The following is a 72,089-nucleotide window of genomic DNA, read 5'->3' on the forward strand; positions in this document are numbered from 1 at the left end:
AGCCGAACAGGTGCCACGAACCCACACGTTGCCTTGTCTTTCGAAGCATCTCCAAATAATCAAACTCTATCACATATGAATTCTATGTAAGAAACCATGAATAATGATACAAATATTGGCTACTTCCTATTCGGGTCAAATTTCAACCCTTAATTTAGGAAAAATGGCCCCAAGGGTAAAACGGGAATTTTATGACCGAAATACCAAATTCAATACTAAAAGGTCTAAACCCATTACTTTAATCATAAGAATACTCAATTAATTCTCAAAATCATCATTAATGTGAAAACCCCCAAATTTGGGTCTAAGAACCCTAACTTTAATTCATGAAAATCAACTCTAGAATGGAAGACTAATGATTAACAAGACTAGATATGTCATTATCTAGCATGAACCACAACATTTAACCATAACTTAGGAATCCAAATCGTTTTTAAAACCCTTTTATGAAAAAACCCATAAACCCTCTCTTTAATCTTAAGCTTCTAGGAATTTCTAGCATGGATTCTTACTTAGGAAAGAAAATGGAAGAGATTAGGATTAGGGAACTTACTTCCAAGAGATTTCAGACCATAAACCCCTTAAGTCGCCTCCAAGGTGGTAAGAAAATATTACAGAAGTAATGAGAGGAAATAAGGGTTTTTGGAGGTTTTTAAATCAGAAAACTGCTCATCGGCTACTATAGCGGTCACTTACCGCTATGGCAGTCTCCCTACCACTATAGCAGTCGCCGCTATAGCTATTGCAGTCACCAGACACCAGAATTTTTCCAAACTTGAAATTGACACCCGGAATCATCTCGGAACCTCCCGGACACAAACCAAATATGTAGATACACATAAATACGCACTACGAACGTACTCGTGGCCTCAAAATTTCCAACGTAGGCTTCGTTGACCAAGTCAACTCCTGACGGCTTAAATATCAATTTTCCAAACCCACCAATCAATGACAAATGGTCATCCGGACATCTCGGAATCGACAAATTTTCGCAAAAACTACGTTCACCCAAAAGTTAACTCCAGGTCAAATGATTTTCGCTTAAAGCCAATTTTTTCTAGAAAACATTCCAAAGCCTAAAATGATGCCTAGGAAGTCATGACAACTATCTCCTCGGGTCAAAACAGCTCTAACAAGACTCAGGAATGGGTCAGCGAGGGTAAAAATGGAATAATCACGGTAATGACAACATGGGTCGTTCCAGATACACTATCAAAGGATGTGGTGCAGCAGATGTGATTGTTCCTCGCTTAATCAGAGGTCTCGAGTTCGAATTCTACGTATGAAAAAATCCTTTGTAGGGAACCCTTCCTCCTGAGAGTTAGAAGGTGGCTTAGCGGTAAAGTGTGTTTGGAACTACTTGAAACTCACATACTTCATTCTTGCCTAAAGCACTAACTTTTAACATTTTCTAACATTTTTGTTAAAACAAAATAGACACGCATTCCCTTTTTGTTATTCCCTTTTTAAAAAATAAAAATAAAAATTCTATGCCTATTGTTGAGTAGCCGAACTGAACAAGCAAGCTGATTAAGTTAGCTGTTATTTAGAGGCAGTTAGATTAGTGAGTGGAGTGATTAGTTAGTTAGAGAAACAATTGGATCACAACTATAATGATCTGTGTTGCTTGTATATATGTAGTTATTCTTGTAAAACAACTCATTCATTAAGAAGATATTTTCAATCTTCTTTCTCCCCAAACTTCCTCTCTAAGTTTTCTTTCTGTTGCTTCTGCATAGATCCAAACACATCCATGGCAGTTAACATGGTATCAGAGCCTATCTAAATCAAACTTACACTAATCGAGAGGTGAAAATCGAAGCAGGAGAAGCTTTGGTTCAACACATTCAGTGATAGAAAAAAAGGTTTGAAGGTGTAGAAGAGGTTTTTTTGTTGTTGTTGTTGTTGTTTCTTTTGAGCTACGATCTATTTGGAAAGATATTCTAATTCGAATTCATCAATGGCGATTGGAAATGAATCGAATACAACTACTGCAAGCACTAGTACATAGAATCAAATAGTAGAGATAGGAAATAGTCATCCACTCTATCTGAAACCAAATGATACTACAAGTATTTCTCTCACTTCTCTTCAGTTGATTGGATCTGAAAACTATGCTTTGTGGAGTAGATCTATGATTCTAGGTCTCAAAGGCAAAAGAAAGTTAGGATTTGTTGATAGTAGACATACAACAGATAAGTTTGATGAATCACTACATGAACAATGGGAAAAGGTGAATGCGGTAGTGTTATCTTGGATAATGAGATCTGTTATAAAAGAGCTATTGGGCAGTATAATATACGCTTCAAATGCTCATAAAGTGTGGTTAGATCTTAAGGAGAGATTTGATAAGGTGAATGGATCTAGAGTTCTGTACTTGCACAGAGAAATTGTTACTTTGAATTAAGGAGTAATGTCTATATCTAACTACTTCTCCAGACTGAAGGAGTTATGGGATGAATTCGATGCTCTCATGACTTGTCCAGGATGTGAATTTCCTGAATCTAGGAAATATTCAGAACATTTTGGTTATCAAAGGCTTTTGCAATTTCTCATGGGCTTAAATGAAACATATTCTCATTCTAGGAGTCAAATCCTAATGATGAAACCTACTCCATCACTCAATAAAGCTTACTCAATGCTCATAAATCATAAGAGCCAAAGATCATTAGCAAATTTTACTCAGACAAGCCAAGTTACTGAGCTGCTAGAGGGAGCAGCTTTCTTTAGTAGCAGAAGTGGAATGAACACTAACAAAGGCAGTAGTTCTGGTGCTAGTAGTTCAGGATCTGCAAACTCTTATGGTAATAGTTACACAAGTGGTACTATCACTAGTGGAGGCTATAGACCTAAATTGAGCTCTGGTAGTGGATGATATGCCGGGAAATTATGGCACATTCGATACCTTTTTACGAGAAATTTTACTTGTTTTTAGGCAAGTATGTGTTGTTTTAATGTGTTTTTGTTGTGTTTCAGGTAAATCACAAAGTCCGCGTTCAAGAACTGAAAGTTGCAAAAGATTGCACTGAAGGTTGATTTTTACGGTCGGTACAATATTATACGGACAGTGTCTGTGGTCGTACAAAAGAGAGCAAGGCAAACAATTGTCAAAGTTGGAAGATGCTGAGATACGAGCACTTATACGGACCGTATAATATTATATGGGTCATATAGTTGGATGTGTTGAAGGCTCCAAGATGAGACAGAAAGTTGTGTTGGAAGAAGGAGTTTCAAGGGCAAGTTATACGAGCCGTATAAGTTTATACGAACCGTGTAATACCTGTTCGTTCTTTTCTCTGCAGACGCGAGGACTGAAGGTCGTATAACTTTTATATGGTCCGTGTAATGTTATACGGACCGTATAAGTGCCGCCTAAGGCTTAAGTGCGAATTTTGTACTTTTACGGGTTTGAAACCTATAAATAGTCCAATGTAGGGTTTTATTTATTATCAGTTGTTATAGTTTGACTTTTGGCTTAGAACATTAAATACTCTCTTGGTTTTGAAGATTCATAACGTCAATTCAAGTATTGTCAATTCCTCTTTTCATCAAAAGTAAGCAATAATAAATTCTTCAATCTCTTATTTCTTGTTCTTTGTCATGAGTAACTAAACACCCTTACTAGGGTTGTGAATCCAATGATGGGTGTTTTGTGGTTGGGATTTGTGATTGATATACACATAATGGATTGTTAGGGTTTATTTATTCTTCATTCATAATTAATGGTTGCAAATATTGATTAAAGCCATAAACCTTGATTTGTTTGGAAAAATAATTAGGGTTGGTAAGAATACATAAAAAGAACTCAAAGCTTTAAACTTTGTTTAATAAATTCACTTAAGAATAAGAAGAATTTACTTGGCATAATTAACCATTCTTCATAGTTACTTTCTTATATTTGGGAAAATCATAGAAAAAGATAATCTTTATTTATTGAAAAATAGTAGAGATTCATATAGAGGTTAAGTGCATTCATATAACGATCCATTAGAAATATATCAAGATCAATACCCATGATCATACACTTTATCTAAAGGGGACACAACCTTGGTTTCTTTTACCATAAATTATAATCCAAAGCAATTCGTTAGCTACTAGTCATAAACAACCAACTTTTACAAAAATCATCGGGTTAAGACATTAGACCTAAATTAAGCATTCTACGAGTTTAGTAACCTTTTCACACCATATTCCCTGTGAGATTCGACCCCAACCTTGTTTGGTTACTATATTTGACATCATCCACTGCTAATAAAAGGTGTAATTTGAGTGTATCAGTGGACAAGGAAAGGGACACACAGGAGGAGTATAGAGGGATGAACTCTGGTGTAATTACAAACCTAAGAAAGGATCATTGATATATGAGGTGTGCAACTACAAGGGTCATAATAAGGAAAACTGTTATAGAGTAGTTGGCTATCCATCTAATTGGCCTAAACACAAGAAGAAAGGCATAGGAAACGGTCAGTATGCAAATCAAGTGGTAGGAAACTCAAGCAGTCAAGGGTATGATACTGATGGATTTGAAGGTTCATCTACTAGTTTTGGGAGAACATCAGTACTCAGCCAAGGAAGTACAACTCAGTTTGGATCTCAGGTTAGACTACCAACTCCTTTTGTTCACTCAGGAACAGTATCAACAGATAATACAGATGCTTGGAAAAGGAACTGAGGAGAAAACTTCTACTCCAACAGCTTGCGCAGGTATCCTATCGGCTTTAGTTACTGATGATGCTTGTGACAAGTGGATAGTGGACTCAGGTGCCACTGACCATATGATATCTAAACTAGATATGCTTCAAAGTCAAAAAGAAATTCATGAAGCAGAAAGAAGCAGTGTTCATTTACCAAATGGCAATGTAGTGCCAGTGTCACATAAAGGAACTGCTAGAGTGATGAACAATCAAACTATCTCCAACATTCTGTATTAACCGGATTTTAAGTTCAATCTCCTAGCAATGTCTAAACTCACAAAGGAACTAAAATATTCAGTATCTTTCTTTCCTGACTTTGTCATATTTCAGGATCTCTACACTGGCTTGGTGAAGGGGATTGGTAGAGAAGAGTAGGGGTTGTATATTCTGAAGGAACAATCATCACTACAAACACAAACTCAACAGGTTCAAACAAATAAATGTGCTAACACAGTGAATCGGGTACCTGATTCCAGTGTTCTGTGGCATAGGAGAATAGGTCATGCTCCCATAGATATTATCAGAAAAAATGATAGTCCAAAACTACTCAAGTCTGAGAATCATATATGTACAGTTTGTCCACTAGCAAAACATACAAACTACCCTATTCTCTTAGCAGTTCTAGCTCTAAGCTTGCTTTTGATTTATTGCATTGTGATTTTTGGGGACCATATAGAGTTCCTACTTACTGTCATAAGAGGTACTTTGTAACTGTGGTGGATGATCACACTAGGTTCGCTTGGTTGTTTTTTATTCAATTCAACTCTGAGGTCATAGTTGTATTGAGAGATTTTCTAACAAGAATAAAGAACCTATTTGCTACTACTGTCTAATTGTTGAGAACTGGCAATGGTTGTGTATTTCTTAGTAATGCATTTCAAAGTCTAATGTTGTCTAATGTCTAATCTTGGTATTTTGCATCAAAACTCATGTGTGTATACACCACAGCAGAATGTCGTGGTTGAAAGGACACATAGAACAATTTTGAACATTGCTAGATCCTTAAGATTTCAAGGTGGAATTCCCTTAAGATTTTGGAGAGAATGTGTTTCTACTGCAGTGTATGTGCTAAATAGGATACCATCACAATCTCTGAAGTTCAAGTCCCCTTTTGAATTGTTTTATTTACATCCTCCCTCATTATCTCACTTAAGAGTATTTGGATGTCTGAGTTATGCTTCTTCCACTCAGACTCATGATAAGTTCTCTGATAGAACAATTCCTGGTGTATTCATGGGATATTAATCAACTTAAAAAGGTTACAAAATCTATGATCTCCACTCCAAGTCCTTCTTTCTGAGCAGAAATGTTGTGTTTCAAGAGAATGTGTATCCCTTCCTTCATATGCAATCAGCTGGTACTCCTTTATTTCCTGTTCTAGATCTGTCTCCTACATCTAACATGCCTAACTTGTCCTCTCCATCTGAGTCTTTGGTTCAGGACTTAGATTCGCATGCACCTTTATCTGCTCCAGCTAGTTCTGACCTAGCACCACTTACTCTTCTTTCCTCCCAAATTGATCCTATATTACCTGATCCCATATATGTCATACCCTTTTCTTCTTCACCTTCCCCAAGTGCTCCCATATCCCAATCCCAACCAATTCTTCCAACCTGAAAATCCTCTAGACTGAAGCATCCTTATTCTTGGCTCCATGATTATATCACTCCTGCCTCTCAAAGTCAGTCTTGTGTCTATCCTATGTCCTCCTATGTCACCTACTCTCATCTCAACCCTTCTTATAGGCATGTTGTATCTGTCTATTCTTCTATTCCTAAAAATATATCATCAAAGAGGCTGTTTGTGATCCTAAATGGATAGAGACTATGCAACTTGAGATTTATACATTGGAAGACAATCACACATGGTCTATTGTTGATCTTCCACCTGGTAAAAAGTCCCATTGGGTGTAAGTGGGTATACAAGGTGAAATATCAGTCCTCGGGTAAAGTTGAGAGGTACAAAACCAGGCTTGTGGAAAAGGGATATAGTCAGAAGGCTGGGCTAGATTATTCAGACACTTTCTCACCTGTTGCCAAGATGGGGACAGTCAGATCTATTGTTGGTTTTGCTACTTCTAATCAGTGGGTGATCTATCAGATGGATGTGCATAATGCATTTCTCAATGGCGATCTCATTGAAGAAATGTATATGCACATCTCTGAAGGGTTTGCTAGACAGGGGGAGAAAGTCTGCAAACTACATTAATCTTTATATGGGCTCAAACAAGTCCCAAGATAATAGTGACAAAAAACTCACTGATGCTCTAGTTCAAATGGGATTTGTTCATATTCACTGTGACTACTCTTTGTTTACCAAGAGATCAGATGCAGAATTGGCACTTATATTGGTGTATGTTGATGATCTTCTAATCACAGGAAACAGTAGTGATCTAGTATGTCAAGCAAGGGAAAATCTGCAGCAAAGGTTCAAGATGAAAGACCTTGGTGAACTTAAGCTCTTCTTGGGAATTGAAGTAGCTAGATCTAAGAAAGGAATTATAATGTGTTAAAGAAAGCATGCACTAGAACTAGTCTCAGAAGCAGGATTGAGTGGATCAAAACGAGCTGGTACTCACTTTGAGTTAAATCAGAAACTAACATATGTAGAATATGACAAATGCATTCCAAATGAAGCTGCCAGTGAGGACGAAATGTTGAAGGAACCTAATGTCTACCAAAGACTAGTGGGGAGGTTGTTTTATCTTACTATGACCAGACCTGATTTGGCTTTTGTTGTACAAGTACTAAGCTAGTTTATGCATTGTCCTAAAATGTCACATATGGGGGCTGCACTTAGAGTAGTAAGGTATGAAACTCTTGGTTTGGGCTTGTTCATGCCTACTGAAAAGACATATCAGTTGACTGCTTACTGTGACTCAGACTGGGGTGCTTGCTTGCAAACTAGAAGATCTGTAACGGGATACTTAGTGAAATTTGGTGGAGCCTTAATATCTTGGAAGTCAAAGAAACAAGAAACTGTTTCAAGAAGCTCAGCAGAGGCAGAGTTTAGAAGTATGGCTTCTTGCACTGCAGAATGGACTTGGTTAGTGGGACTGTTCAAGGAATTTGGAATCCAAATCAAGCAACCTCTGGAACTAATGTGTGATAGTAAGACTGTTATTCAAATTACTGCAAATCCAATATTCCATGAAAGAACTAAGCACATAGATATAGACTGTCACTTTGTGAGAGAGAGGATCAGTCAAGGCATTGTGAGAACTAATCATGTTCGTACTAAAGAGCAATTAACTGATCTAGTTACAAAGAGCTTGGGAAGATTTCAACATGACTATTTGCTAAACAGGTTGGGAGTACAGGATCTCTTCAAGCCATCAGCTTGAGGGGGAGTGTTGAGCAGCTGAAGTGAACAAGCAAGCTAATTAAGTTAGCAGTTAGTTAGAGGCAGTTAGCTTAGTGAGTGGAGTGATTAGTTTGTTAGAGAAACAGCTAGATCACAGTTGTAATGATTTGTGTGGCTTATTTATATGGAGTTAGTTGTTCTTGTAAAACAACTCATTCATTTCATTTCAATGAAGAAGATATTTTCAATCTCCTTTCTCCCTAAACTTCCTCTCTAAGTTTTCTTTCTGTTGCTTCTGCATAGATCCAAACACATCCATGGCAGTATTCTATTTATTTCTTTTTCTATTCATCTTTTGTACTTCTCTTTTCGTTTTTTACAATCAAGGTCGCTGTTTCTCTTAAACTGGCTCTTGATAGACAAAAGCGAGAATTTAAGAAAGAAATTAGATAATCTCTTTGTTCAAGCGTACGTTCATCAAATTTCATTTCATTGTTTTATACGAAATTTTGAAAGAAGCTCACCCAAAAGTCAGACAATGATAATATTCATGGTCAAGAACTAATTGATCAAATCAATGCTACTATAGCCCATTATAAGGAATTAATACAAACAAAGCAGCATAAGGAATTAACAACATTTTGAAATCACTACATTACCTAGCTAAATCATGATTAACTAGCGTAACATGTTTATTACAGAACTTGATATGCCAACTTACGTCTAACATATGTCACATATTTATTACAGAACTAGATATATACAACTACTTAAGTCAAGATCCCTTTAGTATATTGCAATTAATTATTTTTGACAATATGGTGTATCCAGATTGGTCAGGTGAAGATATGTCATTACATCATTTGAAACGCACCTTTTATTGTATAAATTCATGGGCAAGAACAAGATTGCGTTAGACGTGTCTTCTGACTTTAAAATCGAACATAAGTATTTCAATATAGAAAAAGGAATGCGTATGATTTTGATGTTGGAGCAGGTGGGATTTTGACGTTATTTATAATTAGGATTGTGTACAAAAAATATTGACTAAATAAAATGTTGCTTGAAGAAACGTGTTAGGTTTACCAGTTCAAAAAATGAGTAAATCCCACATACTGTGAATTTCGGGAACAATTATAAGGATTTGGAAGTCAGACCAACTTAAAGTCAAACTTATGAAAATAGACAATATATTTTAGTTTAATTATCTATTTTTTCGTATGTAATGATCATATCGAAGACTAACAATTTCTGTCAATCTTCTAGACCTTCACAGTAAAAATGACTTCCTCAAGAATTTAATGAGTTGGTCGAGATCAATTTTGAAATATTATCTCGGAATATTTTAGCCGTCTTGAAAATATAAATAATTTAGATGCTTACTATATGTATAATTAACTAGTTGAAGCAGGCCCGTGCTAAGTCCGGGCCCAAACTTAAGATGTAAAAATAGTAAGTTTAATTATATTAAATAAGCAATATAATTTATGTCATGTTTTTCTATAACAAAATTAATCTAATGTAGTTGCACATTGATCATGCCTTGTTGATAAATTTTTATAATTATTAAAATTTCTTAGTCAAATAATTGCATAGAATACAAGTGACTTAATATTGTATAAACTACTATGATAAAATATGAAATTGCTATTCGATACTTTTATGAATTTGTGAGCATATGATTTCTAGTTATGATGGAGAAATAGATTTCTTTTGATATCATTAACTTTTCACTCATTATTTTTGTATCAAGGCTATATGCTATTAGATATGGTTATTTAAGCTTAATTTTGGACCAAATTCAAGAAAAAACCTAAAATTTATTAAAATGAACCTAAAGAATAAATTTAGTTCTTTCGTATATACTTTATGTTTAAAAGAATTAATTTGTAGCTAACCAAACAAGAAATTTTAAAGAGACAACTCGATCTTGACTGATAATGCTAACTCTATTAATACCATATGACATCATTTTATAATTTACACTTTTAGTATTTATAATGTATCATAGATACTTTAAAGGTGACATCAAGTAGAATTGTCCATAAAGAATTCCATTCAGCTAAGAAAAAATAAATTAGAAAAAGAACTAATTATATGAGGACTGTATTTTGTTCAACACATATGATATGTAACTTCATATAAATATAAATCTACTAAATTTTAGGATGGGCTTTAACCACCTCTCCTTTTTCCTCTTCTTCATTTCCCAATGTAATTGATTTTTTATTTTAAAATTAAAGATTCTTGTGCTTTTTTATTCAAATTATTAAGTTTTAAACATATTTTGTGCTCTCTAGGTGAATCTACTAAAAGTCATTGCACCAATCTCTTTCATAGACAAAACAAGAATTAATACAAATTCTAGAAAGAAAAAAAAAGTTATAAGAAAATGGCTTGTGCATGCAAAGGAATTAAAGTTCAACCCAAGACCAAAATTGTGATATAATCTTATCCATGGAAAAAAATATCTTAATTTAGTGATTTTAGATATTTTGTATCACTTATTTTTTATTAAATCTATAAAAGAGTAGATTTTGGTTTTCGTTAAAAGAAACATGAATTAAGGCGCATCAAGAGATTAATGGCGAATGAGATAAATATTTCAAAAATACATAAAGCAACAATCACCCATAATAACTACAATTTCAATAAGTATATTTTTAACATATAAAAACATAATTTCTTTTTACTCCTTTAACATTTTAATTTTCACTGTTGAATGAATTATTTTCTTCAAACCCAATTATGCTTGTTTTGAACTCATTTAAGATTTTAATAATGTATTTTTTCACATGCATTAATAAATACTCATATTTTTGTCTTCTAGCATCATCGATCTAAACTTTACAGTAAATTTTTCATTAACTTTAAACTTGTACATAATTTTTGTAGCGTTAGTGTAGAGTCCTTACACAAATTAATTTAACAAATATATAGCAATATTAATAAATAATAATTCAAGTATGCTAATAAAGTTAAAGATTTCTAAAACTATATTTGAAAGTGATTCTAAGTCAAATCTAACCCCATATGAGCTCATTAAGAAAGTAGGTGGTTTGGAGGTTTAAAACAAAGAGAGAGAAGAATACCGGAGGAACATATGATGTGGGGCATATTTAAATGTAAAGTAAGATCTAGGGTGTGTTTGGCCTGAAGAAAAATGTTTTCCATTTAAAATATTTTTCTAGAAAATGTTTTCCATTTAAAATATTTTCCTAGAAAATGTTTTCTTAGGAAATAAGTGATATTCTTATTATTTTCTAGTGCTTGGTAAGAAAACAAAAAGTATTGTCCAAAAATATTGATATATAATATAGAAAAGTATTATGGAGGTGGGTGGAGATTGGGGGTCGGGGTTGGAGTGGTCAAGAGGTAGGGTTAGGGGCATTGATAGGTGTAGAAGCGATAAGTAATAAACTTAGAATGTCACTGATGAAATTTATTTTCTCTATTCTCATTAGGAAAATTAATTTCCTTTTTTTAAGGGTCTTATTTCCTTGAAAAAATGCTTTTAAAAAATTTTAATCAATCAAATATGAAAAAGTTGAAAAACATCTTCTGAAAAATACTCTCTCCATACAAACACACCACTAATAAATGCTTCAATGGAAGGAAAAATAATAAAGGGAAAAATAATAAAGGCAGGTAGTGATGTTAAGAAAAATGAATATAATAAGTACAAAAGATGGGAATATGAAAAGTCAATTGCAGCAGTACGAAAATGGGAATATGAAAAGACAATTGCAACGCCACGTGGCATCGGACTGAAATTCCATTGGTGCCCCTGTGAGGACGACAACTTTTTGTTGTTCTAACTTATATTAGGTAGTAATTTGAGATTTCTCTTCCCAACACATCCTTGAAAAAAAGGAGAGGAGAAGAACAAATAAAATTACTCATACGGGTAAACTCGTCCAATTTTATGTCATAAAACAGTTGTTACAACAACATGAAATTATTTGAAATTACAACAGGAGTATATATGTGTTACAACTTAAAAGCATAAATTTCTAGGGCAGATTTGTGAAATTATATGTGAAATCAATATTTAAAAATTGATGGGAAATAATAAATAACAGAGTCTCGTTCAGTTCACGTAAATGGAAAAGGAAGAAAATTCTAGTATCATATTTTATCTCTTTAAAAATATTTAAATACCATATTCTCTTCACAAGGGACGTTTAAGAATATAAATAAAGAAGTATTGGGAATATTATGTTTTTTTTTTTGCTGAAACGAAGGACTTGCATGAATTAAAGAAAATTAAGAGTCATTACAAAATGGAGGAGGATCTTAACGATACAACCTCTAAATAGTCATCATTGTTAAAAATAGAGAAAGTAAATGAAGGAGGAACATTCCAAAATATTATGTCTTCCGCAGTTGTTATATTTCCAAGCCTTTGACAATTCATCGTCATCATAATATGGGGAAAAAAAATACTAAAAGTGTTTAAGGTATTTGTCAAATCGAAGTTTAAGCAGCGGTAGCGAACATTTCTTTTTACACTAGTCTTAAGTGTACGTGTGTTGCACGTGTGTATCACGTCAATCAATAAATAATTTATATAAGAAAAATACATTTTTCATAATGCAATTTATCTAAATGATGAAAGTGAATGTTATTACATGGACATAATAGATGAATTCAATACTTACTGAACATTCGGAAAAGGACACAATTTTGCAAAAAAAAAAATTTGTGTTTTAGTACATGTCCACAATTTTCGATTATAACACATTTTTTACATAGTCAAAGCAGCTTGAAAAACTTGTTGGAAAGTATTCTCCTGCAGTGGGGTGAAGCCATTTGCAGAAGTGGACCTCACAGTCTTAAAACACACACAGCCAACTTATTCATTGCCTACTGAGGGATATCACCACTGATAACCAGGTGGAGTTTACTGCGGTGTATGGGATGCATACCATAGCAGCTAGGAAACCTTTGTGGCAAATTCTAGCGAGTATGGAAGCACATATAGTCAACCCATGGCTCATCATGGGTGACTTTAATGCAGTCCTTGATGGAGAAGATAGGATAGGAGGAAGTCAGGTACAGGATGCAAAGATTCAAGATTTTGCTGAAATGATAGATAATACAGGGCTCACTATAATGAAGACAACTGGCAGATTCTATACGTGGAAAAATTCCCATATACACAGCAGGATTGACAGGGCCCTAGTCAACTCAGCTTGGATGAACAGGCCGCAGGTGGAGGTGGAGGTGAAGGACCCCCAATTCTCAGACCATGCTCTACTTTGTGTCACAATTGGCAACAACCCGCAGAGAGGAGCTAAGCCTTTTAGATTCCTGAACCACTTGTGCAAACATAAAGATTTCCTAAGGATTCTCCAGGAGAATTGGGAGAAAACAGTTTATGGCAAGGGTATGGCAAAGATATGGAACAAATTGAAGAACATGAAGGAGGCAATGAAACACCTGAATACTACAAAATTCTCAAAGGTAGGAAACAGGATTCAGGAGAATTGACAGCAACTCCAGGTTGTCCAAGAGAAGCTCAGGCTGATACTTCATGATCCTGTATTGTTTGAACAAGAAAGGGTACTGAAACACGATCTGGAGAAATGGGTACTGGTTGAGGAAAGCATCCTCAAGCAGAAGTCAAGAGTACAGTGGCTGCAATTAGGGGACACAAATTCAGCATATTTCCATGCCAGCATAAAAAATAGACTCGCACAGAACCATATAAATAGATTAGTGACTAGCAATGGAGAGATATTAACAATGGGAAAGGAGATAGAGGATGAAGCAATAGGGTTTTACAAAGGGTTACTGGGGACCTGTGCTGCACAACTACCTGCCATTGATCCAAGTGTAATGAACTCTGGGAGAAGTTTACATAGAGATCAACAGATACAACTAATTGCCCCAGTCACTAAGGAAGAGGTATACATGGCACTAAAAGACATATCTGAGCTGAAAGCTCCAGGTAACGATGGCTTTGATGCTTGTTTCTTCAAGAAGACAATCATAGGAGAGGATGTATCAAATGCAATACTACAGTTCTTTCAAGATGCTAAAATGTTCAACGCCATCAACTGCACAACAGTGACCCTTATTCCCAAGGTACCAAATCCCTCCTCCATTAAAGAATTTCGACCCATTTCATGTTGTACTATGCTTTACAAAGTAATCTCAAAAGTATTGACCAAGAGAATGCAAAGTGTGATGGAATATTTAGTGGATAGTAGTCAAGTAGGGTTTGTTCCTGGGAGAGTCATAACCGACAATACCCTACTCAGTCATGAGCTCGTGAAGGGATATGGGAGGAAAGGGATGTCCCCCCCCCCCCCCCTTGTATGCTTAAAATAGATATGCAAAATGCCTATGACTCAATTGAGTGGCCCTTCCTTGACCAAGTACTACATAGTCTGAATTTCCCTAGTGTATTTGTGGTCTGGATTATGAACTGTGTGCAATCTGTCTCATACTCTATAATTCTGAATGGGAAACCAACTCCGCCCTTTGCTGCTAGAAAAGGACTTAGGCAGGGGGATCCTATGTCCCCCTTCCTGTTTGTGCTGATCATTGAATATCTGAGAAGGCTATTACAACAGCTTCAACATGTACCAGACTTTAATTTCCATCCCAAGTATGCGAAACTGAACCTAGTCCAATTAGCTTTTGCAGATGACTTGCTACTCTTCTGCAGAAGAGATACTAGTTCAGTACAACTGTTGTATAGCCAATTCCAAAAATTCTCTCAGGCTTCTGGACTTATTTCCAACCCTGCAAAAAGCTCTGTGTACTGCTGTGGGATCAACAGGGACGTGGAAGAGGAAATATTAGGAATTCTGGGATTTAGTAGAGCTGAACTTCCATTCAGATACTTAGGGGTCCCTTTAAGTACAAAAAGAGTCTCAGTAGTGCAATGCAAGACTTTGATAGATAAGATAATAGGTAGGATCAAATCATGGACTACTAAGTTCCTGTCCTATGTTGGCAGGGCACAACTAGTTAAATATGTTTTGTTCTCTATCCAAGTGTTTTGGGCTCAAATATTTGTGTTCCAAAGAAAGTGATGAAGATCATAGAAGCTACATGTAGGAGCTTTTTATGGACAGGAGGGACTGAGATAACAAATAAAGCTCTGATCTCTTGGGGAAAAGTCTGCCAGCCTGAAACAGCAAGAGGACTAAATGTGGTAGATATCAAATTGTGGAACAAAGCTGCCATTGTCAAGCTGTTGTGGAGCTTTAGCCATAAGAAAGACAAGTTATGGGTGAGGTGGATTCATAGCTATTATGGGAAGAATAGAGACTTCTTTGAAGACATTCCTAAACAAGCATCTTGGATAGTTCAAAGAATCTTGAAAGCCAAAAAGTATGTGGAGGAAGCAGGTTATACAAGGGAAGAAATGCAACAGATGCAAGTATTTACTATCAAGACTATCTATATGAAAATGAGAGGAGATTTTCCTAAAGTAGGCTGGAGAAGGCTGATTTGTAATAACATGGGATTACCCAAGTGGATTTTGAGACTGAGAATAGTTGTGCAATCAAGGCTATACACAAGAGATAGGCTGGGGAAATAGGGAATTAATATATGCCCTGACTGCCCATTATGTGAGCAAGCAGATGAGAGCCATGCCCACTTATTCTTCACATGCCCTTTCTCATCACAGGTTTGGACAAAGTTGTTACAATGGCAGGGTATAATCAGGAATGTGAGTGATTGGGACACTGAGGTGCACTGGGCGAATAACTATGCCAAAGGAAAGGGAGCTGTAGCTGAAGTCTATCGAATGAGCCTTGCAGCAGGGGTATATCATATATGGAATGAAAGAAATAAGCGAGTGTTCCAAGGGGAGAAGCAGACAGTGGAGCACATAGTCAAATAAATTGTGAGAGAAGTCCACATGCGAGGAACCAGAGCAGCGAAGGTGACAAGATGGTTGGAACAACATAACTTTTACCCAGCATAGTTGATTATGTTGTACCTGTAATGAACGATGATGCCATCTGTGTTGATTAGCTAGATATAGGTGACGAGGTGGTCTGAAGCACTGGGGCTCATATGTCCAGTAGCTCAAATGGTTTTATCTGTACTTCAAATCTTACTTTGGTAATATAAAGTTATTTACCAAAAAAAAACACATTTTTTACTGTTTCCAGGAATTTTCTGAAGGAAATAGAAGACGTACATTTTCTATTTGTTCCAACAGTCATAATTTTGGTGTCAAAACACTAGTAGCAGTTCTAATATTTTTCTAGTGTAGCATTTTTATTTTTTAAAACATATAAGTGCTAAAAAAAATTGAAGCTTTTATGTGGTTTAATCAAGAAATCTCACGTTAAGCTACATAATAAAACTGCAATTTTGCCGGATGGTCATTTAGAACTTGGGCATATATTCGGTTTGGTTCTCAATGCACTCCGGTGCATTTTGGGACTTGGGTTGAGAAGTTAGTTTTGAGGTATCGGGGGTTGACTCAGTCAATGAGACATCCGTTGGGAATTCCGAGGCCATGAGTGAGTTCATAGCGTGTTTTTATGTATGTCTGCATATAAGGTTTGTGCGCAGATGGTCCCGGGTGATAGTCGGGATTTCGGGTTGAATTAGTGAAATTAGGTCGTGACAAGTTGGTATCAGAGCCCTAGGTTACCGGTCTATAATATAAGAGTGTGTCTAGTAGAGTCTCGTGGATCGATAGGATGAGCTCTGTATTTATTTGCGAGAGACTATAAGACATTTAGGAAAAATAATTAAACGTCACAAGGGGAAAAAAGGTATTTTATCGACAACAGTGGCGGATTCAAATATTTTAGTATGAGGGTCCAACATTTTTAAAGAAGTGAACTGTAAACAATACGTTAGATGAAATTAGTACAGTAGTCAGTGGTAGTACGCTCTTTTTCAAGTAACTCTTTTTTATCAAAAGGAAAAACTAAAATGCTAGTGCAAAACATTTAAAGGAAAAAGGCATGAAAAAAAAAATGAACTAAAGGGGTTCCTAAGTTGTGTCAAAAGGGTTCAATTTATATAATATATAGAAAAACAAATTGACCTTATATAGACAAGGGAATTTTGACCCCCTAGTTCTGCCCCTCCATGTCAACTGCACTTCTTTAGTGATTCAGATGTCCATTCATGCTTGTGTGGTTGAGGAAGTAACGTTAGTCTACTATAAGGAGCAGAAGCAGTTACGATTACTCATGAGCAGTCAACTTGTCACTGTCAGTGGCGGAGTCAACTAAGGATTTTTTTTGTGATGAATGAGTGCACCGGAAAAATAATCTAATGAATGGATGCACCTAAATTTTATTTTCAATGAATGACTGCACAAGAAAAAAAAATAATCCAATGAATGGGTGCACCTGAATTTTATTTTCAAGGAATGATTGCACAAGAAACTTAAATTAATTTCTAGCCACTAAAGAAGTCAACCATATTTTTGATTGATCGGCATTTTCTTTTCAGTTAGGTTTGCTTTAAGACGCTGAAATTTCTTTTGGTAATTTATTCAAACATTTCTCCTTTGAAACTTCAATCTGAATTGCAAGGTATTTTAATTCGCTGAATAATCACGTAACACAAAATCATAACCGAGAAAGAATTTGTGTACTAACTACAAATTATTTTCTTGTTTAGGTTAATCTTAAATATTGAACTATTTTGTTAAAAGTAGGTTAATCAATGTTTACTTAGTTTACAAAAAACCTAGATTAAATTAATCACTAATCATTAAAGCTTCTTCTTGTTTAATTTTAATGAAATTGTACCATATAAGAAGAGAAAATTAGAAATATGGTCCATTATGTTTTGGGTACGCTTAAAGTGGTTCTTCAAATATATTCCTGAGCAGTTTTGGTCTTTTAGTTTAAGTTTGTCCAAAAGTAAGCATTTTTTATCACCGTCGGATATTTAGCAAACTCTAGTGGTTAAATTTAGCGACATCTATAGAAAATACTCCCTCCAGTCCAAAATAATTGAGGTTTTTTTTTTTTTTTTTTTTTTTGGTAACTAACAAGCTTTTATTAATCATCAGTGAAACAGTACAAATTTAGCAAAGCCCACACTTGCTAAGGTCTATCAAATCACATTAATACCATTACAAGAATCTAGACCAAACGATTCAGAGCTTTAAATTATAAACCAGCTGTTGTAGCCCAGCTGGTGCCCGCACAATGCATGAGAAAGCTAAGTCCTTGGCCAATGCTTCCACTTCCTTCCTCTTATTCTCAAATACTCTCTGGATGTGCTCAATCCGGATTGTGTAGGAGCTTCAGCAAAGATCATCTTGAATAACTGAGTAGACTGAGTTTTGGCCTTTGCAAGTCCGGTACCCCACTAGATAAACTCCTTCCATGATGTAGCATTTCATGATATGATCCTAAATGACACAAATGACTCAACTACCCAAACTTCTCCAAGGATTGTGTTGGAAGCGGATTCATGGAGGATGAAGCTTTGGGAGCGTTTAAATGGAGTCATTGGTGGGCCTTCAAGCTATGGGAGATAGCATGGGAGAAGAAGTCAAGAGTCCAAGGCCCAAGGCTTGCCTCTTAGAGTGGCCACAATTGCAAGCTTGGTTGATTCAAGGCCGGAAGATGGCAATTTGCGCAAAGGGCTATTTGTGCAAGTGGCTACTTTGCACAATGAGGGCTATGATTGCAAGAAGGTCATGCATGCAAGGTTGATTAGAGGGTCATCTATGCAAGGAGGGACGTGTTTGGCTATTGAAGGTCAATCCTTGAATTGAAGACTACACTAAGAAGACTAGCCAAACACGGCCCTTACTTCATTAAGGGTAGCATTGTAATTGCCTATTAGTCTTCTTTACTTAGCTTGTATATATAACTTGTCTTTCATTTCATTTACTTAGATTGGATGAATTATGTATTGAATACTCTAAGGGGTGATAGTTCATTTAGGGTTAGCTTAGTTAATGGTGGATCCCATTGTTGATCTTGAACCGTTTTTCCATCGATTTCATGAAGGGTTGTTCATTTGTGGATTCAATTGAATTTCACTTGCCTTGATTTCAAATAGTATAGGTTCTTTGAATTGAATTAAATTGAGAGGGTCTAGGTTTCATATACTTAGGTTTGCTCATAGGTTCATTATTCATTGAGTCTTGCTTTTATCCTCTATTTCTCATCCCCTCTCTTCAATTCTCATCCCCAATTTCTTGTTATCTCTAATTTCGCGTTTTTGTGATTGATTTGATGTTTTCCCCAAATCGAATCGTTATCAATTGCATGCTGGAAAGTTGCTCCATCGCAAGGTTCGAGCCCATAGTGCCTTAGCTACGGTGCAGTGGACAAAGATATGCTCATGAGACTTAGGGTCTTGTTGACACTGGCTACACGTTGGAGAAGCCTCAATTCCCTATTTAATCAACCTATCAGATGTTAACAACTTTTGCTGCAGAATCAACCACATTGTAAAACAGGATTTTGGTCTAGCTTTGTTACCAAACATCAAGCATTTCCACTGCACCCTTGGCAGATCACCCAATAGTTGTAAATAGTTGAGGATTTAGCCTCTAAAAGTTAGTCCAAAATAATTGTTGTTTTCACAACATCAAAAAGTATTTTGTTCTCTTTTTCAAATTTGCCCTTGACACATTCTCATATCCCCATAATAATTATGTCAACCTAAAGAAAAGAAATTCATTATTAAGGGTATCTTAGTCAAAAACTCTCTTAATTTTTAGGAGTCAGGGAATTTCTTAATGCATGTGCCTAAGCTTAAAACCTCAATTATTTTGGACTGGAGGGGGTATGATTTTACATGCACTAGCACTTCGAGAAGCAGTTCTTTTGCAATTTCTGCTATTTTCAGTCTATTTCAGACGTGTGATGTAACTTTTTAAGGTGCAATTTCTTCCTTTTTAAAAACAAATTATTTCCGATGTCCGGTGTAGTTTTTGATGTTACAGTTCATGAAATTTGTTAGTGTTTTCCTGGAGTTTCTAATTTATTTATTTTTCACTTCGTATAAATAACACCAACATAAAGATATTTTGTACAGTGATAGCAATTTAGAAAACTGAGAAAGTTCATTATCAATTGGGGGCCATTAAATACTTATAGGTAAAATCAAGGGTAAATTCGCAAAAACAAATGAACTAATCATCCACGTGAAAAGAAACCCAAAAACAAAAACAAAAACAAAAAATATTTTAAAATAATAAAACAAGCAAGAAGAATATTGTAGAGAAAGAGAAAAGAGATGAGAATTCTTTATTTCTCTTGAGGGGTTGATTTACAATGAAGGAGAACATCTATATTTATAGGGGAAAAGTGACTTGATCCCAAAGTCACTAACCCTAATATTTCTCCTAAAGATAGACATCCACAATAATAAAAAATATTTATAACACTCCCCCTTGGATGTCTATTTGATAGATAATGTGTCTCGTTAAAACCTTACTAGAAAAAACTCAGTGGGAAAAAGTCTAGTGAAGGAAAAAGAGTACACATTTTTAATAATACGCTATTTGGTTGTCTCATTAAAAAAACCTTACAAGGAAAAACCCAGTGGAACAAAAACTTTGAAAGGAAAAAAGAGTACAACGCGTATTAACTCCCCCTGATGAGAACTTCAATCCAAAAATTTGAATCTTCACATCTTCACTAGAAAGTTGCAGTTGGTATAGACTTGGTGAATAAATCAGTCATATTATCACTCGAACAATTTGTTGCACCTTGATATCACCATTCTTTTGGAGCTCGTTTGTGAAGAACAACTTTGGTGAAATGAGCTTTGTCCTTTTAAGAATCCACTTTTTAGTTGGACTATGTATGTTGCTGCATCTTCAGTCTTTGGATAGAGTTGCATCAGCATATAAAATTGTTGAAATCACTCCAACTGCATTCCTAACTTTCTTTATAAACATATATTACCTTTATATGATTTGACTGTCATGTAAAACAACATGGCATGACCATAATCCCTCATAGTCATAGCAAAATATATAAATGCATCAATTGCACTAAGATATGGCACTTCTGGACCAAAAGATTCTGCAAGTTTCTCATTTCAACTTCTTTCAGCAGATAATCTATTTCTTTTCAAAACTCTTCAAGAGTTTCAATAATTCTCAAGTCATCAACTTGCACTAACAATATGACAGATTTTGATTTCCACAAAAATGTAGGGATAAATAGACCCTTAATCATTAAACATTCATTAAGGTGATTAAATCACATTCATCTTGCTTGATTTAATTCATAATAATGAACAAAACTTCTAGAGTTTGTATATGCTTCAGGCATTCAAAATTCTTCAGGAATTTTCATATAATTTTGTCAAGTAATTCATATAGGATATGACAACATCTATTTCTATTTAAATATATGACATCTTCTGGTGTCCGGGCAGCAGGTCCAATAAACTTTACGCTTACCAAGGTGCGTCATTTCACTTTATAATAATTTCTACGTTAGCATGCTTTAATAGACGTAGAATTTAGATCCTCACAATCTTTTACAATATTGCGCTATATTGTACCAAAGATATCGTCGACGATATATCATTTGTATCGGTTCGCAATGTGACATAACTTATTGAGATCTCATCACTTCCATTATTTTTAGGTACCTAACCTCTCATGAGGTTTCATGAAGTGTTATGTCGTAGGCTCTTCAAGAGCACATTGCCTCCTTATAATGATCATTAATCATTTGCTCCTCTTTCTTTTCAATGATTATTGCGTTTGGAACCGATTGGTTTACCACGCTTCATGCATGCTTTAGACTCTGTCCTTCAGGGACATGAATTTAATAGGAGCATTTTGCAGCTAAAGTTAGAAATTAATTTTGGGTCAGCAAATGCTTCTAGCATTTGAGTAGAATTATCTTTTGAATGAGGATCATACTAATGATATATAATTCATCACATATTCCTCAGCTGCTTATTCTCTCCCCCTTATGTTAGAAAAACTAACATACGCCCCATTTTCTTTGGGGGAATCCATCTTTATGCATCATGGTAGATTAATTAATCGTATACCACATATAAAAAACTGTTAGATGGAAATATCTGGTTCCTAACCCTGAACCCATTGTGAGGGGAAAATTTATCATAATTTATTGATCTGAAGCATACAAGTGACGTTGTATACAATATATCATATCTCAGACCAGCACATGAAGCTTTGTTTTCATAAGCAATGGTTTAACTATTTATCGGAGGCATTCAACGCCAAACCAGCTTGGTATAAACTAGCATTAACAAGATGAATTATCTTGATTACATAATCTGAAAATTGTGCTCTCAACTCAATTATTTTGAGCAAGTAACTTTGCATATGTCAAACTGCGGGTTGACAATAAACGCACATGTGACCGTCTTATTGATGCATCTATTTAAGACATCACATAACAAGTGAACAGGCCCATATTCACCTTTTATATTTTTCCAGAATTTAGGGAATTCAATCCAACATTAGCCAGTATAATCAACTTATCATGACAACAAGCAACAAAAATAATTCCTTGAAGAATCTTCTAGTTCTTCAATATATGCCAAATACTCAATTTTCACATCATATTTGAATCGGGATGGCCAAACCGCTCATGCCGACTAATAAAATTATTTATACTAGTAAACTTCAGGTTTACCATACCATGTGCTATATGTTTTAGTAAACTTCTGGTTTACTATGACATTAATTATTTTTTGCACCAATAAACTTCTCGTTTACCCTGTGATTCAATATGCTTATATTTGTGTAGTACAATTTGGAGAATAAAGAGGGTAACCATTCATATACATATTTCTTACCCACTATAATTTTCAAGATATTTAATCCTCCAATCATTTATAGCTTCAATATGATAGCCATTTACTTTAGTAAACTTCGGTTTTACCATAACTTGTATTTCGATCATAACGCCTTCATATACTACAATCTAAAACGAATGACATAATACTATATAAGCTCTTCTGGAGCCTTTAATTTATTCTCCATAATCACATATTGTTTGGACACTACTAGTGTCATGATCTTCTAGATAAATAGTCAGCTCTTCTGGAGCCCTTAATTGATTTTTTACTATCTGTTATACCCCGCACTTTCAGAGCATGAGCATGACACGTACATCACCGTAGTAATAGAGTTTCGGAGACATCCCATGACGTTTTAGAAGGTAAAAGTCATGGGAAGTATGTAACAACGAAGTAAAAGACGAATTACGATCTCGTAAGTCATAATCGGGAAAGACTATTTTGAAACACAAGAACATGGCCATTATCCAGTATACTAAATGATAAATATCATGTATGGAGAGTTTCGGAAGATTTCGAGATCAAGCAAATTGAAGAAAATAAGTTCGACGAAAATTTGAGAAATGTTGGGTAGATTTTTAGTCAACTTTGGAGGGGCATATCTCCTAGTATATTAGGAGTTTTAAGGTGAAACAAAAGCCTAAAATGAAGTTCGTCGAGTATAGTTTATAATGCAATAAAATTCTCATTGATAGGACATCAGAGTAGAGAATTATAGACGTTACAAACTGAGCTGTTAGAAACAGGGCTGCTACAGTACCGCTACAGTGCTGCCGACTTTGCCACTATAAAAGGGTCAAAAATCCCTCTTTTTGGTCATAAAAACTTCTCAAAATTTTCAGAAAATTCAGCAACTTAGGGGAGCAAAAATACAACACAAAAGTGAGAATTTTGAGCAAAATTCAAGTTATGGAATACTAATCGAAGTCTGGACAACGTGTAGACGCGATTATGATTTCAATTTGTGTGGAGTTAGCTTGGGAACAAGTAGATATGGAAGATTTTGCTACCTTAGTAAAAATAAGGTATGAATCATTGGATCTTTTCTTTATCAACTTTGATTAAGGAATATTTGCAAGAATAGAGGTTATAGTTTGTTGTGTTGATGTTGTTGATTTATGGGTTGAGTTTGAAGAGAATTTTGGATGAAAATACATATAATTATCTTGTAGAATGTTGAGGATGTTGTTGTTGATGTTGTTGGTATTGTTGTTGTTGAATGGTTGTTGATATTATGATTTCGGGCTAGGCATATAAACAGGGGAGATGCTGCCCGAATTTCGACAGAATAAAAAAGGATTTTAATTAAGGGCTTAAGTCGCGCGTATGATGACGATTCTAACAATAGTATGAATGGTTTTATATGTATATTACGATGCTACGGATAATTTTAAGTGAATCGCAAGACAGGAAGTAAGTTGGAAGTCGAGAAATTATCTTCCTAGCCCTTCTTTCTAAAGGCATGATCCTTTCGTTATAAACCTTTGTGTCGTGCCCTAATATCATTGGTTCCGCAAATGCTAGAAGTCCACGAATTTCGTGATCCTTATGATGTTATTGAGCTTCTAAAGCATGATTCTTTTCCTACCAAACCATGTATGAATTCCATAAGAATTTTCATTCCCAAGAATGTTAGAGATTCATGACTTTTAAAGTTTTCATGATGCTAAAGATGAATTTTTTTTTAATGATAACCATGGTGATGATTATGAGAGATTTATTTATCCAAGCTCCAAGGCATACGGATTTCATGTTATGATGAGATACTTTTTTATTCATAGAGATTTCCATGTACATGAGCTTTATATTATTATGATGACTATGATGAGAACGATTTTATGTTCAAAGGTTCCAAGTTTATGATTTCAATGATGATATGAGAATATTGAGTTATCTTTCGACCTTTCTTAATTTTATTCATTGTTGTTGGTCTCACCTTATAATAATTGTTCCTTCAAGGTGAGACAAAGCAACGATGATTATTCCATAATATAATCGGAGGTTACCGACCTTACGTCACTCCGATGTACTCATAGCTTTTATTTGGCTCTCATGCATGCTTTATATATATGTATGTATTTTCTCACACCGCGCCGCGCTATAGTCGGCCGGGCATGGCACGAAGATGTGCACACCACTGCAGTGGGCATGTTATGATATTGCCCCGGACGCGGGAGGCCCGGACGCGGGCTAACGATGAAAACACCGAGCCTTACTGGCCGGGCATGATACTATATATATGACACCGAGCCTTAATGGCCGGGCATGGTACTATGTATATGTATAAAATGTTTTTTTTAAGGCTAAGCATGCATGACATCCACCTACGAGGCATTCAGATGTACAGGTTATCTCTCTTATTCCATTGATACTTTTCATATCTATGTTATGTTGTTATTCATGCCTTACATACTCAGTACATTATTCGTACTGACGTCCCTTCTTGTGGACGCTGCGTTTCATGCCACGCAGGTGTAAACAGATGAGTAGAGGATATTGCTAGAAGATGTTCCAGCTGGATTGGCGAGCTCCATTTCTTTCCGGAGTGTTTCCGAGTCAGAGTATCTATGTTATGGTATATTGATTTATGTTAGAGACTTTGCAGACAGAGTCATGTATACAGTATGCAGTCTTGTAAGCGGCTATTTAAGTCGATGTATCATTATGCATTACTTTACAGATTCCTATGATTACAAATTTTATTTGATTCGAGAAAGACGAAAAGAATGTTTTCGAAAAGCTTCCATTATGCATTTCATTTCATGACTTAAGAGTCCTGTGAGATTATCAGTATAACGAGAACCAGCGGGTTCACTCGGCTCTAAGTAAGGGTCGGGTGCCCATCATGCCCTATCAGGATTGGGGTGTGACACTATCAAATATATTTTAAATACTGCTGGTATCATAAAAGAAATTTTAGTTAAACACTGCTGGTGTCATGAGATGAACAATAATTAAATGGACATGTAAAAACAATAGTAGAATTCAAATTTTGCTACTTCCGGAGCAGATTTCTGAGTCCGCTACTTCGGGAGCAGATTTCTGAGTTTACTACTTCGGGAGTAAATCATAAAATATTTAGAATATTTTCTTTTTCAATTATTCTACCTCTTCTAGAGGTGAAACCAATTATAATCTTTACATCATCACATTCACTTCAGGGAACGGATATGCATTTATTATATTTATCAAAAGTTCTCAGTCTTCAAGAATGGAACATAATCATATGAACGTGTCTTAAAATATAAAATTATGGTCGCTTAGAACCTCTTTTAAAATATTGTTACTTCGAGAGCAAATCGAGGTATGCATATAATGTAGAGATTTTTCTCTAACATATTTCCAATATAAACCACAATATATAGGCCTATGTATAAATCATCACTTCTGGTGATCATGAATATAGATAAATTTATTAATACTTTAGACTTATGAAGTATTAATGCCACTTCTGATGGTCATTCTAAAAACAAGTATCAACTTAACCACGACATACTAGTATATAAACATAGCACGTAACCTTAGAAGTGAATAAAAAAATATTAAACCAACAATAATGAGCAAAGGCTCAAATCACTTTACCTGAGATGGACATCACAATTGTTCGTCAAAGTTTACTAAAATCGAATCTCATGGAAAACGGTAAACATACCTTAATTACATCACACTTGACTTGTTTTCCTCCACTACGAGAAGAATATTGCAGATCAAGGCATAAATATAGAAGAATTTTTCTCTAACATATATTCCTTTATAATCACAATAAGATCATAAAAATATTACCACTTCTGGTGGTTATATATTTGTTGTGAACTCTACCAGAGTTTCAGTGCTTCTTTTAGTACCAGTAGTTGCCTTCGTTAACCTCTTAGAGACGGTAGTATATACGATTAACAGTACCACCGATCCTTAATCTTTATTATATCAACTAATTGTAAAATATTAGATAGAAATTTTAATAAACCAAAGCCGCGGGTTCATTGTTGATAACTGAGGGTATTAAGGCATTGAGCAATATTCTAGAGAAGTAACGACACAGTGATAAATATATGGATCACATAATTGTCATCCTTGTTTTTACGTTAGATAGACCATGATATAGTAAGGGGCTCTAAAGTTTGACCTATTTTTCATTTTTAACCCTCACTTTTCATCTCATATAAACCCCAGCCCCAAATTCTTAAACCCTCGCTACTTCACTACTTCACTGATCACTTCAATCTTGGCAAAGTTCACACGTCGTTTAAAATTCTTTCTTTGTTTCCATGTTTTGTTTTGTTGGAAATAAACCAAAGATTAGTAATCCAAAGTTATTTAAGATTTTATATTTGATAGTTTATTTAATTCATGTCTAACTAGGTTTTGTTTGTTAAGGTCATATACAAATATGTTTTCTAGTTCCTAGTCTTGGTTTTCTATTCTTTTTCTCGAGCCAAGGGTCTATCGAAAATAACATCTCTATTTTTTAAGATAGGAGTAAGGTTTACGTACACACTATCCTTACCAGACCCCACTTGTGAAATTACAGTGGACATGTTGTTATTGTAGTCTTGGTTTTCTAGCATTATAAATAGGGTGGTCTATCATTTGTTTTTTTGTAATGAGATTCAAGAATTTATGAGCAGAAGAAGCGGATCTGCATGTGGGGGCATGTGTTCACGTGATAACATACTCCTTCTAGACCATGTAGAATATTGTTTTTTTTTTTTTACTTAAATATATATATGTGTGCACCAAAGCTCAAAGAGTCCTGTGGTACAATATTTATTGGGTGCACATTTACAAATGAAATCGGGTTTCCCGAGTCTCTTGTTATTTTCTAAAATTCAGCCCCAAGGTTAAAATCTCACGAATGTCTTGTTGTTTTTTCCTTTATTTTTCTAGAATTGAGTCCACCCATGGGGGATGAGCATCTCTTTTGTCCCCCTCTTGCGTCGTTTTAATTAACTACGTCTTTATTCTTTGGTTTATTCTTTCGAAATCTCCAAGTTTGACATATTGAAATCCCTATTCTCCTTGGTCATCGTCGTTAAATTTTGTATAATTAAACTGAATGTCTATAATAATATTTGCAGTAGTGAAGGATGTAGCACATAGTCGATGGGTTCAACTGATCCCAATATTTACAATACGGAGTATAGATACATTTGCGAAAAATTAATAAACTTGCAAAAAAAAAAAAAAAAAATTGAACATATGATTTCGAAACTGTAATGAGTTTGTGCTAAGAAACTAAAAGGTTGAACCAGCTATTGAGTAGAGTCTCCTACTTCTTCTCTTTTTGATAAATTTCTTCTATATTTTTCACTTGTGCCTATATTACTCCTTTGGGTATTTTTATTTTCTTAATGTTTTCGATTCATTTCTAATTTGGTAACTTTTGCTAGAGTAGAAATAGAAGCTTGTATTTTTTTAACTGATTATGAACTTTTTTCATGACGTTATCCCACGATAAAATCTCAGTTCAGTTGTCGACAGCTTTGTTGAATTTTATTGTTGTTTTAGATTTTTCATAGTTGTTTGCGGTAAGTTTATTTTGTTTGCATTTAATGCACAATTTTCTTACTCTAACGTTGCTTTTTCCTTTGTATAAATAAGGCTGATAGTATTGAAGAAGGGTGAAGGGATATCTCAAATTCAAACAAAAAATATGAGGATGTGTGTTGATTATCGTGCCTTAAATCGAGTCACCATTAAGAACAAATTTCCCATTTCTGTTATTGACGAGCAACTAGACGAGTTGCATGGAGCACAATTTTTCTCTTAATTGAATCTGCTCTCAAGCGATCACCAAATGAGAGTTGAGAAAGCAGATTTTAGGACAAATCCAGGACATTATGAGTTCTTGGTGATGTTATGTGGAGTTACAAATACTTCATCTACCTTTGAGTCTCTTATCAATGAGGTACTCAAAGATCATCTCCGAAAATTTGTATTGGTTTTCTTTGATGAAGTTCTAATTTATAGGAGGTGTTTCGAGGATCATTTAAAGCATTTCGAAGCTGTCTTATCACTTGTAGAAACTCATAAGTTGTTCGTCAACCCAAAAACAAGTCATTTTAGCATGACGACGTTTAAGTACTTTGGCCATATTATATCTAACAATGGTGTTGCAGTGGATCCCGAAAACATTAAAGATATTGACAAGTGGCCAAAACCAACAACTACTAAAGCAATGAGGGAGTTTTTGGGACTTTGTTGCTATTACAGGAAATTCATTCAACACTATGGAATGATAGTTGATTCTCTTACGCGAATGCTCAAAAAGGATGGATTTTTGTGGACTTCTACTACTAAAGAAGCTTTTTCCAATTTGAAGAGAGCATTGATACAAGCCCCTGTTCTTGCTTTGCCAGATTTTTCAAAAAAATTCGTAATTGAATGTGATGCTTCGGGATCAGGAGTTGGTGCAGTTCTGAGACAAGATCAACCCATTAGTTTCTGTAGTGAAGCTTTACACGGGCAAAATTTGTTGCTCTCCACTTATGACAAGGAAATACTTGCCTTAGTGTTAGCTGTTAAAAAATGGAGGCCTTATCTCTTTGGTAGACAATTCACTGTCCTGACGGATCATCAGTGTCTCAAGCACTTGCGGACTCAAAAAGTTTCTACTGTAGCCTGGCGACATTGGCTATTTAAGCTCATGGGATTTGACTTTGTTGTTCAATGCAAGAAAGGGAACGAAAATATCGTGGTATGGCTGATGCGCTTTCCCTAAGGAATTCTGATGTTGACAGCAGTTTGAAGGCCATTAGTTTACTAGTTCCAGGGTGACTAGAAACAATTAAGGAAGAACATTCGGCTAGGGCCAAAATCCAAAATTTGGTTCGCGTAGTACAAGATGGTGAAGCTATTGGTCCTTGGAATTTTCAAGATGGAATTTTGTATTTCAAAGGGCATATTTATCTTCACCGGGAATCTCTCTCTTTAAAGGCGATTATTGAACTATTCCATAATAGCACCCATGAAGGCTTTCATAAGACACTTCATCGTATTCAGGCAAGCTTTTATTGTAAGGGGTTGAGGAAAGAGGTTCAACAAATTATCCGCGAGTGTAGTGTTTGCCAAAAACATATTGTTCAGGATCTTTCTCCAGCTGGTGTTCTTCAGCATCTTCCCATTCCTAATCGAAGTTGGGAGGACATTTCAATGGATTTCATAGGTGGACTGCCAAGTTCGAAGGGAAAAACGCCTATTCTGGTTGTTGTGGATTGCGTATCTAAATATACTCACTTTGTTGCTCTCTTGCATCCTTATTCTGCAGAAGATATTGCATAGGTTCTCTTTGATAAATTTTGTCGCCTACATGGGATGCCAAGGTCTATTGTATGTGAAAGAGACCCAATATTTACAAATGTATTCTGGAAGGAGCTGTTTTGTCTCATTGGAACAAAATCCAACTTTAGTTCAGGATACCACACTCAAACTAACAGCCAAACTGAGGTGGTGAATAAAACATTAGAGATGTATTTAAGATGTTACGCTGGTTCTCATCCTAAATGTTGGGCATACTGGTTGTCTTGGGCTGAATTCTGCTATAATACGAGTCTTCATTCCACAACCAGAAAGACTCCGTTTGAATCTGTTTATGGAAAGGAACCACCTTCTTTAACTTCATACGTCCCAGGAACAGCAAAAATAGATTTAGTGGAATAACAGTTTCTAGCTCGCGATCATGTTATCAAGGATGCAAGGGAGAAGATTGCAGCAGCACAGAATTGGGTAAAGACGATTTATGATTCTAAGCATAGAGAAAGGGAATTTGCTGTTGGTGATTTGCTATATCTCAAGTTGCAAGTTTCTTGCAAGACTTCAGTGGCTAACCGGAGGTTATGTAAACTTTTATCGAGGTACTATGAACCCTTCAGAGCAGAGGCAAATCCAGGATTTAAATTTTAGGGGTTCAATTTTAAGATTTTTATACTGAACTCATTATATTTTTAAAGTTATGGATTCATAGCTATAATTTATTACAATTTTAATAATTTTTTACATATAAATTTATGTTTCGCGCCGATAGTTAGGGGTTCAATTGAACCCCCACTTTCTATGCTAGATACGCCACTGCTTCAGAGTTCTTCAAAAAATTGGGGCAGTAGCGTGTAAGCTTGAACTACCAATTGGAAGCAAGATCCATCCAGTATTTCACGTCTCCGTTCTCAAAAAACATGTTGGTGATGACTTCGTTGCTGTTCAAACTCAGCTTCAAGTCCAGATTGATGACATCGTGGAAACCTTTCTCAGTTTGTTAATTTCGAATACTTTGTTTGCAGCTCAAGTTTGTTGCTAGTAGTAAAGCTTGTTCTTACTCGAACGATGCTTTGTTTTTGTGTAAATAGGGCTAGTATCTATTGAAGAAGGTATCTGTCTACAGAACTATATTTTGAACTTTGGCTGGATTGAGGTTTGGGTCTCATCTTAACACTCAGCAATTCACTACGGTTTAACTGTTAATGTTTTGTTTTGTTCAATATATCATCACAGATAGGTCCAATTCTGGTCATTATGCTCTGTCGATTCAAGGCCAGCCAATCTCTTTCTGGATCAAGGCCAGACATGACCCATGAAGGCGCTACTTTTAGCCCTTTCAATAATGAAGGCCCGCACTGTCACGCCCCGAACCATGGCCTGGACGTAACACGGCACTCGGTGCCTGACTGCCTGTGACCGAGCGAACCACATGGCTTGTTGAATCATCATGATACATAACATAAGCGGAATATAATGTGAATGCATGATGAGCCTTTATAAAACATGGTAAGTCATAATACTTAATAGAATACTTGTTTAAACATGAGTGAGCCAAAATGGCTATACGACTCCAAATGTCTGACATGACATAACTGACTTGTCTAGTCTATGAAACCTCTATCATGAGTCTGACTGGAAAACATACTTACTGGGACAAGGCCCCCAGCATACCTTTGATGCATAACTAATCATAAAATAAAAGTTGACTAAACCCCGAATGAGATGGGGCTCACCAATAAGCTGATACGAATGCTGTCCTACTGAGCAGATGTGTCGTCCTGTATATCAGTACCTGCATCGTGAAATGCAGGCCCCCGGGCAATAAAAGGGAACGTCAGCACATTGAATGTACTGGTATGTAAAGCAACCGAAAGAAATAACATGGGACATGGAATAACATGATAAAAACTGAAACTGAAAACCTGGACATGAACATGAGCATGAGTACATATGTATATATAAAACATAAGTAAAACATGATAAGTAGGGAGAGCATTTCATAAACCGACATGTGATATCACCACGTGGGTACGTGGAGTCTGGTACCTCGCCAGACCAGCAGAGCCCCTATACCTTGCCAGGGTATAAGGTGGTAACGTACCTGATGGATCCATTCAGTGTAAAATTAAGGTATCGTCCTAACTGGGCGGAGCGATCCTTGTCCTATGGTGGCTACATAGTTTCAGGCTATCTGAGCCTTCTCGGTAATTCGTGCAACTCCCAAAAACATGAACATAATATAGTTGGCTAAGAAGCCCATGACTTTCGTGAATTAACTTGTACTTGTCTTGTAATCATGATTTCACGAAATAACTTGTAAACATGGTTTCATGAAATAGCTTGTAAACATGTTCTTGATTTATGAGTAATACAATAGTTCATAATCATATATTTGTAATTGACTTGAAAACATACTTGTAACTTGCAAAATAAAATCATACAGTTTCATATGAACATAATGAGAACACATGAGGAAGAATTCATGATTCATGGATTAAGCTAGGATTCCTAATATCCGTAATGGAAGATTAGGAATACAATAACGAACATAGATACAAAATTCATGTACATACATACATAATTACGGGCTACCAATATGTTGGGTTTAATGCCCTAGGATTTGAACTTCATAGATTTTACGAAACAGATCATGGGGAAGAACGTAGAGATTCCCACATGTGGATGGAAGTTCTACATACCTTAACTTCCCGCTTTTGAGCGTATCACAATGTCCTTCAATCCCTTCAACTTCAATCTATAGCAATACAGGTCATAGGGATTCTATATTAGCAACAATATCCATGCTTTGTTCATCTAAGCATTTTATCAAACACTTGGTGGGCATGAAGCTCTATAACCCTCATTAATGGTGTTTTCTTCACCCAATCCCCATTCTATTACTTCTAGCTACTTCTACAATCTCAATTAGATGTAATTAACATCATTCTTCATCACCCATATGAATACAACAATCCCAAGTCAACAATCCAACAACTCTAGCATAGTTCATATAATTCTCTTCATCAAACCCAATTATTATTCTCCCAAGAATTCATCAATTCACAACTATAAATGATTAGGGAGTAGAAACATTACCTTTTATGAGTAGTCACCACGAAATCAACATCCCCAAGTTCATTTTTTAGCTTAGAATGACGGCAACAACTTGTACTACACTTTATCCTTCACGAGCCTCGGGATTCGGGGCCTTCAACTTGGTTGATTCTCTACTTTGTCTCTCTAATTCTCCTATCTCTCCCTTTCTCTCTCTAAAATCTGAAAATATGGAGGAAATGGGGCTGCTAGGGTTAACATTTCCCTTAAATGCCAAGGGGAAATGGGTTTGACCCAACTTGAAATCGGGTTGGGACATTCCTGTCTTAAAACGTCCATATCTCCCTATCTCGATGTCACCTGTGAGCCCATAACCTATGGTTGGAAAGGCATTTCAATTATCTACAACTTTAGTTCTTTGAGGTTTCCGAAATTTCCAATTTATGATAGGGTTATGGCCTCTCGAAGTCAGGTGACCCGAAATGTACTTACGGACCAAGATACGCCCCATGTTACGGTCCCGTAACACGAAGGACGGACCGTAACTTGGTACCGTACCTTGGTGAAAATTTCCAGTGAGGTTATGGAAATTTTTGGTGTGTTACGGCTCAGTGTTACGGCCCGTAACACGAGTTACGGCCCGTAATAGTGACCATAACACAGGTGAAATTTCCAGCGAGCAGGCTTCAGTAAAATGGGCATAAATCTTTGCACAGATGTCCGTTTGACCCCCATAATATACCGTTGGAAATCTATTTCAAAGGGATACAACTTTCATCAAGGAAGTTTTCCCAAATTCCCAACGGATTGTCACTAAAATTGACTGGAAGGCAGACGTATCGAAAACTTAGCCGATTCTATAGGATTTCAAGTGCCTTACTATTAGCCATATTGAGACGATCATATCTCCTTGCTCCGATCTCTAATTGGCTTGGTCCTTATATCGTTAGAAAGGTATTTCTACATACTAAAACTTCATTGATAGTACCTTCCCAAATTCCAAACCGATCAAGGAGTTATCGCTGCCCGAAATAGGCCTATCAACCATTTTCGCAAAACGTTCAAACCTTCAATGTTTCCACTAGAACTCTAATGATATGAGCTTAAACTTAGTTCCAAGATGCGGGGTGTTACACGCACAACACTCGGCATTAACATTTCGCTATTTGCATGCAATGTCGGTTGTTCGTCTTTAGTTAGAAGTAGAAGTATAGAGCGCTGTTTTCCCCACATCTCTTAGCGGTTAAGCCAGGTGAAGAACTTGCTTCCAAGTCTGAATATTATAATAAGGTATCATTGACGCCGATGGGATTTCCTTGCATCATACCGTCGTTTCATCGAAAGATGATTCAACATTGTGATGCAAAGCTTGATTGGGGCTCAATTACGTTTGTCCAGCATAGTCTTATGAAGTTCTTGACATTAGGGGTATGCATTCGGTTTTTCAATTTGATTTTGCAGTATTCTATTTCAGTTTTTGTAAAAATGCTACTATTCAAATCAATTGTATATTCCAGCATTTGCATTAAACAAAGTATGCACAAATCATCAATTGATGCTCGAATCCTTTTTGGTATTGTCTGATAAAACCTCAATCCACACTTAATAGTTGAAAATAAAAGGGAACTTGATGACACTTGTTTAAACTTCCAGAAAAATAAGGATCTGAACTCATGCTTACAAGTGTTTTTAATAAACTGGAAGTGTGTGAAATACGAGAAACTTTCCGCATATCAAATTATTCAAAGTTTAATCGCTTTTTAATGCGAAAATAGAATTTAGACAAAACACTTTTAGCTAACATACAGAAAAATATTAGTACATTATGATGGAGTTGAAAACATTTACATATCAAACTCCAACAGAATATTGCATATGGAAATGTGAAATTCAAACTCCCTTTTAGACCACCCCACCCTACCTTCTCAATCCACCCACACCACCCACCGCCCCGCGACCTTACCCCCTCCCACCCCTCCTTTTCTGCACCACCTATTCCGTCCTCCATAGTGTTTGTCTAGATTATATATAAATGTTTGTGGCACAATATTTTCTGGTTACTAACCAAACTCCAAAAAATAAGAAAACCACTAAATTTTCAGAAAAAACATTTGCCTTCATACCAAGCACAACCCTAAAGTACCACTTATTTTGTCCATTCTATATTTGTAAGGAAGAATTCAGAGTCCTACTCCTGTTGATATCAGCTAAAAACAATATATTCAGTCCAGTGAACACCGCAAGTGTATACACTGGTAATTGAGTCCTTACACCAGTCCAGTAAAGTGAATTTCTCAGACATACAAAGTTTTGCAACTACACATTACTTTCTTATAATAAATACAAAAGAACTACTGCTATAAATGCTTTGCATGATCCGTCTCATCGAAAATTTCCTCCTACACAGAAGACACAATTGGCATTTTAATATCTTGACACTAAAAAAAATCATAGAAAGCAATAAAATCCAAAATCCTGAGTAATTCTACCTGTAAAAGCTCTTCGATAACATCTTCCATAGTTATTATCCCGACTACCTCTTCATCATCAGGGATATTTGGCAGATCATTTTCATCTATTCGTAGAATGTCTGCGTACAAATCTTTCGAGCCCCTCCTGCTCCTATTTCTCCTGGATGAAGTGTTTCCACCGTTGGACAAACTCTTGCCTTTCTGAAATGATCTACTCTTCAGGCTCTTCTCGGGGGGAGGCCTTTCATCATCAATGTCTACTCTCACATCATCCTGAACAGAATCTAGATAGGGAAAACAAAGCAGACTGTTCATATCAGAAAAAAGTTTACATGTGAGAAGTAACAGAAGCTAGAGCAAATAGAAGATGCTCACTATCAGCAAGGCTATTGCTAGCAGGTTGATCCGTCTTTTGGCTATTGCTAGCAGGCTGGTCCGTCTTTTGGCTATTGCTAGCAGGCTGGTCCGTCTTTTTGTTGCATTCCCTTACAACCACAGCCATATGACTATGACCTTTCTGAAACTCATTTAAGATGTCATCCAATCGCATGGTATAAGGGACCCTGCAATGTAAAAGAGGTCAATCATGATTTGTTTATGAGGGATACCAAAGGCATTGGATCAACTGTCGCAGTAAGTATATATTTGAAATCCACCTTGTACTATCATCACCTTCCACTTTAATAGGTTCGAATAACCCCCAGCCCCACGCGCACAGAGAGAGAGAGAGAGAGAGAGAGAGAGAGAGAGAGAGAGAGAGAGAGAGAGAGAGAAACAACTAAACTACTCAAATATTGGTTTGCAGGAGAAAGAAATTCCTAGTTGATGTATATTAGATAACTATGTTTAAGTATTGGCTAGTTTACATTCTCATGATGAGCCACATTACTAGCTGGTATTTCTTTCATCTACAGTTTACACCTGAACACTTTGGGTATTGTACTGGTATGTCTCTAAATGGCAGATTATCTAACTTGGATGAGTGCTCTTACAATTTGTACTATATATTCTTCGTTCATAACAACAGTATTGACAGTTTAGGAGCTTTACTGGTCTCGTATAACTGGGATGTTCGTCACAGTTTTTTCAATATTCATAGACTATTAAATTTAAAGCTTCATGTAAAGAAGGAAGCATACAGGACTGGGACAACATATAAGAAAGCATTCTGAAACAAATTTTCTAGACCTAAAAGCACTATAGGTTGCTAGTGATCAACAAGATAAAAGTGGTGTACCATGTTAAAAAGATCCTGATTTGCTAAATGGAAAGACAACAAATACACCTGAATAAGTATAATACATCCTAGCACAATACATTCAACGATACCTTAACAATGCAGCCAAATACATACATAGTATCTGCACATGAGAAACATAAAGTATACCTCGGGATCCTTCGGATGGTAACATTTTTTACAAGCATTTCATCTTGTGGATGGATGGTTAATAAGTTCTTGACCTACAAGGTCACAGGAAAAGCATGTCAACAGATGACTTATTGTATTACCAGAGAAATGTAACTAGCGACTAATGTACTTTGTTGGGGTACAAGAAGGACTTATTGTAATACCAAAGCAAATGGAGTTATTAACTTGTCTACTTGGTTGGGGTAAATGAAAATGAGAGAAATTGGAAAGACTAGAGTAAAAGTAAAGTTGACACTTCGGCTAGCAGAATATAAATTTAGCCACTATTTGTCATAATCAGTTAAGAGTATGGTATCAATCGCCTCAGCATTCCTACGTATAAATTTTCAGCATTGATGTTATTTTGGAGTCTGCTACAACAACAACAACATACCTAGTGAAATCCCACAATCTGCTAGTTGATCTAAATAATTTGACGATATAAATTGGCTACCATTTGTCAAAATTATTTCATAGTATGATACCAATTAGCCTAGCCAGCACTTCGTGAACTTTAGCATTATATGTTGTTTTGGAGTCTACTAGTTGATCTGAACTATTTAAGGAAATAGATAGGTTTTGTACATGTGGGAAAAACATCATTTGGTAGAACCCCAGGGTGTTGTATCACCACATGTTTCTGTGTCCAAGGAAATGAAAGCAAATAAATGAAACAAGGGCAATACATAGTACAAGGCCTTAAAAGTACAGGGCCTTAACACTTTCAGGAAAGAAAATAGCCCTCAAATCATCTTTAGCCTCATGGAAGACTTTACTTTGGCTTCATATAGCCACTAACTGTTAACCCTGGATAAGAAAAAAGTTGCTTTTGGGGATAAAGACTATTTTCCCGGTATCTTATGAAGTGCAGACAGTCAGTGAAATTCTATAATTGTTTTTGGGTCATGAAAAGGCAAAGACGAACTTACTCCAAGTCGAAAGCAACATGAAACTGTGAATTGAAAGTAAGTGGAGATATTTTCCCACACTTTGTAATAACTTAAGCAAAAATATGGTTGCAACTGTGTTGAGCACAAAATTTGCCAGAACTGTATAATAAGAGAATTAGTACCAGAAGAAGTCCAATTATGTTTGTAGGTTGCTCATAGTAAACTGGTATCCTGCTATGCCCTTTCTCCAAAATTAAATTTGTCAAATTTCTGTACCAAAATGGAAAAAATTATAGAGTATGAATCAGATCGAGAGGTTGGGAATCATGCAAATTTTCGCTATATGGACATTCCAAGTATGCAGAACCTGTCCAACTTCCCGCAAATATCAATAGAAAAGGCTTCAGATATGGGGGTCATAGCATCACCCGCTCTTTTCTCGTGAAGCTCCAGAGCACCAGCAATTATAGTTGTCTCATCATTTGTTAGCTCTCCACCTTTACCAGCCTGTAGAAATGGACCATAGAATGGGAGACATAACATAAACAATGCAAGAAGCCATAAGAAATCAGATCAAGATCTAATATCAAAAATTTCATGCAACACATTTCCAGCTGGAAAGAGAAGGAAATAAGAAGTATAGTCTCTAATTGTCAGCATTTAAAAGAGCAAAAGTCAATGAAATGTCACCAGAAATGGAAAACAGTTTCAGTCTAAAAATAGAACAAGCTAAAACTACATCTATAACACAATGATTGGTTAGCCATTAAAAAGGTACCTGATTTCCATGAAAATGTACCAAAGTTTTCAACTCAGCTCGTCGAAAAAGACCACTGTTTCGATGACCTAGCAGATAGTCCAATAGCTGCAAATAGTAGAAACAAAGGGGCTTAGGCCAACATTAGACAAATAACATGTAGTACAATCAGCATTTGGTTCGATATGTCAACATCGGAAAGGGTCTAATACAAAAGACTATCTTTTATAAGCCAAAGAAAATTAACTAAATTCGTAAAATAAACAAGCTCACCTTGCTTATTGGATATGCAATAGGAAAGCAGATCCAACCAAGAATGCGAACAAATGGGGCCATAGTTGCACCAATGGCCAGTCCATATCTAGAGCAAACGGATTGAGGTATGATCTGCTCAACCACAAAATAGTAACCGATCAGTGCAAGTAAATCCAACATTTGGTGCATTTATCAATCCTCAATGCAGATTACTCAGTAAACAACCCAAGCTCTGTTTGATCTCCCATTTCACGGATTCTTATTTTCTCTTCCTCTATATATATCTATCAAATTTTAATTTTTAAATCTAGTAGCACTTGTAGAACAGATAGTTTAATAGTAGCAGTTATTTGGTGGGGAAAAAAAGAAGAGTTTAAGACTAAAATCAGTGATATAACCATAAACCAGCTCCGATTAACACAATAAATTCTAGCAATAACCAGTTTATTTGTCTTAAATAAAACGTAATGTGACTTTTGTAATGTATATACATTCAGGGCAGATAAAATGCAAGGTCACCCACTCCCCATATAGTTGATTATTTTCAATCTTAACAAAAGAAAAAATAAGTCTCACCTCACCAAACAGAAGAATCAATGTGACAGAAATCAGTATAGCACCCCAAGCTGTAATTAGGCTGTCAAGAAAGATAGGAAGTGCCTGAAAATATTTAGACGATTTTCAGCAATTAAATGGAAATCCAGATAGAGCAAGAAAATTGTGCCTCAAGAGATACACTAACATAATGTTGCTTACCTCCATAGCAGCAGCATTGCAAATAAGTAGGGTGCAGAGCAATAAATGCTGATTTTGTACAACAGGCAAGATCTTGGCTGTTAAGACAAAAGAAAGTTCCTAAATAATCAAAGCATCAATAAAGTAAATGCGGTCATACCAAGGCAATAAGATTCACAATTTCAAAATTTAAGCTTTGCATTTCACATTAACTAAGGAGAACTACGCGCGCTTAGCAACTAATTGGTCCAGCCAGCGTCCATACAGATTTTATAACAACGTAACTACAACTCTCTCTTCTTCCCAATCAGGCCCAAGAATACAAAAAAATTATAGCAGAAGCAAACTAAACGTTGCTCTGAAAGTGATCAATGATCAGTTAGCTTTATGAACGAACAAACAAGATTGACCTGGAAAATGGAAAGGTGAGTACAAGTTATACGTTGAGTCAACATTTTGTTGAAAATTGTTAGGTATGAAAATGTTGATACTTGTAAAGAGATTGGTGAAATAGTATGTCTCCGCCAAAGTAGTAAGTTTCTTTTAGCAACACAGAAAGAACATATTTCACTGCAAAGTACAGATGACCAACTACTTATGTTGTCGCATAAAAGATTTCATAGAACCAAATCAACAGACTGTTGGTTAATTTTGTGGAGTTTAACAGACTTAAGCTTCACGGTGTTTGTTTCTAAAAACTGTTGAAAGTTTTCTATAAAAAGCTCTTCCGATTTTTCTGGAATTTGTTTTTCAGCCAAACACACAAGTTTTTTCAGCTTTTGCAAAAACTGGAAAAGTAAACAGTTCAGTATTTGCCAAAAATGAAAATAATTTTCTCTAACGGCATTTGGCTGAATTTTTCTTTTCCAGAAATTCTTTTTCAGGTTTAATAAACGCCACAATCGATGGGATACCAATAGAAGCATCCAACTTCAGCAATAGAAGCAAAATGATTTTGAACAAATACATTACGCAATGCACAAGTGTCAAATTTTGCAACTCAATGAAAAGTTAAGTTGTTAGAGTGAACACACTTCTATTTTTACTTAATAATATTTTCAACACAGGTGCGGCCCTGAATCTTTTTCAAGGGCTAAGCACCTGAAAATTCTTTTTCTGATCATCGGTGGCTATGAGAATTGAAACATGAGTTCTACTTACTCTAATGTCATGTTGAATCTGTGTAATCATTTCATTTAAAAGCTTAACATCAGATTACGCAACGAGGAAACCGGAAATTACCAGCATTTTTACGATCACTTGGAGTTCCAGACTTGGCAAGGACTTCAAGATCAACAAGACTTAAAGACATTAGGCCTAATGTAAGGCCAGACATCATTCCCGCGAACACTACCAGAAATACAATGATCACTATATGAATGAAGAATTGCGACTCACAACATGTGTACTCCACCGCCATCCAAAAGTCGAAAAAAAAAAAAAACTCAACGAATTCTTTAAACGTCGAAACGTCAAGAAAACAATAACCAATATTCAATCACCTCCATTTCTGAAGCTGCTTCAACATGTATATAGAAATAGCTTTTTCTTTCTTTTTTTTTTTTTAAAGAAAAAAAAATCGAGGCAGAATGGATTGAATATCAGTTGAAAATGAACTTAGACACAGGAAGAGGAAAAGACTGAATTCTAGGTATGTGACTATGTTCTTCTTGTTTTACGGAGACGAATGGTAGTTTGGCGAAAAAGGAGGGTATTTAACGGTAAGACACTTTTCTGTTGAAAAGAAAGTATAACTGAAAGTCTGAAAGACGCTTTTGCCTTTTCCATAAACTCCCTCCCCATAAAAAAAAAAAAAAAAAAAGTATCCACTTAGTCATTTACCTATACTAAAAAATATACTACTGCTAGAAAAAAAAATAGATAATTTGATTAAACTGCCCCAAAAAATTAGTATTGAATTTGATCACATAGCACTTAATTGGGGCAAATATGAAAATAAAATTAATTCTTAATTTGATAAGTGAACACTCTTTTGGACCAAAAAAAAAAAAAAACTAAGTCGACACTCTATTTGATCAAGATGGAGTAGTTGATATTATTTTACTAGTTAATAGCACTATTGGTCCCTCAATTATTCGGTAAGTTCTAATTTTAGTTTGTATGATATCTAATTAACCATATTAAATTTATAATTAATTGAATTATGCACTTTTGATCCATTTGCTTGTGAATATTTACAAATTCATCACAATTATTAATTGTTTCACTACTTAAATATTACTCATGCGATATATTGAATTTGTATTGTTACTTCATATTTGACCGTTATATAGTTCTATAAATAGTCAAATATAACATATTTTGTACATAAAGAGACCAAAATACACATTTTAATATATTAAGGTTAATTATGGTAAATCATATACCACAAGAACTAAAAGCAAAATTTACCTATGACGTAGGAATTAAAACAGTTATGATATCTTATCTTACTATTATATAACTTTTAAGAATTTAAAATTACTAAGCTTTTTAAAAAGATTTAAGTTGGTATCAAGTTTTCTTCATCAAACCAAATTTTCATTACTCCTATTAATTTTCTTCTGCGATTATTGATGTCATATATCTCCAGTTTGGTAGTGGTACTTAAACATTTACGAAAAAGAAAAGCTTGATACTTAAAACAAATTTCATTGTAACAGTTTATATTGAACTGAACTTGTCGTATATCTAAAAAAAAAAAAAAAATTATTCCAATTACTAATATGAATTTACACATATATGTTAATTTACGTCTCCAATCAAATACTCGTCATATAACAAGATTGAAAACAAATAGAAGTATTATCAGGGGTGCTAATAAGGAGATAGTTGGACGATATGAGAAACAATATCCATATAAGTGTCTACACCAAATAAATTAAATTTTTTAATATGTGTTTGCATACAAATTTTTATCATTTAACAGTCATTATTATTTATGCATTCTCACCTCATTTATCACTTAACTACTATAATTGATATGATTTAAAGTAAATATATATATCGCGTACAATAAGGTTTTCTCCATGCGCTCTGCTCAGGGACGAAGATAGCCCTTCGGCGTGAGTTCGGCCGAACCCAGTAGCTTTTGTTCGAACCATATATTTGTATTAAATTTTTTGTCAAATATGAACAAATTATTAATTAAGAATCCAGTAACTTTAAAGAATTAGGATCTCGAACCCACAAGATTCGAATCCTGACTTTGGCTCTGCTCTCTCTACATTTTGAGTCTTTAACGTAAGGCCAAGTAAACATTTCCTTGTGCCCAACATTTTCAAACAAATTCCCAAGTCTTGACACCAAAGCTTTGATGATGTATGTGAGTTTGGATTGATGCAAGAAATGTCGACACAATCTTCGAAAGAAAGCAAACCAGCAGCATGGAAGATGCAGCGAGATTATAGCTCTTAGCATTGATGAAGAATTCGTCAATTTCTCGATAATACTGACAAGCAAAGTAACCCTCGTAATAACGCCAAATGGGATGCACCTTCCAATTAGAAGATTCCTACAATCAGTTAGAGTCGGAAACAAAGGTGGATGTAGTACTATTTAAAACACAAGGGGTGAATTGTGGATAATTAAGATTTAAGACTTTGAGCCTGTTTGGCCTACCGGCTAAAAATTGCTTTATTTTGAGAAGTAATGTTTTTAAAAGCACTTTTGGTGAGAAACAATTTGTGCTTGGCTAATTCATTTAAAAAGTATTTTTAAATGCTTTTAATAAGCAGATTGTGTTTGACTAATCTTCTTAAAAAAGTGCTTTTGAGTATCAAATTACGAAAAAGGACAATTATCAATGAACGTTTACTATCAAAATATTTTTACAAAGAGAAATTATTTTAAATATCTATTATGAAAGATTTTAATTAAGTTTTTTATTTTTATTTAATTAAAACTTAAAAGTACATATTAAAATTTCAATTACTATAATACATATACAAATAAATAAGAAATTAAATATTGAGATAATATCAACACGATGATTTAAATATACTAAAAATCTACGACCAAAATAAAATTCAAAATCATTCCACAAATTATAAAAGTTTTTACATACGTGAAAGCTAACTTTATACTGCGTAAACGAAAAAAAGAATTATTAATTAAAAATTAATGAATTAATGACGGATATACCTGGTAATATGTATTTATGGTAGGGATATTTTGGTCTTGATAAAAATTATTTTCTGCTTCTCCCCAACCACAGAAAACTGCTTTTGCATCTAGTTAAAAGTAGTTTTAATATTGGCCAAACACCTCAAATATCCCAAAAAAGTACTTTTTCTACAAAAAAAAAAAAAAAAAAAACGTTTTTGACCTCAAAACTACTAGGTCAAACAGGCTATTAGTCGACTTATCACAGTATTACTCTATTACTCAAATTAGATTGAATGCAATAATTGCAAAAGTAATTAACTCGATAGCGATGAGATATCAATGTAAACATAGACATATGAATTTTGTGGAATTAAAATCTATATTGAATTTGGATAGATTCCGAGATTCAAGAAATATTAAGTTCAAATCAAGATTATTTATTTAAGTTGAAGGCATGAATTTAAATTAATCCAATTTCGTTGGGTTGGACCATTGAGTTGGACTTAAAAAAAAACTCCCTTCCCTTTGATTCCCTTTTGTTGAAGCTATTGCTCCATTGGTGACTCAAACCCACGACTCAAGAGTTGTAGGTGGCGTGTGCTGACTATCCTAGCAATCCCTCTTGTCATTGAGTTGGACTTCATGAATTTGCTCCAAATGACATAACGCACCAAGTCAAGTTGAGGACCAATAAAATTATTCTACATGCATAAGTGATGTAGCATGCCAAATTAATGTAAGGACCAATCAAATGTTACCAATTATTTAAATGACAGATTCAACCAATTGCACACAAGCTTATCACATAGTAGTTGTTATACTGGATTTGATGACTTAGGCAGACCAATCAAACTGAAGGAAAAAGAGTATGTATTCATCACTAACTCTATTCCTATAAGAAAAATATATATACATAAAAAAGTCTTCCTCTCCGATGGTGATCCGTAAATCTTTTGCATATTAAGAAGCCTTCCTCTCCGGTGGTGATCCAAAAGTCTTCCTCTAATCAAGAAGCCTTCATCTCCGGTGGTGATCTGCAAGTCTTCTATACCACCACGTTGTTGGGTGTGGAATTGGCCAAACAAGTCAATTCTTTTGTTCACATAGTCGTGATGTAAGCGCTTACCTCATGATAGTCGTGATGTAAGCGCTTACCTCATCATAGGAAATTCATTCCTATAAATAGGTAGCTTATGGTTCATTTGTAAGACATCATCAAGATCATTTGCTAAACACATCCCAAAGAGAGAGAAAAATCTAAGAGAAATACTCTTAGTGAAAGGCCTAAGTAAGAGAAGGTCTTTGAGAGAATTTTCTGTGGTAAAATTCTTGAGTGTAATTGGGATTGGGGTTGTGAGGTTGAGTGTTGTAAACACTTGTAATATTTCTTCTTTAATAAGATCTGCAGCAGCAACGTGGACGTAGCTCTCACATTGAGGGTGAACCACTATAAATCTGTGTGTGCTATTTATTCTTCGCTTACATCACTGCGTAAGTAGGTTCTGTCTAAGGAGGTTGGTATTTAAGTGGTCCAGCTGTGACCCTCCAATCTTTCCTGGGAACCTGCTTACAAAGGTCGTATTTGGGATTCAAATCCTAACAACTGGTATCAGAGCAACAGGTTGTGTTGTGATTTAGAAACGATGGGAGGCGAAGATGGTACGACGCACGACATCGGTAAATTCGATGGTACAGATTTTGCGTTCTGGAGAATGCAAATTGAAGATTATTTATATGGTAGAAAGCTTCATGAACCTCTGAGTCCGAAACCAGAGGAGATGAAGCAAGCAGATTGGGATCTCCTCGACAGACAAGTTCTGGGAGTCATTCGACTGACGCTGTCGAAGAACGTTGCTCACAACGTGGCAAATGAGAAGACCACCGCAGATATGATGAAGGTATTGTCTGACATGTATGAGAAACCTTCGGCAAATAATAAGGTATTTCTCATGAAGAAACTATTTCATCTAAAGATGATGGAAAATGCTCATGTTGCTGCACACATAAATGAATTCAATACCATTGTAAATCAATTGTCATCGGTAAAAATTGACTTCGATGATGAAGTGCAAGCTCTAATTTTGTTGGCATCCCTACCAAATAGCTGGGAGCCAATGAGAGCAGCGGTTAGTAATTCTGTCGGCAGTGACAAACTAAAGTTCAACGATGTTAGGGATCGTATCCTTGCTGAGGAGGTGCGCAGGACAGATTCGGGAGAGGCATCGACGAGTTCTGCTTTTAATGTTGAAAACAGAAGCAGAAATTATGACAGAAACTACAACCGAAATAGGGGCAGATCGAAGTCAGGGAATGGCAGGGGTCAATCCAGACCAGGACGAACACATGAGTGTTGGAACTGTGGAAAACCAGGTCACTTCAAGAAGAACTGCAGGGCGCCAAAGAAGGAGGACAACAAGGGGGCTGGAATCAACGCTGCTACGGAAATGCGTTGTTGCTATCGGTTGACAGCCCGATATACTCTTGGATGCTTGACTCAGGAGCGTCCTTTCATACCACCCCACATCATGATATAATGACAAACTACGTGGCTGGGAATCTCGGCAAAGTTTATTTAGCCGATGGAGAGCCGCTAGACGTTGTTGGCACGGGAGACATTAATTTGAAGATGCCAAATGGATCCTCGTGGAAGATTACAAAAGTTAGACATGTTCCAAAGCTGATGCGAAACCTGATTTCAGTAGGTCAGCTTGATGATGAGGGATATGATCTCAACTTTGGTAATGGGTCTTGGAAGGTGGCGAAAGGTGCTATGGTAGTTGGCCGAGGAAAGAAGATTGACACTCTCTACATGACGACTAGCTGTCGTGATACTGTTGCTGTGGTTGACAACACAAAGAAGACAGATTTGTGGCATTGTCGGCTGGGACATATCAGCCAGAAGGGGATGAAGCTGTTGGTGACAAATGGCTTAATTCCGGAGCTGAAGACGGTGGACATTCATACGTGTGAGAGCTGCATTCTCGGAAAACAAAAGCGAGTAAGCTTCTCAAATGCAGGCAGGGAGTTGAAGGTCGAGAAGTTGGAATTGGTGCACACAGACGTGTGGGGACCTACCACTGTCCCCTCCCTTGGAGGATCACACTACTACGTGACCTTCATTGATGATTCAACCAGGAAGGTATGGGTTTATTTTATGAAAAATAAATCCGATGTGTTTAGTGTATTCAAAAGATGGAAAGCCATGGTCGAGAATGAAACAAACCTCAAGTTGAAGTGTTTGAGGTCCGACAACGGCGGAGAATACACCGATGGTGATTTCAAACGGTACTGTGCCGATAATGGGATCAAGATGATGAAGACTATTCCTGGAACGCCGCAACAAAATGGAATAGCCGAAAGAATGAACCGAACGTTGAACGAGCGTGCTCGGAGTATGAGAATACACTCTGGACTGCCCAAGACATTCTGGGCAGATGCAGTCAATACCGCGGCCTTCTTAATTAACCGAGGACCGTCAGTTCCCTTGGATTTCAGTATTCCAGAAGAAGTCTGGAGTGGCAAGAAGGTAAATCTTTCATTTCTGAAAGTGTTCGGTTGCTTATCATATGTTCATAATGATGATACGGCTAGAAGCAAGCTTGATCCAAAATCAAAGAAGTGTTACTTTATTGGCTATGGTGACACCGAGCTTGGGTACCGATTTTGGGATGACCAAAATCGGAAGATCATCCGAAGCAGGAATGTTGTCTTCAACGAAGAGGTACTGTACAAAGACAAGCTGCAAAAGAATTCAGAATGTCAGGACAAGGAATCGGAAATAGTCGATTTGAGGGACTTTCCGACACCTGAGCCGCAGCCAGGTACAACCGAGGCAGAGGAACAAACAATCCGAGAAGGTGCTGATGAAAATGCTGATTCTGAAACAAATGAACAGACGCCAATCACAGAACTGCGTAGATCATCCAGGATCAGGAAGCCGCTTCACAAGTACTCTCCATCCCTCAACTACATTCTACTCACTGACAGAGGGGAGCCGGAATGTTATGAAGAAGCAATGCAAGTCGATGAATCGACTAAGTGGGAGCTGGCAATGAAGGATGAGATGGATTCACTATCGGCAAATCATACATGGGAGTTAGCCGAGTTGCCAAAGGATAAGAAGGCATTGCAAAACAAATGGGTTTATCGAATAAAGGAAGAACCCAATGGAAGCAAGCGTTATAAAGCAAGGCTGGTTGCAAAGGGATTTCAACAGAAAGAAGGCATCGACTATACGGAGATCTTCTCTCCCGTAGTCAAGATGGTGACTATCAGAACTGTTCTTGGACTGGTAGCAAAGGAAAATCTACATCTGCAACAGATGGACGTGAAAACTGCATTTCTTCACGGTGATCTAGACGAGGAAATCTACATGCGACAGCCAGAGGGATTCAAAGTCAAAGGAAAGGAGAATCTGGTGTGCAAACTTCAAAAGAGTCTGTACGGATTAAAACAGGCTCCAAGACAGTGGTATTTAAAGTTTGACAGCTTTATGAAGAAAGCTGATTTTTCAAGGTGCGAGGCAGATCACTGCTGTTACTTCAAAAAATTTGAAGACTCATACATGATACTGCTACTCTATGTCGACGACATGCTAATCGTAGGAGCAAACCTACAGGAGATTGATCGGTTGAAAAAAGGGTTATCAGAAGAGTTTGCAATGAAGGATTTGGGAGCTGCAAAGCAAATCCTTGGGATGAGAATCGACCGAAGCAAGGAGGGCATCAAACTCTCACAAGAAGAATATGTGAGGAAAGTTATCAAAAGGTTTAACATGCATGATGCCAAGCCAGTCAGGACTCCCTTGGTTGGACACTTTCGGTTGTCAAAGGATCAGTCGCCGACTACCGAGGATGAGAAGAAGCAGATGGACAAGATACCTTATGCATCTGCAATCGGTAGTCTTATGTATGCAATGATATGTACAAGGCCAGACATTGCACATGCAGTGGGAGTTGTCAGCCGATTTATGAGCAATCCGGGAAAGCAACACTGGGAGGCTGTGAAGTGGATATTCAGATATCTGAAAGGCAGCTCGAGTTCAGCTCTGTATTTCCGAAAATCAAAAACAAGATTGCAAGGGTATGTTGATGCTGACAACGGTGGTGATATTGATAGCAGAAAGAGCACATCCGGGTATGTTTACACCTTCGGAGGTACTGCAATCTCTTGGGTTTCCAAGTTGCAAAAGATAGTAGCTCTCTCTAGTTGTGAGGCTGAGTACGTTGCTGTGACGGAGGCCACAAAGGAAATGATGTGGCTACAATCTTTTCTGCGGGAATTGGATCAGGACCACGAGGGAAGTGTGCTATATTGTGATAGCCAAAGTGCCATTCATTTGGCAAAGAACCCGGTCTACCATGCTCGAACGAAGCACATACAACTCCGGTACCATTTCATTAGATCAGCTTTGGAAGATGGAGCGCTAGTGCTTGAGAAGATCGCAGGGAGTCAGAATCCAGCAGACATGCTGACAAAGGCAGTGACGATAGACAAACTGAAGCTATGCTCAGCTTCAGTTGGCCTGCACGAAGTATGAAACTAGGAAAGAGCTGCTGCATCGATCAAAGTGTGAAGACAAATTAAAATTAGTCTTCAAGTGGGAGATTTGTTGGGTGTGGAATTGGCCAAACAAGTCAATTCTTTTGTTCACATAGTCGTGATGTAAGCGCTTACCTCATGATAGTCGTGATGTAAGCGCTTACCTCATCATAGGAAATTCATTCCTATAAATAGGTAGCTTATGGTTCATTTGTAAGACATCATCAAGATCATTTGCTAAACACATCCCAAAGAGAGAGAAAAATCTAAGAGAAATACTCTTAGTGAAAGGCCTAAGTAAGAGAAGGTCTTTGAGAGAATTTTCTGTGGTAAAATTCTTGAGTGTAATTGGGATTGGGGTTGTGAGGTTGAGTGTTGTAAACACTTGTAATATTTCTTCTTTAATAAGATCTGCAGCAGCAACGTGGACGTAGCTCTCACATTGAGGGTGAACCACTATAAATCTGTGTGTGCTATTTATTCTTCGCTTACATCACTGCGTAAGTAGGTTCTGTCTAAGGAGGTTGGTATTTAAGTGGTCCAGCTGTGACCCTCCAATCTTTCCTGGGAACCTGCTTACAAAGGTCGGATTTGGGATTCAAATCCTAACACACGTTTGTGATTAAAGACCAGATCCACATTCATTTTTTTCATGTTCAAATTTATTTTATATTATTTTTTATTAAGCCATCACAAAGGATTGTGAGTCCTTGATGTAAGGGGTTAAGCTTGATCCCTACCATGTCTATTCATGCACAAAAAGGTTACACATAGAGGGGGACGTGGGCCAAACCTCTACTTCAAGAATGATACATTTAAGCTCTCAAAAAAAAAAAAAAAAGGGCTAAGCCTATATAATGCCGTTTCATACTAGAATGTACAAATTTCAACTAATAAAGAAATTATTTTTTTCGTATCTCCTCCTCACGGAGGGGAATTGCCATTTTTCTAGTTCAACTAAACCTTTAACCTTTTTAGAAAGATGTTGTGAAAAGGCATTAAAGGTTTCTACTCCATTAGATGATGTCATTTTTGCAAAGAATTCAACAACATGATTTGCTTCCCTTAAACAGTGGGAAAAGGTCTCTTCAGCATCTTTTGCCATAGTGACAGTGTCTGTTAAGATCTTCTTCAGCATCATATTAGTAGTCTTCTTGTTAGTGAGCATATTAGTAATGACTTGTGAGTCCAGTTCCATCTGGAAGTTGTGAAATCCATTGTTGATACACCACTGCATCTCTAGTTTAGCAGCAAATGCCTCAGCTTGAATGTTACTGGTGCATTGAACAGGTTTGAATAATGCCATAATGACCTCTCCATCACTGTCTCTAATGACTGCACCTATTCCTACTCTTCCACTAAAGTAGTAAAAGAATGGCAAAATTTTCAAAAATTAGACCCCTTTATACGAGACAACCTTTGCAAATACGCTTGTTAATCCACAATTGGGACAGTTAGCTCCGCAAAACTAAAAGATCCCTAGACCAAATGACTCCGAATTTGATATACAACCTTCTACTACTCACAAATTTTCAGTAGTTAGGTTCAACTTAAGCTTCAAAAATCAATAAACTTACTTTGTCTTCTTCATTTTTCTTAAGCTCAACAAGACCCAACCATTGTATTCTTCAATTTTCTCCAACCAAATTAATCTATATCATTATGGATAGACAATATAAGCTCAATGGAATAGTACTTACTTAATTCGAACCTGAAATAAGTAACTAGTCTTTTAATTTCTACGACACATATAAAAGAGAAGCAGAAGAAGAAGAAGAAGAAGGGAGAAGGACGAAGAAAAAAGAGAATGCAGAATTTTACTTTTACCTAATTTTTTTAATAGGATAAAAAATTAAATACTAGTCCTTAAGGACGCTCTCTCATGAAAATTGCACTCCAAACATTGATATTCTGAAATTATACCAAAACTATCACAATGTGACTTTAATTTCCTATTTGGTTAAGCTTCTTAATTCAGCTTATTTTAAATAAAAAAAATTTGAAAGTGTTTTTTAAAAAAGTAATTTTGGTTAGAAATAGTTTGTGTTTGGTCAATTAATTTTAAAAATACTTTTGAGCAGCAATTAGTGTTTGACCAAACTTTTAAAAAGTGTGTCTAAGTGTATTTTCTCAAAAGTGCTTTAAAAAAAGTGTTTTTGAGAAAAAAATAATTTATTTTTAGCTTTTGAAAAAAGACATAGGCTACTCTTTAAAAGCGCTCATTTTCCCCCAAAAGTTTGACCAAACAACTCACTTTTTTAAAATAAGCACTTTTGGAAAAAAAAAAAAAGAAACATTTTTGTCATCTAAAAAACTTGGCTAAACAATTATAATATTTTTTGCGTAATTGTTAAATATATAATATTCCTTGCAAATAATTAAGATACAAATGTTTAATTCACACAAAAAATTGAAACGTATGGCTTTTGAATTAGTTAATCTTTTTGGAATTAAAAAGCGACAAATGAATGGATTTCTTAACTTATAATAATATTTATTTTTGATATTACCGATGCATTTTAATATGTTCCATCAGATAGTATGTCTAATCTTTCAGATTGCTAAATTTCTCTTTTATGAACTACGGAGGGGAGTTTAAATTTGTTTTTGATAAAATTGGGAGAAGAAAATAACTCTTTTTTGCTCCCCAACAAATAAATAGGTTTAAAAAAAAATAGAATATCTCAGGCCTTTGTTTTGTCCCTTTTATCTTTTTCCTTTTTTTTTTTTTTTTCCCACTCTAATTTTCCTCTCCTGAGAGGACAGAACAAAGCGATCCAGATCCCAACTTCAACCTCAACATCTCTCTCTCTACTCCACTCAGGTATGACACTCTTCAGTTGCATTTATACACCTTTTTTTTTTTTTTTGCCCTTTTTGGTGTGTGAAATAATTATTATATTTGAAGATTATGGCAATAGTAGGCAAATAACTAATTGCCACATTTAGAGTAGCTACTATATTCGAAGGATACAAAATCTTAAGTTGCACCCACTACTAATTTTGTGGCAGTGAGTGTGAAGTTGATTTTAAGTATATTAAGCTTCTGGGTCGAGCTCGTCGCACGGGGCTTGCCTAGTTCGGGTGTGTGGTTTGCGAGCTATTACGTAGGAGCTGGGTGCGGGTTCCCATGTCATAAAAAAAATTATAAGTATATTAAGCATTGTTCTCTTTTCAACTATATAAATATATATTGTTCAAACGTGTGGCAGTTGGTTTCATTTTGAATATTCAATTTCAAGAAGTTTGTGTCTTGCTCAGACCGGTAAATAGGGCCGAGGAAAACCCTTTTTTTTTTTTTTTTGCCAGTTTCAGTAACTGCTTATAGTAAGCCTGAAATAGCTAAATCAAAATGATATGTTCTTTTTTCATTTTTTTTTTTGATGATATGGGAACCTGCAGCCGCTACCCTTTTGGGTGCGCACAGGGTAAACCCAGCTCCTGTGCAATAGCTCGCAAACCACACGGGAGAGGTAACCCGCACTAGGCATTTTTTCATTTTTTATACCCAGTATAATTCCTCCGGGTGGGGTCTGGAGAGGGTAGAGTGTACGAGACCTTACCCTACCTTGATATCTTCGCTTTATACATATATTTTTTTATGATAACTATGAAATTCCGGAGGACTAGTGGTGCACGGTTTGAAACTCGGTAAATATGAGGCTTGTCTGTGGTAGGGTTTGAACCCATGACGTGGGCCTAACCCACACATCATGTGTTCCCCTCTTACCACTAGACCAAAGTCTTCGAGGCCACAATATGTTTGGAATGCACTTAAGTAAGTTTCGAACAACATACCCAGTGTAATCCAACAAGTGGGGTCTGGGAAGGATAGGATGTATGCAGACCTTACCCCTACTTTATGGGTTAGAGAGAGACTTAAGTAAGTTTCCATTTTGCAAAAAATCTTAATTTCAATTGGAAAAAGACAATCTGCAGTCGTCACCCAAGTTAATGGAGGAATATGTTAGTCTTTAGTTTGTCAAATATTACACAAGTAAATGCTTAGTTAAATGGCAATCAGTTGCTCTATAGTTTGAGGAATTTTCTCCTTGTTCCCCTTTTTGGTGGATATCATTTCCTTCTTAGAATCAAATAGTTTGATTGATTACAATGTTGTTTCCTTTTACATTTAATTCAAATGGCCTTGAACCTTTTGAAACTAAATAAGCATTTGGCCATAGATACCAAAAACAAATTCACTTTTTTTTGTAATTTTTGAAGTAGGAGTTGGAGTTGGCCATAGTTTTTGAAATTGTAGTTTTTGGTGAAATGTAGTTGTAAAAAAGTGAAATTGTTTTGAAAAACAAGTTTTTTGAGTTTTTGGCTAAACACCCAAAAGTGAAAAAAAAATCCGGAAAAAAGTGTATAATTTTTATGGCCAAACGGCACCTAAGAAAGGTAAAAGTGAGAAGAAGATATCTAGCTATAGTTTGTTTCGTTCGTTTATTTATTTTATTTTTGAATCAAAGAATCGAGCTCTTTGTGGTTTCTACCTCCAAATCCTTACTAAAGCTTAGCATAGGGGCAAGGCAACTGCATGTCCGCCCTCTAACTGTTGAAGTACAACGTTTACTAGAAGTACAGCATATTCTTCTTTGCCTCATTTAGCTCCTAATGTTGCTTAGTTTGTAATCACTTTGTTGGCGTACTTTTAAGATCAATGTATAGTGTTTGAAATTTTTGCGATTATACTCTTATTAACTTGCAATTAATGTGGGACATTTTTCAGTCATTGCAACTTTGTAAAAAAATGTCAAGACGGCCAAATACCTCTCGCCGTCTTGCAGATGCTGGGAGCATTCCGTTTATCAGCGCCTTTCACCCGAAATCACGTCCATCTCCTTTATTGTCTATAGGACTTGTGGTTGTGGTAAAGGCCATTTTCTTTTTCTTACTACCTGTCATCTGTCGATGTGTGCCAATTATTATACATGGTTAAGATTTTATTCATAAGTGCAATGTTTAAGTTTCAGTGTGCATAGTGCATACAAGAATGTATGTTAATGAAGGGAATTTTTCAAGTGTCAGAAGTCCCATGATTATCAAAACGTTATTTTGATAATTCGAATACCATAATTTGTCAATTCCCTTTCCTTTATCTCAGTGCTCATCAGTATATGGGAGGGTGGAATATATCTGAATTAATACATATCTTATTCCGCATATAAATGTCTTCCCTTCCACACTTGCTGACATATCTATCATTCCATTGCTGGGCACTTTTTGCATAATCTCCTTTGCTTTTATGGCACTACTCTTTTTGGAAGTTTGAGAAAGTGTTGCCAAAATCAAATTATCCTGTTCATGATCTTATTATTTCTTTTGAAATGAAAATGAAATTGTTATTGAATCTTAAATGATCTCAATGCAATAGTATCCGTTGATCTGATTTCTTTTTATGACATTTCAGGGTGCATTGCTGATTATTGGTTATTTATATCATGGTTCAGGTTAGTTTTTTATCTTATAAGGTTGGGTATTTCTCCCTAAGGATCATTTCTTGGTTATACAATTGTTTCTTTTATTTTTTATCTTCTATTGACATAATTTGTGCAAAGAGGATTTCCTACTATCATCATTTTCTTAGATTGATTGCAGGTTCGGTATCTTTTTTCTGTGCCTTCTGAAGTACTTTCTCTTTTCTGTATAGGTGCAGCTGCTGATGCTTTCAGTAGACTTGAAGGTAACCAGCTACAACTGAAATCAGATCTTGAGTTACTACTCAACATAAAGATGTATTACTTAGTTACTTGAACATTTTTTTATCTTCTGAGGATAGTGAAGTCAAAGGCTATAATTACAATATTTTCAAGATTTTGCTACTTAAGTCCATTAGGCGTACCATATCTGTGAGATAAATGGTATCTTACACATTATTTTTCTCTTGAATTTTTAAAATCTTTTTCTGCAAAAGAGATTCGAGGCACGGTATTCGTGAAAACGCTAGATTACTCATTTATATGCATTGTACTTGCTGAAAAGACGGAGTATCTGTCAAATGTCAATCTTGTTGCCCTTGGAAGAGTGCTTAGAGTAATGTTATTGTCAGCTTTTCTGTTCCTCGGTTTTCCTATGAACTGTTTTTGCATAAATGCAAACGAATAATCTCAGCTCTTGGCTTATCCTGCAGTAATCTTATTTAGAATCTGACTCTCTTTTTTTATAATTTATATTTTTAAATAAACTTTGTAGGTAGTGTTTCATGCACTTCAGAACTTCAAAGAGCGTTACCTATATTGCAGAAAGCCTATGGTGACAGCATGCGGAAAGTATTGCATGTAGGCCCTGACGCTTGTTCAGTGGTGTCTACACTGTTAAAAGAGGAGGGTACTGAAGCATGGGGTGTTGAACCCTACGAGTTAGATGAAACTGATGGAACTTGCAAGAGCCTTGTTTACAAAGGAATAGTGCGAGTAGCTGATATCAAGTTTCCTCTTCCCTATCGTTCAAATTCATTCTCTCTTGTCATAGTGACAGATGCAGTTGATTACTTGTCTCCAAAATATCTCAACAAGACTCTTCCAGAATTGGCCAGGGTGGCTGCTGATGGTTTAGTTGTTTTATCTGGTAAAGTTCACGAATAATCTTGGCCTTTCTATTTCCTTAAATAGCATGCATTTCACATATAGACTTTTAATGGGTCATTTAAATGTGAGGTTGGTAAGCTTCATATTTTTTTGTTGTTGGGAGACATTTCTTTTTAGGGTGATAGTTGAGCGTAAGATAGCTATTTACATTTTGCTAAAATATTGGGTTGCATTTGTAGGTTATCCAGGTCAGCAAAGGGCTAAAGTGGCAGAACTTTCGAAATTTGGCCGCCCAGTGAGTCACCAATCCTTGCTTTGTAGCTTAATTTCTAAAGATGATGTTTATCTATTTGTTTAAGATTGGGAAACAATAGATCATCCTTATTTAAGGCAGAGCTATCCTTACTGCATATGCTGTGTAAACCAAATTCCTAAATTGTTTTGGTGCTATAGATTTTGATGTTGGGTGAGAAATAAAGTCCAAGTGTAGAGTGGTGTGAGGCTTTTTGAGGAAAACTGTGCGGACCTGGCCAAAAGCGGACAATATCTCACCCATACTAAGAGTATATTTGGACTGGTTTAGCCTAAAGATTGGTATTAGAGCTGATGGTTCAGCAAGACAAGGATGGAGATGGTGGAGTGATGGCGTGGGGCTATAACCCCAAATACTTAACATAATCAAACAGAGCTTTACTTTTCGCCAATACAACTACTCCCTAATTACGACCTCAAGTCAACTACACTAGTATTGTATGGGATCACTTTTCATTTTAAGCTACCACTTTAATCTTCTAATAATATTTTAACAAGGAGAGACCAATTCTCTACTTTAGTAGTATCAAAGTGAAAAAGGAGATATATACCTAAAGTTGCATAGAAATATGTGGTAGAACTGTTTCTTATTAGGTTATGTACACCTTAAAAACTTCTTTTATATTTAGTTTCAACCTCAAAAATATACCGGAAAAGAAAAATGAAACTGAAATTTTGAACTAATTGCTTAAGAAAATGCCATTCCCAAGTTGTCAGGTTTACCCTTGTAGGCTTTACCACTTGCAAAACTGAACAATTACAAGGATTTCACCAAGGTCAATTGATATATTTTTCCACCGATATATCAGCGTTGCCAAATTAACCAGAAACCATTTCCTGAAATCAGACCACATATTATCTCAAAGGATAAAACAAAATACTTAAACATGAAAGGAAAACAATGAGTCCAGAAAAGGGAAAAAGAAAGTCTTGGGTGGATTCCCAGTTCTCTCAAGTGGGGTGGCACTCAAAAGTTGATGTCGATCTGGTAGAAGACGACGGCTTGAGCGATCTGGAAGAGTTTTGGATTTGTGGATTCTGAAAATATATAGATTTTTGCAGGTAACATGACTGTATTCTGAAACCCGTTTTTGACCCATCAAGTATTCATTTTTATTCCAGCTGGTTATAACACTTTAAAAAAACAAGTATCTGACCTGTTTTTAATTAGGGGGGTTGGACGGATACATGTATTTTTCAAATCCATTTTGCACTAACAAGGTCTAGTAATTTGTCTCAATCTCTTCTGGCAGTGCTGGTGAAAACCCATAATTTGTGGATTCAGCAAAATAAAGATTGATACGCATAATTTGATTGTGCGTAACCTTTGGCCTTTAATCACCTATACTTCTTACCTATTAGGAAAATAAAGCAGCACAAAGAATAAGATGCTCCCCTTGCTTGTTTGCGATTTTGATTTAGCTAGCCACTTATTGCATAATTTGGACTAGCTGTTTGAAGGTGTTCTCTGTTTTGGAAGATTGAAACTTGCTTATCTTTCTCTGTTTAGGCCAAACTGCGGAGCTCATCCTGGTGGGTTAGATTTTTTGTTCAATCCAGCTTAAAAGAGAATGAAGTAGCAATCAAGAAGTTTGAACAAGCGGCAAGCAAGAGGTCTTATCAGCCGGCTTGCCAAATTTTCCACCTCAAACCACTTCATTGAGAAATCCTTCGCTTATTTCAGAATAGGTATAAAAGCATCTGCAGCTGTGTTAAACTATCGTTTGCCAATTGCCACCACTATCCGGCGTTCCAATTGTGACGTATCAACCTGCGGGGTTGAATTGGCAATCTTGTTGGAGGAATTTGATTCTGTAAGATAGTCTCCATGAATATATATATATATATATATATATATATATCCTACGATAGGAACTTTCAGTCAAGTAGTATTGCTTCTTGTGGCTGCAGCACACAACTTATCATCTTCATACGAGACCTATTGTTTCATAATTGAGTATATTCTGTAACCCGAAACACAGTAATTTATGATTCATTTATATATATATTTTCCCACCACTGCTTATTCCATTTATAAACTAGTGTTACAATGTCTTGCTACATAACCTTGTTCTTGGTGGTTTCTTATTGGAATTCAAAAGAGTAAATCTGGGAAATTGGCAATGCAATTTCATGTGGAACAATGCCTTCTATCATCATATTCTAAAAGTGCGAAGAGTCTTAAGTTGAAAAGTTGAATGACAAAAATGTCCATTAAAAGTTGAAGGATGTTTTACCCGTTGGTCATGAACTATTCCTTTGATATTCATGTACAAAATTGTAAAAGCACTTCAGAAAAAATATCATCATTAAATTATAATGTATTTTCTGTTAATTATGGTAGAAATTGCTGATCATTTTTAAAATTTTAACCAGATTCAATGAAGCATTTAGTTTGGCACATTTAAATGATCACGTTGTATGGCTTGAGTCCCTTCCAATTTTCTACTATATTAGAAAAAAAAATAAAAAATTAGGCCCCATATTAAATAGGCCCATAAAAAACAATGGGCCCATATTAAACAGGCCCATAAAATAAAACAATTTGTAAAAAAAAAATTGTGGGCCTCATATTAAACACCATCCAGTATTAAAAAAAAAAAAGAAAAAAAGTAGAACCCACCACATTCAAACTCACGGAAAAAAAAGTGGACCCCATATTAACAAAATCAAGCAATATTGAAAAAAAAAAAGTGAATCGCATATTTAAAAAACAAACAATGTTAAAAAAAAATGTGGGCTCCATATTAAACACCATGCGTATTCGTAGTAAACACTAATATAATAAAGTTTTAAATACGGACACAAACTACAATGTTATATTAATCCTATTTTGAATATAGTATCCCATATTTTACTACTATATTAGAAGCACCGGTTGGTGCTCCTTTTTTGTCGTCCGTTGTGGACCCCTCCCCCCCCCCCCCCCCCCTTTAAAAATAAATAAATTGGGCCCCATATTAAATAGGCCCATAAAAAAAATCGGGCCCCATATTAAACAGGCCCATAAAAAAAAATAATTTGTAAAAAAATAAAATTGTGGGACCCATATTAAACACCATCCAGTATTAAAGAAAGAAAAGAAAAAAAGTGGAACCCACCACATCCAAACTCACGGGAAAAAAAAGTGGACCCCATATTAACAAAATCAAGCAATATTGAAAAAAAAAGTGAATCCCATATTTAAAAAACAAACAATGTTAAAAAAAAATGTGGGCCCCATATTAAACACCATGCGTATTCGTAGCAAACACTAATATAATAAAGTTTTAAATACGGAGCACAAACTATAATGTTATATTAATCGTGTTTTGAACATAGTATCCCATATTGACAAAATTAAGGAATATATATAAAAAATAAATAAATAAAAAAAGTGAATCCCATATTAAAAAAATAAACAATGTCAAAAAAAAAAAAGTGCAGACTTTGTATTCTTAGCAAACACTAATATAATAAAGTTTTAGATACGGTGCACAAATTACAATGTTATATCAATCGTGTTTTGAACATAGTATATATATATATATATATTATATATATATATATATATATATATATATATATATATTTTATGCATAAAAATAGTGCAAACTAATAATGTCCAAAAGGGTGGGCCCCATACTAAATGACACCAAGCAATATAAAAAATAAAAATAAAAAAAGAAGAAACTATATAAAGCATGGGTTTAGACCCATGCTTCATCGTCCGTTGTCCCTTAAAAAAAAAAAGGGTGGGCCCCATACTAAATAACACCAAGCAATAAAAAAAAAGGAAGAAAAAAAAGTGGAACTCACCACATCCAAACTCACGGGAAAAACAAAGTGAACCCTATATTAACAGAATCAAGCAATATTAAAAAAAAATGTGAATCCCATATTAATAAAACAGACAATGTTAAAAAACAAATCGTAAAAAAAAAATATATCAAATGGAGATCAAATAATGAATAAGGTAAATTAGTCAAATTATAATTCTAATCGACGTTTTCTTAAAAAACCATCCAAAAGACAACATGACAAGTAAAATGAGCTAAACCGAGAATATTTACCAAAAATTGAAAAATAGTATTTCTTCGTTTAAATAGAAAATCAATTTAGAAAATCAGTTTCTACTTTGTTTCGTTTTAAACATGTAAAATTAATTTAATAATTTGAATTAGAATTATCTAAATCAAAATTTGATAAAAAATAATAAGTATTTTACACCTTTAAATTAATCGAATTAAAATTGAAAGTATCAACTGATGCTTAAATATTGCTATTATTTTATCTCAAAGAGAGGAAAACAGTTTCCTTTTAAACAAGTCTTCTCTTTTAAAAAGTATTAATAAATTTTCGTAGCAAACGCGAATAAAATAAAGTTCTAGATACAGAGTACAAACTACAATGTTATATTAATCGTATTTTGAACATAATATATATATATATATATATATATATATATATATATATATATTATCATTATCTAAACATAACTATATATACATAAATACACTATAATCCGAAGTGTTGGGCCCGTGCGCAGCACGGGCATAGGCCATCTAGTCTTTACATATATGTCACTGAAGCCGGTGAGTTCTTCCACGTTGTATCAATATTGGATTTTTTAATCCAATATTAAATATTACCCCCCTTTTTTTTTGTTCAAAAAGAGTGTCCACTTACCAAATCAATAATAATTAACTTTATTTTTTCAAAATTACCCTTATTAAGTGTTAAGTGATTAAATCCCAATACCTATTTAATTAAGGATAGTTTAGTCAAATTACCTAATTTTGCTAGGAGTTAGTAGTTTCTTAAGAGATGTGCAAATGACTAAGAGAACACTCTTTTTGATCCGGAGGGAGTAACTTTAAATAAAGTGAATTCTGCATTGCAATATTTTTGGAAGTGTAACCGTTGCTTCCGGAATGTGTAAACATTAATCCTATTTAAGTGACTTAATACATTTATTAAATCACATCATATATCATATTAAAAATGGGAAACAACAAAGTTAAAAGTTGAATTACTAAAAAAAACCTTAAATTGTTGTTGGACATTAATACCCTCAAAATGTTGGATATTTTTACCCATTCAACCTTTTTTTTTAAAATTAAGGTCAGTGGGGGACCCACCAACTTTTTTATTGATTTATGATAAAGCAAAACAAATCGTTTTCAAAACAAAAACAAAAAGACAAAGCAAGACTATCTACAGTGTCTAGAAGGATAAGCTAAAAATGGAAAGCATGAACAATAGCTATGGCGATCTGGGTCTTCAGCTGGTTCCCAAATCAAGCTCAAACTTGCTTCTTCTTCAACGATTTCCAAGGTATATGCTTCTTGTTCTTGCTTCTTAATTTTTGCAGCATTTACCCTGAGTTCATTCTCCCATTCTTACATTTCAGATCTGATAACGAGCTGGGTTTGGGTTCTCTGCTTCAAGAAATTACCTTGCAAGTGATGGATTTGTGTTTTTTCCAGAGATATGACTTCTCTCTTGAGCCCTTGTCGCTTCTTTTCCCTTATCTGTTTGTGGTTTTCTTTTCCGTGGTTTGAGTTTATAACACAATCGATTAATGTTTGAGTAGGACAATGAGCATCATCCGACACTAATACCACTCCTTGCTCCTTCACCTTTCGATGTATTATATTCCCAATCTTCTGTGTGCTCCTGTAATTGTGTGGTTTGTTGTTTCTTGTATAGCCTTCTTGATTTCCTTTTCTTTGTTTGTATTGTTTACACCTAGGACTACTGCTCATTGGATAATAGTTGTGGCTCCTTTTTGGCTTGTTTTGTTGTTTTTGGTTATCCTTGCTGCTGCTGCACTGATTTGGGGTAATCAGTTTCCTCAATTTATGTTCCTTCTCTTGATGCTTTTTTGTGCTTAGCCCTGCAAAAAAGAAAAAATTATTAGTGAAAAATGAATCCCCTTTGATCTCCACCCAAAGGATTCGACAAAGGGAATTTCCTTTCTTCTCGAGTTCTATCATCAGCTTCTTTTGCATGGCCTAACCCTGAAATAGGGTTCCATCAATTTATCACTGTTCAAAATTCCTCTTCCTTGAGGGTCGAGCTCCTGAAAACTATGAGCTACCACTGGTCCTTTATCAAGTGCCTGTTTAGCTAACTAATCAGCTAGCTTGTTCCCTTCTCTCAATATGTGAGTTATTGTCACGACCCGGCTAGGGGGCCGCGACGAGCACCCGGTGCTACCCCACCCGGGCACCCCCTTATCGTACATAACATAACATCTAGGTGAACCATAAGTCAATTCGTGCTTTTTTTTTTCGTTAATCATATTGATCCCATTAGACGACCATCATCATTTAACATATCATAGGCATCCATGCCACATCATAAGTACAAGGCCGACGAAGCCAACAAAAGATATACAAAACATGGGCCGACATGGCCGAACATCTCTACCCACATACACATGACTACGAGCCTCTAAGAGTATGACATATCGTATGAGCGGGACAGGACCCCGCTATGCCTATAATTATGTACACAAACGAATGAGTACCCAAAAGCTGCGGCTCCGAAAGAAATGGAGCTCTGCTATGCAATCTCTGGATAAGCAACTATGGATCAAGCCTGTCTCCCTGTGCACCTGCGGGCATGACGCAGCGTCCACAAACAAAAGGACGTCAATACGAAGAATGTACCGAGTATGTAAAGCATGATCAACATCAATATAGGAGCATAATAGATATCATATGAAAATAGCATAGGAGGGGAGACAGTAATATCATCATCATAGTACTTACCTGCCTTTCGTAGGACTTTCCATTTTTCATACGTATTAGTACACCTACGTCATCATCCGTATCCCATAATAGTACTCGTACCATACTTGTGCTCATATTCGTATACATATCCTTATTCGTATTCTTATACATAGTCTTATCACATTCATATTCATAGTATATATATAGTCATTTCATATACATAGCCTTTACATAGCATACTTGACCTCATAGGATCGGTGTCTTATACATGCTTGGCCAACTAAGGCTCAAGGTCATACATACCTGGCCCTACCAAGGCGTCAGGGTTATCCGTACCATCTGCAGAGGTGTGCGCGCGTTACGTAATCGCATACATACTTTATACATAATCATATACATATATCCTACCCGGCGTTATTATCTCGGGGTATCATTATAGCCCTTCATAGGCACATATAAGTATAATAGCCCGTAGGCACCTTTGGCATCATTATATTATTATTGTCATCACTATCATCATCATTATTGCTACATCCATATCATAGGCTTACTCGTCATATGAGGGGCGTAGTACAATCGTAGTATATGTTAAGGATCGTGAGCTTATGAGCTCGGAATGTCAATCACTTGAATACAACATACTCATATAGAGGAATTAGAAATTTGGCCAAGAACCATGCCTTATGAAAGAAGGGTTAGCCTTACATACCTTTTCGTCGGACTATTCTACACTTGCACGTTTCCTTCCAATGCTAGCGTCTATACCTTCATTAATATCATAACAATGGCCATTAGTCATTCACATCATCCACATTATCTAGATTTCTCAATTTGCGTCTAATTCTCCCATATTTATGGTCATGACCTCCAACTTCGTCCATTCGCCTAAAGTGTCGAGTTCATGATCTTAGTACCATTTATAATACATTCATATCGTAACACAACAACATTCATAATTCAATTCAAACTATTCCTTAAAATGCCACTATTCACCATTCATGACCTAGTTGACCACATTTTCTACAATCCATGTATTTTAATTCTCCAATACCTTAAACATCATGTAAAAATGATGAATCTTACCTTAGAAGTTGTAGGAACAAGCTTTGGTTGATAATACCTCACTTTGAGCCAAACCCTAGTTTTTCTCCATTTGCATTTCTTGACTTGGTATTTAATGGCTTGCTTACACTTGATTCACTTGTTTATGTTGTTGGTGACTTATAATCCTTGAAAACTCATATAATAAATGTAGAGAGAAGTTATAGAGAGAAGTGGTGTAATGTTGTAATGAAATAAAATAAGTCTTGATCCTCATATTTAATGAATTGGAAAATCTGTGCTGGGTGAACAGTGGTCGTCCATGGAGGTTTACGGTCCGTATTCCACTTTACGGACCGTCCCTCGTGGTCGTCTTTAAGCTTAAGCAGGACCAGAGACTTTGGCCTGCATGCATGGTGATTTACGACCATGGTTTACGGGCCGTAAATCACTTTACGGTCCGTCCACCAGGTCGTATTATACCTCTTCCTCAGCTGGCAGAAAGTTGAAGTTTGGCATGCCAGTTTACGACCTGGCAGTTTACGGACCGTGTACCAGTTTACGGTCCGTATTTGCACTTTACGACCACTGGCAGAAAGCTGAAGCTTTTGCATGGCAGTTTACGACTGCCAGTTTACGGACCGTGTTGCACTTTACGGTCCGTATTTTGCAATATACGACCACTGGGCAGTTTTGCTAACTTTCAATTTTTCTCATTTCTCGACTTTTCATTCTAATCATCCACATCCCTTCACATACATTTCCCATGAAACATTATACACTCGCACTCCTCGCACACATCATTAGTTCATTTACTTGCGTACCAACGGGAAATTTTCCGAGGTGTAACATTCTACCCCCCTTAGGAACATTCGTCCTCGAATGTTAAAGGCTTGGGGAATTCTATAACGATTTCGCCAGAGTTTCCTCTGTAATGTGGCACTACCACCCTGCCACAACAACCCACAATAACAATGCCTCACAGGGCAATAATACAACAGCACTAGAAATTTGTCCACACACGACCTGAATGTATAAAAGGGAAAACATGCATACCTTATGATTTTGACGTCTCATCTTGGACTTCTTCCAAGGGCCGAAATAAATGTGGGTATTTGGATCGCATATTCTCTTCCGCTTCCCATGTCATTTCCTCTCGATTGTTATTTCTCCACAGAACTTTAATTGAGGCCACTTCTTTGTTTCTAAGCCTCCGTACTTGCCTATCTAATATGGCAATGGGTATTTCATCATAAGTTAACTTTTCTGTTACTTGAATATCATTCACTGGGACGATCCTCGTAGGATCTCCAACACACTTCCGAAGCATCGAGACATGAAATACTGGATGGACTGACTCCAAATCTGGAGGTAGATCTAGCTCATAGACCACTTTGCCTATTTTGCGCACAATTTCGTATGGCCCAATATACCGGGGACTGAGCTTCCCCTTTTTGCCAAATCGCATCACGCCTTTCATCGGCGACACTTTCAAGAATACCCAATCTTTCACTTCGAACTCTAAGTCTCTTCGACGATTATCTGCATAGGACTTCTGACGACTTTGAGCCGCTAGCAACCGATCTTGTATGAGCTTAACTTTCTCTATTGCTTGCTGGACCAAGTCTGGCCCTATCAACTTAGCTTCTCCGGTTTCAAACCACCCAATTGGGGATCTACACTTTCGCTCATATAGAGCTTCATACGGTGCCATTTGAATGCTAGAATGATAACTGTTATTGTAAGAAAACTCAATGAGTGGCAAATGGTCATCCCAATTTCCTCCAAAATCTATCATACATGCCCGTAACATATTTTCAAGAGTCTGAATAGTACGTTCAGCTTGCCCATCGGTCTGGGGGTGAAATGCCGTGCTAAGGCGCACTTGGGTCCCTAAACCCTCTTGGAAAGACTCCCAAAACTTAGCTGTAAACTGAGTCCCTCTATCGGAGATAATAGATACCGGAACGCCATGGAGTCTCACTATCTCTTTAAGATAAAGCTTGGCATAATCTTCTGCCATATAGGTCGTTCTGACCGGTAAGAAATGTGCTGACTTTGTGAGTCTATCCACGATCACCCATATCGAATCATATTTACGTGGAGAACAGGGTAACCCTGTGATGAAGTCCATATTACTCACTTCCCACTTCCACGTCGGGATTTCTATAGCTTGCAACAAGCCACCCGGCTTTTGGTGCTCGATCTTCACTTGTTGGCAATTAGGACATTGAGCTACAAATTCCACTACGTCTTTCTTCATCCCATTCCACCAATATATATACTTAAGATCATGATACATTTTCGTCGCTCCGGGGTGAACGGAGTAACGGGAACAATGAGCTTCCCTCAATATTTGGTGACGTAGACCTACCACATCGGGAACACATAACCTGTCTCGACATCGGAGAACTCCGTCTTCCGAAATATCAAATGATGACTCCTCCTTCTGAGGGAGTGTATCTCTGTACTGCATTAGCATGGGATCCTCATATTGTCGCTCTTTTACTTCCGCTACTAGCGATGAAACTGCTGAATTCTGAATAGTAGCTCCGCTGCTACCTGAGTCCACTACTCGGACTCTTAGGCTCGCTAACTGTTGAAGCTCATGGGCCATCTCTTTCTTTTCTGGTCGTACATCACTTAGACTTCCCATGGATCTGCGGCTAAGAGCGTCAGCCACAACGTTAGCCTTTCCAGGGTGATACAAGATATCAACATCGTAATCTTTTAGCAACTACAACCATCGTCGTTGTCGCAAATTCAACTCTTTCTACTTGAAGATATACTGAAGGCTCTTATGATCTGTATAAACATCCACATGGACACCATATAAATAATGTCGCCATATCTTTAATGCATGGACCACTGCGGCTAATTCTAAATCGTGGGTTGGATAGTTCTGTTCATGTTTCCGTAATTGTCTAGAAGCATACGCAATCACCTTACCATTTTGCATCAATACACAGCCTAGCCCGACGCCTGAAGCATCACAATAAATAACATATCCTTCCAATCCCTCTGGTAGTGTCAAGACTGGGGCTGAAGTCAATCGGTCTTTCAACTCTTGAAAACTACGCTCGCAAGCATCTATCCATTGAAACTTAGCTGACTTCTGAGTCAACTTGGTGAGTGGCGCAGAAATAGAAGAAAAACCCTCAACAAATCTTCTATAATAGCCTGCTAAGACCAAAATGCTACGAACCTCCGTAGGAGTCGTGGGCCTTGGCCAAGTCTTCACGGCCTCGATCTTTTGGCTATCCACTCGAATACCATCGGCTGCAACGATATGGCCCAGAAATGATACCGAGTTCAACCAAAACTCACACTTGGAGAATTTTGCAAACAACTCTCGAGCTCGAAGAACTCCAAGGACAATTCGCAAATGATCCGCATGCTCGTCCTCGGATCTAGAATACTCTAAGATGTCGTCGATGAATACAATTACAAATAGATCCAGAAAAGGTCTGAATACATTGTTCATTAGGTCCATAAACACTGCCGGGGCATTAGTTAACCCAAACGACATCACTCGATACTCGAAGTGACCGTATCTTGTTCTGAAGGCCGTTTTAGGGATATCTCTTTCCCTGACTCTCACTTGATGATACCCAGACCTCAAATCAATCTTTGAAAACCACTTGGCACCTTGCAATTGATCAAATAAGTCATCGATCCTCGGGAGAGGATACTTGTTCTTAATCGTCACTTTATTCAATTGCCGATAATCGATGCACATTCTCAAGGAGCCATCTTTCTTTCGGACAAACAATACGGGCGCTCCCCACGGGGACGAACTAGGCCTAATGAAGCCTTTTTCAAGCAAGTCTTTCAATTGCTCCTTCAACTCTTTCAACTCTGCGGGTGCCATTCTATAGGGAGGAATAGATATGGGTTTAGTGTCTGGAAACACATCAATCGCAAAATCGATCTCTCGCTCGGGAAGAAGGCCTGGAAGCTCTTCCGGGAACACATCTGGAAATTCGTTCACTACCGGAACTGACTGAAGAGTCGGCGACTCAGCTTCTACATCTTGAACTCGCACTAGGTGATAAATGCACCGTTTCGTGATCGTCTTCCTTGCCTTTAGATAGGAAATAAACCTACCTTTTGGTGATGCCGTATTTCCTTTCCATTCTAAGACTGGTTCTCCCGGAAATTGGAAACGAACCATCTTCATTCTACAATCAATATTGGCATAACAAGAAGCCAACCAATCCATGCCCATAATGACATCAAAATCTACCATCTCTAGCTCATGCAAATCAATCATGGTACGACGGTCACAAATCACGACTACACAACCTCTATACACTCGGCTAGCTATCACCGATTCGCCAACGGGCGTGGACACCTCAAAAGGTTTGATCGACTCCGGCTCGACTATAAACCGACCCGCAATGTATGGAGTAACATAAGACAATGTAGAGCCCGGATCAATCAAAACATATACATCATGAGAGAATACCGATAATATACCTGTGACCACGTCAGGAGAAGACTCAAGATCTTGGCATCCAGCCAAAGCATAAATACGGTGCTGAGAACCGCTAGTACTGGGAGCTCTGCCTCTACCTCTACCATGGCCGACTGGCGCATGTGAACCTAGCCCCGTAGGGCGTACAGATGCCGAAGATCCGGATACCGACCCTGATGGCTGGGTCCTACCTCTACCATGCACTGAGAGGCAATCACGCATAATATGGCCCGGTCGACCACATGAATAGCAAACATTTGAACCCAATCGGCACTGACCCCAATGTGACTTCCCACACTGGGAACATCGTGGCACAGGTGGCCTTGACTGGCCTGAATCACCTCTGAACTGGGACCCTGAATAACTCTGACTCGGCCCTGAACGAACAGATCCATCAAGGCCTTGGCCTGAAAACCGTGGAGGTGGACTGGTCATGGAATAGCTCGAATGGCTGGGAAACTGCTGCCTGTGTCCGCCTCTGGACTCGCCCCTAGAACCCGAAGGTCTAGCACTCTTGTTATGCCCCCTATCTTGCTCCCGTACATTTCTCCGCTGCTGTATGTGTTCCTCTAATTCCTGAGTATGTGCCTGAATGAGTGCAATATCCATGCCATCCTGAAGGGACGCAGTCAAGCATTTATCCATCAAGTGTGGCCCTAGGCCTTTCACAAATCGGTGCACTCGATCTCCCATATCCGCTACCATGGCCGAAGCATACCTAGCCAAAGAGTTAAAGCGGAGACTATACTCTGTAGCACTCATGTTACCTTGCCTCAAATTCAAGAATTTATCGGCCCTAGCTCGCCGAACTTCCGGAGGCATGTAATGACGGAGAAAAGCATCGACAAACTCTTGCCATACCGGCGGAGGTGCATTGGCTCCCCGTGAAGCCATCCAAACCGTATACCACTGGATTGAGACGTCCCTCAATCTATACGATGCTAGCTCCACCGACTCGGTGTCTGAAGCATGTATCAATCAGAGCGTCCTCAACATACCGTCAATGAAATCCTGAGGATCCTCCTCCGGTTTCGACCCAAAAAATTCCGGGGGTTTCAAAGGAATGAAGTCACGGGCCCTTGCACTAACAACCCTGTCACCTTGCCCTGCGCTTGGCCTCTGAGTCTGGGCTGCAACCAACTGAGTCAACAAATTAATGGCCTCTCTCACATCTTGGCCCGAAGCATTCGGTGGAGGAGCTGGAGCTGGGGCTGAGGCTCCCACGTGCTCCTCAGTAATAGGCACTGTCTGGGAGGACTGAGATTGAACCGCACTCTGGGACTCATCTTCCTCTACTACCGGTGGCGGTGCTCTTTCAGCCCGCTTTTCTGCCACCGTCTTGCCCTTTTGGGCTGCTGTAGCCTTTTTCTTTTTAGGCATCTCTGAAATACACAACACACGATTTAGGAACAAGAATTTCTTACATCATAGCTCTATCGCACGATTCTTATGAAGAAAGAAGGTCATTTATTCCTAAAATGTCCGCATCTTCATGTTTATAAGTGTGGCGCGCAACACACCCATAACCAAGACTCTACTAGACACGGCTCGTAGACACATCCTAGGACTGAACTGCTCTGATACCACTTTTGTCACGACCCGGCTAGGGGGCCGCGACGAGCACCCGGTGCTACCCCACCCGGGCACCCCCTTATCGTACATAACATAACATCTAGGTGAACCATAAGTCAATTCGTGCTTTTTTTTTCCGTTAATCATATTGATCCCATTAGACAACTATCATCATTTAACATATCATAGACATCTATGCCACATCATAAGTACAAGGCTGACGAGGCCAACAAATGATATACAAAACATGGGCTGACATGGCCGAACATCTCTACCCACATACACATGACTACGAACCTCTAAGAGTATGACATATCGTATGAGCGGGACAGGACCCCGCTATGCCCATAATTATGTACACAAAAGAATGAGTACCCAAAAGATGCGGATCCGAAAGAAATGGAGCTCTGCTATGCAATCTCTAGATAAGCAACTATGGATCAAGCCTGTCTCCCTGTGCACCTGCGGGCATGACGCACCGTCCACAAACAAAAGGACGTCAGTACGAAGAATGTACTGAGTATGTAAAGCATGATAAACATCAATATAGGAGCATAATAGATATCATATGAAAATAGCATAGGAGGGGAGACAGTAATATCATCATCATAGTACTTACCAGCCTTTCGTAGGACTTTCCATTTTTCATACGTATTAGTACACCTAAGTCATCATCCGTATCCCATAATAGTACTCGTACCATACTTGTGCTCATATTCGTATACATATCCTTATTCGTATTTTTATACATAGTCTTATCACATTCATATTCATAGTATATACATAGTCATTTCATATACATAGCCTTTACATAGCATACCCGACCTCATAGGATCGGTGTCTTATACATGCTTGGCCAACCAAGGCTCAAGGTCATATATACCTGGCCCTACCAAGGCGTCAGGGTTATCCGTACCATCTGCAGAGGTGTGCGCGCGTTACGTAATCGCATACATACTTTATACATAATCATATACATATATCCTACCCGGCGTTATTAGCTCGGGGTATCATTATAGCCCTTCATAGGCACATATAAGTATAATAGCCCGTAGGCACCTTTGGCATCATTATTATTATTATTATCGTCATCACTATCATCATCATTATTGCTACATCCATATCGTAGGCTTACTCGTCATATGAGGGGCGTAGTACAATCGTAGTACATGTTAAGGATCGTGAGCTTATGAGCTCGGAATGTCAATCACTTGAATACAACACACTCATATAGAGGAATTAGAAATTTGGCCAAGAACCATGCCTTATGAAAGAAGGGTTAGCCTTACATACCTTTTCGTCGGACTATTCTACACTTGCACGTTTCCTTCCAATGCTAGCGTCTATACCTTCATTAATATCATAACAATGACCATTAGTCATTCACATCATCCACATTATCTAGATTTCTCAATTTGCTTCTAATTCTCCCATATTTATGGTCATGACCTCCAACTTCGTCCATTCGCATAAAGTGTTGAGTTCATGATCTTAGTACCATTTATAATACATTCATATCGTAACACAACAACATTCATAATTCAATTCAAACTATTCCTCAAAATGTCACTATTCACCATTCATGACCTAGTTGACCACATTTTCTACAATCCATGTATTTTAATTCTCCAATACCTTAAACATCATGTAAAAATGATGAATCTTACCTTAGAAGTTGTAGGAACAAGCTTTGGTTGATAATACCTCACTTTGAGCCAAACCCTAGTTTTTCTCCATTTGCATTTCTTGACTTGAATGGTATTTAATGGCTTGCTTACACTTGATTCACTTGTTTATGTTGTTGGTGACTTATAATCCTTGAAAACTCATATAATAAATGTAGAGAGAAGTTATAGAGAGAAGTGGCGTAATGTTGTAATGAAATAAAATAAGTCTTGATCCTCATATTTAATGAATTGGAAAATCTGTGCTGGGTGAACAGTGGTCGTCCATGGAGGTTTACGGTCCGTATTCCACTTTACGGACCGTCCCTCGTGGTCGTCTTTAAGCTTAAGCAGGACCAGAGACTTTGGCCTGCATGCATGGTGATTTACGACCATGGTTTATGGGCCGTAAATCACTTTACGGTCCGTCCACCAGGTCGTATTATACCTCTTCCTCAGCTGGCAGAAAGTTGAAGTTTGGCATGCCAGTTTACGACCTGGCAGTTTACGGACCGTATACCAGTTTACGGTCCGTATTTGTACTTTAC

At 36.6% G+C, this 72,089-nt stretch overlaps 3 protein-coding genes across 4 annotated transcripts; 2 read left to right on the forward strand and 1 right to left on the reverse strand.

The window, feature by feature from the left end:
- Positions 1-1,098: 1,098 nt before the first annotated feature.
- On the forward strand, positions 1,099-2,407 carry LOC132608029 (uncharacterized). Its single transcript, XM_060322108.1, has 2 exons — positions 1,099-1,179; positions 2,096-2,407. Exons 1-2 carry the CDS (start codon positions 1,099-1,101, stop codon positions 2,405-2,407), a joined length of 393 nt encoding a protein of 130 aa, XP_060178091.1.
- A 32,856-nt stretch (positions 2,408-35,263) lies between these two features.
- LOC132606458 (DUF21 domain-containing protein At2g14520-like) lies at positions 35,264-41,578 on the reverse strand. Its single transcript, XM_060319970.1, has 11 exons — positions 40,821-41,578; positions 39,600-39,676; positions 39,420-39,503; positions 38,862-38,975; positions 38,610-38,696; positions 38,199-38,338; positions 38,014-38,101; positions 36,921-36,994; positions 35,909-36,096; positions 35,552-35,817; positions 35,264-35,461 (listed from the first exon to the last, which is right to left on the reverse strand). The coding sequence occupies exons 1-11, from the start codon at positions 40,996-40,998 to the stop codon at positions 35,420-35,422; spliced, it is 1,338 nt and encodes a 445-aa protein (XP_060175953.1). The 5' UTR covers positions 40,999-41,578; the 3' UTR covers positions 35,264-35,419.
- A 10,208-nt stretch (positions 41,579-51,786) lies between these two features.
- Positions 51,787-58,087, forward strand: LOC132606459 (probable pectin methylesterase CGR3). Of its 2 annotated transcripts, none has more exons than XM_060319972.1 (7): positions 51,787-52,050; positions 53,959-54,099; positions 54,640-54,679; positions 54,886-54,912; positions 55,422-55,796; positions 55,996-56,051; positions 57,579-58,087. In XM_060319972.1, exons 2-7 carry the CDS (start codon positions 53,980-53,982, stop codon positions 57,729-57,731), a joined length of 771 nt encoding a protein of 256 aa, XP_060175955.1. In that variant the 5' UTR covers positions 51,787-52,050; positions 53,959-53,979; the 3' UTR covers positions 57,732-58,087. The 2 variants fall into 2 exon arrangements, with proteins under 2 accessions (XP_060175955.1, XP_060175954.1); XM_060319971.1 differs by having other exon boundaries at positions 51,792-52,050; positions 54,880-54,912.
- Positions 58,088-72,089: the final 14,002 nt, after the last annotated feature.

The sequence above is a fragment of the Lycium barbarum genome, chromosome 8, assembly GCF_019175385.1.
Source record: "Lycium barbarum isolate Lr01 chromosome 8, ASM1917538v2, whole genome shotgun sequence".
In the NCBI taxonomy this organism is placed as follows: domain Eukaryota; kingdom Viridiplantae; phylum Streptophyta; class Magnoliopsida; order Solanales; family Solanaceae; genus Lycium; species Lycium barbarum.

What these genes read in the sequence shown, in the direction of transcription:
- LOC132608029 (XM_060322108.1), top strand. Translation starts at nt 1,099, where the DNA reads ATGACAACTATCTCCTCGGGTCAAAACAGCTCTAACAAGACTCAGGAA. An exon ending in GTAAAAATGGAATAATCACG is followed by an intron (nt 1,180 to 2,095) that starts GTAATGACAACA and finishes ACTTCTCTTCAG; the next exon opens with TTGATTGGATCTGAAAACTA.
- LOC132606458 (XM_060319970.1), bottom strand. Translation starts at nt 40,998, where the DNA reads ATGGCGGTGGAGTACACATGTTGTGAGTCGCAATTCTTCATTCATATA. An exon ending in TTGCATATCCAATAAGCAAG is followed by an intron (nt 38,697 to 38,861) that starts GTGAGCTTGTTT and finishes TACTATTTGCAG; the next exon opens with CTATTGGACTATCTGCTAGG. An exon ending in ACATAATTGGACTTCTTCTG is followed by an intron (nt 36,995 to 38,013) that starts GTACTAATTCTC and finishes GTGACCTTGTAG; the next exon opens with GTCAAGAACTTATTAACCAT.
- LOC132606459 (XM_060319971.1), top strand. Translation starts at nt 53,980, where the DNA reads ATGTCAAGACGGCCAAATACCTCTCGCCGTCTTGCAGATGCTGGGAGC. An exon ending in TTATTTATATCATGGTTCAG is followed by an intron (nt 54,680 to 54,879) that starts GTTAGTTTTTTA and finishes TTTTCTGTATAG; the next exon opens with GTGCAGCTGCTGATGCTTTC. An exon ending in TTTCGAAATTTGGCCGCCCA is followed by an intron (nt 56,052 to 57,578) that starts GTGAGTCACCAA and finishes TTCTCTGTTTAG; the next exon opens with GCCAAACTGCGGAGCTCATC.